Raw genomic sequence first — 63,889 nt, forward strand, 5'->3', positions numbered from 1 at the left:
CTTTTCCTTCCCTCCTCCCCCACCCATCCCGGGCTACCTTGGCAATTATCCCCCTAGTTGTGTGATGAATTAATAAAGAATGCATGAATGTGAAGTAACAATGACTTTATTGCCTCTGCAAGCAGTGCTCGAAGGAGGGAGGGGAGGGTGGGGTGGTTGGTTTACAGGGAAGTAGAGTGAACCGGGGGTGGAGGGTTCATCAAGGAGAAACAAAACAGAAGTTTCACACCGTAGCCTGAAGGCTGAAGACATGAGCATCATGTACCTTTCCTGGCCATCCCACGTTGATGTTGGTGAAACGTCCCTTGTGATCCACCAGGGCTTGCAGCAGCATTGAAAAGTACCCCTTGCGGTTTATGTACTCGGTGGCTTGGTGCTCCAGTGACAAGATAGGGATATGGGTTCCGTCTATCGCCCCACCACAGTTTGGGAATCCCATTGCAGCAAAGCCATCCACTATGGCCTGCACGTTTCCCAGAGTCACTACCCTTGATATCACCAGGTCTTTGATTGCCCTGGCAGCTTGGATCACAGCAGCCCCCACAGTAGATTTGCCCACTCCAAATTGATTCCCGACTGACCGGTAGCTGTCTGGCGTTGCAAGCTTCCACAGGGCTATCGCCACTAGCTTCTCACCTGTGAGGGCTGCTCTCATCCTGGTATTCTGGTGCTTCAGGGCAGGGGAAGCAAGTCACAAAGTTCCATGAAAGTGCCCTTACGCATATGAAAGTTTCGCAGCCACTGGGACTCGTCCCACACCTGCAACACGATGCGGTCCCACCAGTCTGTGCTTGTTTCCCGGGCCCAGAATCGGCGTTCCACGGCATGAACCTGCCCCAGTAACACCATGATTTGCCCATTGCTGGGGCCTGTACCTTCTGTGAGGTCTATGTCCATGTCAATTTCCTCATCACTCTCGTCGCCATGCTGCAATCGCCTCATCGGCTGGTCCTGGTTTTGCTTTGGCATGTCCTGGCTCTGCATATACTCCAGGACAATGGGCGTGGTGTTCATAGTGCTCATAATTGCCGCGATGATCTGAGCGGGCTCCATGATCCCAGTGCTATGGCGTCTGGTCTGAAAAAAGGCACGAAACTATTGTCTGACGGAGGGAGGGGTGAGTGACGACATGGTGTACAGGTACAGGGAATTAAAATCAACAAAGGTGGCTATGCATCAGGGAGAAATACAAACAACTGTCACACAGAATGGCCCCCCCCCCAAAGATTGAACTCAAAACCCTGGGTTTAGCAGGCCGTTGATTTCATGGAGGGAGGGGGAAGCAAATGAACACAGAACAAATCTATTTTTTAAATCTTAAGCTGGCAGCCGATAGTGCAGCATGACTGATAGCCCTCGGCATCTTCTGGGTGCTTGACAGAAAATAGCGTACTACAACTGATAGCCGCCATAATCATTGGGAAGGCAGCAGAATATGACTGGGGGACATACGGAGTTTCAGCCATCATCTGATCGAACTGCAGTATGACGACGACGGGTACCAGTCGTAATACACCATCTACTGCCAAAAGGCAAGGGGCTGCTGCTGTGTAGCAATGCAGCCCCATATCTGCCAGCCCCATGTCTGCCAGCACCCAGATCGCTGATGAAGGCTACCAGTCATACTGCACCGTCTACTGCCAAAAGGCAATTAGCTGCTGCTGTGTAGCAATGCAGTACCGCGTCTGCTGGCACCCAGATGACATATGGTGACGGTGAGCTGAGCTGAGCGGGCTCCATGCTTGGCGTGGTATGTTGTCTGCACAGGTAACCCAGGTAAAAAGGCGCAAATCGATTGTCTGCCGTTGCTCTGAGAGGGGGAGGGGCCTGACCACATGTACCCAGAACCTCCCGCGACACTGTTTTGTGTCATTCAGGCATTGGGATCTCAATCCAGAATTCCAATGGGCGGCGGAGACTGTGGGATAGCTACCCAGAGTGCAACGCTCCGGAAGTCAACACTAGCCTCGGTATTGTGGATGCGATCTGCCAACTTAATGCACTTAGAGCATTTTATGTGGGGATACACACAATCGGCTGTATACAACCGATTTCTATAAAACCGGCTTCTATAAATTCTACCTAATTTTGTAGTGTAGACATACCCAAAGAAAGCAAGCACTTGGAGCTCCATATGTTTGTTATGCAGATGTTTCTCCCCTGAAGGGCTGGTGAGAAAAACTTATTTGAACAAAAGACTAGTTGAGTTTTAGTCTTCAGTATATTTTTATTTTTGTATCAGGTCTATCCTTATTCCTTTATATGTGGTGTCACTTAAACCTCTGTCCTTTTGTTAATAAGCCTGTTTAATTTTACCATAATCCAACTCAGTGCTTTGATTGAAGCGGAGGGTTTGTCAACCCCAGCTAAACTGCTGTGTACTCTCTGTAAAGGAGCAGAAAACTTGACAAGGTTTTGGTGCTATAGGAAGAGCGGCTGAACACTGCAGAGAAAGGGCTAGGATTATTGCGGACTCCTGTAAAGAGTAACTTGGAAGGGAGGCCAACATGTATGTATATACTGTAGGTGTATGCTTATATACTGGCTGTTGGTGTCAGAGCTGTGAACCACAGCAGCAGAACATTTAAGGCACCCAGAGATGACACATAAGCGTGACTGAATCCCTTGCTGAACGCCAAAGCATCACATAGGCCACAAAATTAAGACCAAATGGAACAAGGTCATCCAAACACAAGTTTAAAATAGCTTCAAATCAAGTAATGTATAAAGACTTAGGCAGTGTAATTGTAAAGTGCTAGTATTGGAAACAATTATCTCTTTCATATTCCGGTTTCCAAAAGTGGCATCGTTTGCCACTCAATTCCTAGCATTAACACTTCAAATGTGAGCACTTAGTGACTGGTTTGTCAGAAACCTAAACTGTTTTACAAGCATTACATTGTACAGCTTGTAAAGTGACTTGGATAATTGCTGCAGTTTGAGTAGGTGAAACATTAGAGACCCATGTCACAACTACACCTCTACCTCGATAGAACGCTGTCCCTCGGGAGCCAAAAAAAAATCTTACCGTGTTATAGGTGAAACCGCATTATATCAAACTTGCTTTGATCCGCCGAAGTGCGCAGCCCCACCCCACCCGGCACACTGCTTTACCACATTATATCAGAATTCGTGTTATATCGGGTCGCATTATATCGGGGTAGAGGTGTAGCTATGAATTACACCTATTAATATCTCACCTTCTTCAGTTGCATATTATCCTATTGCAAACATTGTGTTTCCTCTTTCCTGTATTAGAATTGCAGACAGTGTACGGGATGGAAGGTAGAAACAGAGATAGTGATTAGGTCTTTGTTTTAAATATAGGGGCTTGTCAAAGCTTGCAGTTTTCCTCCTTTAACTTGTTCTCTGCTACCCACTTGGTAAGGCAACACCCATCTTTTCATGGGCTGTATATTTATACCTGCTTACTGTATTTTCCACTCCATGCATCTGATGAAGTGGGTTATATCCCACAAAAGCTTATGCCCAAATAAATGTGTTCATCTCTAAGCTGCCACAAGGACTCCTCGCTGTTTTTACTGATATAGACTAACACAGCTACCCCTCTGAAACCTAAAATCCACAAGGAATCCTTGGATATTCATTGAGAACTAGGATATTTGCCAAAACCCTTTATTCCACATCCTCTATGCTGTAACTTTATGACCCTTAGTACCACTTCTAACTGGTTTACTACCCACACATGCAGTGTAATCCCCTATAGCATGATGGAAGTAGAGTTCATAGCACAAAAAGGAACTAGTTTAAGATCATTCTGATACAAACAATTTGTACAAGCAAATAACGCTTATGCACATATCAATTTTATGCATGTATGATATTGATATAGTGTCAAGCACAAAAATGGCAGCCATGTTGCAAAAATTGGACATTAATGCAAAATCCAGTAAGCACAGGCAGCACAAGGGAATAAAACCTTACCAGAAGAAAACTAGTAATTCTGCATCACTAGGAAGAATTTGCCTAACCCAATGCAAAACAAAGATCCATCCCTGCCTTAGAAAAAGAGTATGCAAGATTTAACTGTCAGGGTTTCATAAGCTCAGAACAAAACATGGGAATTACTGCAGACAGCTATGAGACACATGAACCAGTGCATGCAGCTGAATGAGATGCTTAGCAAATCTGATGTTCAATGCCACTTAGAGAGAATGGTACTGAAATATCAAAAGAATGTATTTGTAGATTCTAAATACATCTGAATATTTGTTCTGTTAGAAGGTAGAGTTTGATTGGTTTGGATTATCTGTTTTAATTGTCAGGCTGCCTGCAGTTTAGGATAGATACACTTCTGCTGTATAAAAGCAAAGCAAGTTTTAAAATTTATCAAGGTCTCCTCAGGGGCTTCTTAGACTCATCTCCCAGGAAGCATCTTTAATAATTAAAAAAAGAATTGTTAGAACTGCCTGTCAACCATTCTCACTTATCTGACACCCACTCCTTTATCACAGATGAGAAAACAGTTCCTAGTACAAGTTACTGTTAACAAGCTTTCAATCATTTTGTAGTTTTAATAGCCACAATTTAACTGTGATGCAAAGCCCCTCCCCCCCCCCGCCCCACTGTGGCTCATTATAAAAGAGGAAACTGGAGAGGCTCGGTCAAAGGAGGGGAGTATAGTGGGTTTCTAGGTGCATGATGGAGAATTTAATTCACTTTGCCATGGACCAGGTATTGTGTTCTGAAAATAAAACGCAATTATTTATTTTGTGCGTCTTTGTTAAAGAAAATGTCAGTGTCAAGAGTTTGCACTGGGTACTGCTGTTTTTCTTTGGCAATAGAATTAAAAGAATAAAGCATTAGAAAGAGCCATAGGTCTTAAGTGAAAATGCTGCTCTTGGTGCAGTGCCTGTGTAAGATCCTTCACATTAAGGAAGCAATTCCCTGCTCTGCTGAAAGAGTTAGGGAGAGTGCCAGTATTCTAGTGCAATAATCTGGATGGGGCCACACTGCAGTCTAAGACCCTGCTCACAAGGAGGATTTTTCCCAGCCTACCATCACATTTTGCCCTTAGTCCCCTGCTTATTTTATGTAACTGGCCTTAAATTTTTTCCTCTTACATTTACAGGATCACATTTCATGAAAAGAACTAGTTTAAATATGACTAACTGAGAAGGCATTCAAGTTCAAACAAGATTCACACTGATACGTCTCAAAAGTGTACAGCATATCCATTGTGAAGAGCATCCTAAGTATGAGTTATCCATACATGACGTTCCCAGTTGGTAACAAGAATAGCTTAAGTACAGCTTTAATCATTTTACCTCATTGCTCTTAGTTCATTTATTGAGAAGAGCTGTTTTCCAAGCCCAAAGAACTAAGATGTTGCAGGGTACTGTGTTTCCCAACTCAGTGACAACAGTTGAGTTGAAGACGCTAAGCACCTTGCAGCATTCAGGCCAAGGTTTCTCTTGAAAGTTTCCAGTGATAACTTAATCAGAGAATAAGATAGAAAGGTTAATTTTAAAATCACAGTATGGGATTATGGCACACGGCCACACATCATGAGAAATCCCTGTATTTCTTTAGGCTGGAGAGATCTAAGAACAGATAGACCCAAAATATCTTGTTTCCTGCAGCAAGTTAGCTGAAAGGACTTCCATCTTCAGTGTCCTTAAGTTTACTGACCTATTTCATATCCACCAGATGTCATTAGCATGGAAGGTATGAAGTAAAAACCCCAATTCTGCAGTAGTCAGGATGATTGATACCCATTTGATTACTTTCAAGGGGTTATCCTTTGGTTTTTCCAGAGAAAAACTAGGAAATAGGGAGGGTATTAGATCACCAACACTTCAAGCTACCACATGGCCCATTTCGTGTCCCTGCCGCTAAGGAAGAACAAGGCTTCCTATATTGGCTATTCCGCAGGTGAGGTAAGATCCAAACCTGCGCAGTTTTGTGGCTCACTTCCTCAGATCTTTGGACACAAGAATTTCTATTAGTTGAGTAGTGTGCTAAATATACTTTGATTTCACAAACCATACTCCCTTTGAAGCATCATTAGCCAAAGCACTAAAAAAAGATGCACAATTGCTTAAACTGGGAGCTAGCAATAGTATTTGAAAATTTCCTGAATACATACTGACCCACAGATTAAAACAAGCCTGTGGAGAAGTACCTGGACCATCACCCCCATTTAATTTACAATGCCACTTCTCACAAGCTAAATCAATCTGCAGCCATCATACCCACAATCCCAATGAACTGTAAGAAAGGGGCATCTTCTCACCAATAAAATCAGAAACACAACAGGTACTTACTAGCTAGGAAAGACAAAAGTGGCCATCTTACAACCGGCAGCATAAGGCTGCAGCTGCTGGCTTTGACTAATTTAGAAAGCAATTTTGCACTGGAGAAGAGCATTAGGGACCAAGAAGTCACCGGAGAAGTGGCTTCATGGATATTGTGAATACCAAACCCATGTCATGCACCCAATAACTTCTGAGCCCCTCTCTTTGGAAGGCTCCTCAGACTGCCACATTCCTGGACAAATACAAGACCCACCATGAGTTTCTCTTCTCCATGGGCTGCACTCCTTCCCACCTGAAAGAGACCAGCTCTTTGCACCTTTCTGCTTCCCAGCCTCCTTTAGGAGTAAAGCCAGTGAGTCTGCTTTAAACCATAATGTCTTTGTCTATACTAGATGCTAAGTGGTGTTTCAAAACCATGCTGGCTGAGGTGTTTTAAAGCATCAATCTAGAAAAGCCCTTGGAGGTTTCCTACAGACATCACTGCATGCGTTACATGCAGTTGCTAGTCATATTTTCAAGCTTTTCATATTTCTAGGGGCTGGAAACCTTTCATTAAAAAAGAAAAGCTTCCAATCTCACACTCACATGACTGGGAGCTGCAGCCATAAGCACACATGTATGCCTTATTCCAGATCTGTCCATGGATATATCTTAACTCCACTAAGGTGGAGGCCAAGTTTGAGGAGCCCAGCAAAGCATGTGCAATCATATTTTGCACATCTACATAGATGTTGCTCACAGATTAAGGAGGAGTTGAGGATATCACTATTCCTCTGCCAGCACCAATTCAAGACTTGTAAACTAGAGGTAGCAGCAAGACATAGCACAATGGCAATTGTGGAGTGTAGAAATATCAGAAGTGATATTCCTGGGGGAATTCTGTGCCAAAAATAAAAAGTTCTGTGCATAATATTTTAAAATGATGCATATTTTGTCAAATCACAATTTTGACAGTAGGAGCCCGGGGGTGGGGGCCATGAAGGAAATCAGATTCTGCAGTAAAAATTTAAATCATATGCTGAATATTAATCCTGTACAAATTCTGCATTGCACAGTGATGCAGAATTCCAGCAGTGCAAGAAAGAGCTTTACCACAGACAAGCACTCCTGTTCACAACTTAAAGTCAAGACCAAAGGAAACCCCATTAGGATGCTTGCTAAAATTCTTCCACTAAAGTCATGCATAAGAAGTATACACAAGATAGTCAAGTTCAAGACTACCATAATTGCTACCCTATCCAGAAACTGACTCCCAAATGTAAAGTCACCAAGGGAACAGTTTAATATTGACATAAAAAGCATAAATTAGTGGCATTTTCTTCCTGGAAATAATACATTCATCATATGAAAGCCACTGAAGAAACAGGTTGCTTTCTAGCTTGGAAGACTATTTTACAATTAACAGTTGAATTCTTGAACCCTCATTCCAGAAATTATGTGATGTTAACACAGAATCTGAAAACTTGAGGCATGGGATGTAGAACAGATTCAGTTCACAACAAATGGAGATTCTAGTAACTGTCTGAGGTTGTGAAACAGTACTAGAGAGGTTAAATACCATTACCAATACTCTTGTAATATGACCAGTCTTTCAGTGCTTCCCCACCACCATTAATTTCAGGATTTTTTTTAAATGCTAACACAACAGGGAGTTTAAGTGAAACAAAAACCAGAAAACCCCATAACACTACATGTAATTCCATTTGTGCAGTTCTGAGGCCACCCTGTTTCAATTATTTGGTTATTCAGTGCAGAAAGTTAAAGATCACAGAAAGTATAACAGATTTTAATACTCCATTAATACTATAGATTAAAAAATATTGCATAGTCTTATGCATTTTTCCTAAAACATTGTTCTCTGTAAATTAAACAATTTTTATATAAAAGACACACAACCCTTTAAAACATTTATAGCATTCACTACCTTGATCTTCTATCCTTTTTTGATTTGTCAGTACATTTGTCCATAGTTTTCTCATTATCTCCTCTACACTTGGGACAATACCATTTCCCCTTTGGTTTATAGGTGAGTCCAACACATGAAAAATGAAACCACTCAATGGGACACTGTTCATTGTCACATCCTATCATTTCTCCATAGGACACTTGGTTACATAAGCAGTAAGTTGGCTCATTGGGATCTATTGCAAATTCAACAGGTGAAACTTCTCTTTCTTGTTTGGCCTTGGAGCGTTTCTTTTTCTTGGCCGATTTGGATCTCTTTTCTTTAGGTGGCTGGTCATCGCAGTCTTCAATCCCATTTGTTATATGGCACAGATCACGACTTTCGCTGGTCCGCTGGCGACGGGGTCTACGCGAAGATCTTTCTGGTTGGCAAGATTCCACTTTTGCCTTTTCTAGAGGCTTTTCATTATCTGACTCTTGGAAACACCGAGAGTGGGTCTCCATTTGCCGGGCCCTATTCTCTACCAGTTCAAGCATCTGAGTAACTATTTGAATTTTCTCATCTCCCAGTTCTTGGCTGTTGATTAGTGCTCGCTGAAGATGCTGTTGCAACCGTTTCTTCTGAATGGGATCACTTTCTGTCTTATATTTCTCATAGACATCATCGATTTCTTTTAATGCTTCTATAAAAGAAGAATCAGCATAACAGTTTTTAGTCAAGGGGGAGGGAGGAAGAATTATGCATCACAAAGTGGAACATCAAGGAAATGTATCTACATTTCTTCCAAGCGGTAGTTCAGTCTAACATGCATACCATATACTTCAATTAGCAGAAAAATTGACCTAGAACCTATGTTCATGGAATAAATTAAGTATTTAGTGCTACTCTAAAGACAGGCTCTCAGATAAGGAACTCTGATTTAATGATCAACAGAACAGTCTGCTGCAAGAGTTTTTGCAAATTGTAAGGAACAAAAAAAAGCTATTCAAAACACTGGAAAGACTAGCACGCAACTGGCAGGAATCCTTGGTACACGCTAGATTGCAATAGTTAAGAGTCCAACTGACAAGCAAGGAATCTAGAGTTAGCAATTCCCTAGCCCATCCATGGTAAAGACAATAGAAGGGGGAAATTTTCTGTAATGATTAAAGCAGGACTTACTGCTCTGCCAAAGACTAGTTAAATAGCCTCTGTACGATTAACCTAACCTCAAAGGGCACTGAAGTAGTGTTTGTAATGCACAGCAATCCACCAAAGAATTACAGTCATGCATAGTTCACTTTTGGCACTGAACAGTAATAGGGTAGATTAAAATACGCAATATTAAGAGTGTTTCTTTAATATATAGGGTGGATTTTTGGGGGCTATTCCAGCATATAAAAAAGTGTCCATCTACAATGTCTAGGGATAATGGGCCAGATTAAGAACACTCAGCTTTACCAATGAGTTTAGCTTTTTTCTGCCATGTTTTGTTCAAGATAGACTTTGAAAATTTAGCCCTAAATTAGGCATAGTCAGTTATCTATAGGTTCAAAAAGTGACTGAACAAAGCTACTTTGATGTAGGCCAACTATAAGTCAATTTAAGCATGTCCACACAAGCTTTTCCACTGGTTTAACGGAACCAATTTAAAACAGATTTTGGTTAAACTTGTGCTTAGACAAGGCCTCAGATTGTGAACTTTTCAGGGCAGAGGCCACATCTTCCATGTTTGGTGCATCACAGAACATTTTCAACAATACAGAGACAATTTTACTAATTAAGTGTTCACTAAACTTCTAGAGGCATTTGCAGGACTGAGTATTGGTTTATTCTCTTTTTTTTTTTTTTTGGTTTGGCAAGTCATGCACTATCATGCCCCCCTCTTCCAAAACAGCAACAAAGAATCTTCAGTGCAAGTTATGAGTGCACTGAACTTCAATTCTCTTCTTTTGTTCTGTTAGAAGTATTCTTCCCCAAATTAATGGTAACCTAGAACCTTTATTACACTTAAAACAATGATAAAGGCTATGCTAAACATTAAATAGCCAACTGCTAATATGATATCTTTAAAGTCTTATGTACAGCGTGTCACTGTGGTAATATTAGATACAGAGTTGTGACTTACTGAAGTGTCAGTGGAAAAAAGTACAGGCACAACTGTCCTGTAAATAGTTTGTTTGTCTGTAGTGTTTTCAGTGTAAACATACCCTAGGTTGCAAATGATGCAGGTAAATAGCTTAGATAACAACTCTCCCCATTATAATAAACGGACTTTGCATGTTCTGAAACTTCATGAAATAGCCTACTTAAACTGACAACATCCCTTTGAAGTCTATACATGAGACGTGTCCTCTACACTATTCCACCCAGCGGACTTGAAATCCTAGAGCAGTGTTATCCAAAAAAAGTCAGTGGAGTCCAATCTCCTCAACCCAAAGGCTGAACATATTACTTCATAAAGGTCAAGGGGCTGCTGTCAATGCTCTGGAGTAAATTCTCTGTCCTGTGCTGCTCCCTTTGCCATTCAAGTGAAATGGGAAGGAGGTACCACTTGCACATCCCCAATGGGGATTTCCTTGATGGGGAAATCCTGTGGAATAGGTGTTTCCACTGAAGTGCTACAGTGGCACAGGTGTAGGCACTACCTACACAGATGGGAGGGGTTCTTCCATCACCCAGATAATCCCCCTTCCAAAGAGACAGTACCTAGGTCAATGGAAGAATTCTTCTGTCAACCTAGTACTGTCTATATCAGGTGGGAAAGTGCGTGTGTGTGTAGGTTAGTATACATACTTTCTAGGGGTGTGTGAATTTTTCACTCCCTGAGAAACATAGCTATAACCGATGTAAGTTCCTAGTGTAGGCCAGTCCCCAGACATTGGAAAATAGTGCATGAGAACGTCAAGTGAAAATAACTAGCCTTCTGTTTCTCTATTTTTTATTCTTTGGATCACTTTGTAAGATTTCTCCCCACGAAGGATGCCACAGTTTAAGAACTATGGGACTAGCATTTGTCACATTAGCAACTGAAATACAAGAAGCAACCTGTAAGAGCACCAGTTATTTAAATGTTCCAGTTTTAATAATTTAAGGCATTAGGTAACATTGATTAAGACGTTTTTTATAAGTTTGATTTGACAGTGTTGCTTTAATGCAACTTTTAACTGAAACGGGATGTGGGATGGAGTCAGTATACACTCCTAAATAAATGCAACTACTTTGGGTAAGCTTCCACATTGTGTTCTGACCCAGAGTTTAGATTCTTTAAACAATAAGCCATATCTACACAAAAATTGTATGGCTTTAACAATCTAGTATAGTTAAAGCAGTACAGCTCTCCTAGTCTGGAAACAATTATACCAAGTATAAATATGCTTATATAGCTTATTCCCATATGGGAAGGAAAATAAGATATGCCAATATAAGGCACTGTATACCAGTATAACTGCATCTATTTTGGTAAGATGAAAAATCTCACTTATAACCAACATAGTAATGTCATTACAAAAATCATGCAGAGCAGGCCTAAAACAGGACCTTGTCCTGATATTAAAATATAAAGGGATAAGGGATTAGAGAAAGGGACCACCACAAAATTAGGATGTCCACTGTATTCCTTGGGTGCATATTTTAGTAACTCCACCCATGTTTATCTACAGATAAATTTGGTTAACCTTGAAGAAACTAACAGGATTTCAATTATTCAAATCTCACATATCTGAGCTCCCTATTTATTCAAAACAGTGCGATTTCTCCAAATTTTCTAAACTTAAATTAGCCTGGACAAAGTTGTGCTTTTTGCCCCCACAAAAGGTTGCTGTAGTACTTGGTGGTTCATCCCTCTCAAAACTAACAAGACACTAAACCGGGCCTGGGAAAAAATAGCTAACCTAGTTTCCTGGAGGACTGGGACAGGGGTACAGTACATTCAGTCCACTCTTACTAAAGTCAGTTCTACACAGTTAGTTAAGGGAAACTAAATCTGAAAGCCAGTTTACTTGGTGGTACTGTTCTACCTGTCTTCGATAGACCACTTGTCTAGGATTTCTTGGGTTAGATACTTTGATGGTATTTGATTACCTGATGCTATACTTCAGTTTACACTACAGGTTAAGCTATTTTTCCATAATGTAGCATTTCTGTAAGAGATGTCAGAGAAAAACTCTCTACTTCCACAGAGGCCAGAAGTAGAGAGTTTTTTCTTGAGAGCCTTTTCAACCTGTATATTGCTGGTTTGGGAACATAAGCCAGATAGGGGTATTTAAAATTTATTCTTGCAATGCAATTTACAAAAAGGGTACATCCTCTTTATTTCTTTGTGTTTGAGACAAGGGACAACACATACCAAGTTCCTTCCCTCTTTTCCCAAGTTCCTAGACTCCAACCCCACCACCACTGGTCACTGATGCTGCTTCTTTATAGCAATAACAAAGGCAGAAAAACATTCAGAGAAAAAAAATTCAAGATACTGAAATGTTATGGTTAAAAGTGAAAAAGCATAAAAATCAGGGTTTTCAGAGCTATGCTGCTTGGCAACTGCAACTCAGTCATCATGCATAGTACGAATAAATGCTTGCCTCATGTCATAAGTTTAAGACCCCCCATAGAGAGATCACTTTAGACTGAAGGTTTGATCATGCAAGACAGATACTGTTTGACTAGAGGTCAGAAACCTGCCCCCCATGAAGCAGCACCAACAACTTTAAAATGGTCTAAATTATACTAGCCATGCTATCAAAATGTCTTCAAATTGGTCTGGGAGAAAATCCTCTGAGGTTCAATGTTCTCAAAAAGCAATAAAAATAATATATAAAAAGCCGTAACTAGCTATGAGGCCAACAGGGAAAAACAATTTCATGTTAAAGTATGTAACGAGAATACATATCAATTCTTAGAGATTGAATCTACCTAATAGATTCAGAAAGTGGTTGCTCAGGAACATCCACATAAGCTTGTGTGGCTAAGAGAAACTGCTAAACTGTTTGACTTTGACAACAGGATTCAGTGTACCTCAGCAAATAAGATATTAATTAGAATGATAATTCAAACTCAGGAAAGTTGCACGAGACCAAGCTTTTGTAAACTTTCTGGAATCCAGAAATTTAACAAAAGCTTGGTCTCATGCATCTTTCCTGATTAATTAGAATGATAATTCAAAGAACATCTTTTCAATTGCCATACAGGCCACCTTAAGGAAATTGACAACTTAAATATCTCCTTTCACCCAAACTGAAAAGGATTAATAATATTTTGTTACAAAGCTGGGTAACATGTATCCAGTTGTGCTCTCTCTAGTCTTTTAGTTGATGCATCATAAAGATTGGCACTCCCTCCTCTTCGCAATAAATTTTTGATGCAATCTGGTATCTCTTCATTCTTTCAGCTGATAATGCCACTGAGTTACAGATCCCAGCAATAATCAGAATGAAGGGCTTTAGGATAGCTCAAACAAGAATCTGAGTAGCTTGTCTGGAATGGAATGTTTTAAATCATGTTTAATTTACACTTCAGTTGCAGATAACATTTTAACTACAGCTCAGATTGTTTTGCTGTACTACAAATTGCTTCTAGTGTTTAACAAAGAAACTGAGTAAGACAATGTTACTAGTTTGATTGTTCCTTATTCCCCATTCTTTCAACAAACCTAAACATTTAGAGTGATCAGGGTCAAGCATGTGACCTCATCTCTCAGAGCAGTGAATGTTAATTGTGTTTATATTCAAGGTAGTTTAACAGACAGACTTTTGATCCTTTACCATGTCAATGAGTATTACTATACGATAAACTAATGCCTCAACATACACACAGAACAACTAAATTACAGCTGCTGTGGGAACTATAAATGACTTTCACTTTTAGGAGTCCCAACACTACATTGATTCATTAAGAAACATTTGCTTGTAAGGTGGGCTCCAAGATACTACGCTAATACAAATAAATTCTTGATAAAACAGAAGTTCTGGGGCAGTCCACATTCAAAGAGGTTCATTTGAACGCAACTATTCAGTTGTGCATTAAAGTCATGCTGCACTATACAGCCTAGTAGATAGAACTGGAAGTCTTCCACTGACTTATTGAGACCCATGTAAATTCCTTAACCAGTACCACCTGCCCCGCCCCACCCCTTTGTAAAAATGGGACAACACTTAAGCATCTCATTTAAACATTTAGAAGTTATATCACCTTTCATCCAAGAATTTCATATAGCTCCATCCCACAGCACACTTTGCCCTACAGATCATTCTAAATGTGAGATTCCAAGTGTGGGGAGGTTAAGGGACAAGCAACTCCTCAAGGAGCAATTTCACAGCCTAGTGTGCCTCACACTACAGGGTACAAAACCCCAGACAACATACACACTGGGAACTGAATGTGCAATCTAATAAAATCATAGCAGGATGGGATTCTCGAAAGAACAGCTTGTCAGAATGGAGAGATAGAGGAAAGCTATGAAAGGTTAAAAGAAACCAACCAGGAAGGGGGGGGGGGGGAGCAAGAAATAGCTCAGTGGTTTAACCACTGGCCTGTTAAACCCAGAGTTGTAAGTTCAATCCTTGAGGGGGCCATTTAGGGATGGGGGCAAAAATCTGTCTGGGGCTTGGTCCTGCTTTGAGCAAGGGGCTGGACTAGATTGAGGTCCCCTCCAACCCTGATATTCTATGATTCTATTAAACCAATAAGACTTTACATTAACTCTTACATTAATAGCCAGTTTAGAAGGTATTACCAAACATGTATGAGTTAACCATGAACTACATATGCAATAGTTTCCTCAATACAGTGCCCCCCTCCCCAGATTCTTTTCTAGAAAGATAAATATACTGTAATTAGTCAAACCTGCTTGCAGCATTACTTCTAAACTCAATTCCTTGATCCTCAGAGGGGATGTCTTAAATCCACCATGCCTTTGCAGTTGCAGATAAAGACCTAAACCAAGGGTAGGCAACTTATGGCAGGAGTGCCAAAGGCGGCATGCAAGCTGATTTTCAGTAGCACTCACACTGCTCAGGTCCTGGCCACCGGTCCGGGTGGCTTTTAATTTTAAATGAAGCTTCTTAAACATTTTAAAAACCTTATTTATTTTACATACAATAGTTTAGTTATATATTATAGACTTACAGAAAGAGACCTTCTAAAAACGTTAAAATGTATGACTGGCACACGAAACCTTAAATTAGACTGAATAAATGAAGATTCGTCACACCACTTCTGAAAGATTGCCGATCCCTGACCTAGACTCTCGTGCACCCAATCGGTATGTCAAACAGCCAAGAGGAATTTTACCAAACTTTCTAGGAGGCGAGGTCTCTGCTCTAGACCAGTGCTATTTTGCCCTTCCACAGCACTCTCCCGCAAACCCCTCAGCACATGATCTTCCCACCGGAACACTGACATAACACCAGTAGCTCAGAGACTTGCCCACGCACGAGTCGCCGGCCAGCACATGTCACCCTGCCCAGGCTGGGGCAGGGCAGAGACCCCGTTCAGAGACTCACCACCAGAGAGCGGCGGCCTGTCAGAGCCAGCTCCGCCTCACAGAGAAGGGCTCCTCCACCCCCAGCTACGGGGACTCCCGCAGCTACCGGACGGGGGAGAGGGATATAGGAGCCGCTGTCCGTCCCCCCGCCCCCGACGGGGACTGAAGCCCCGCGCTACCCGCTCCCTCCCCAGCCCCAGAGGGGAGAGGGGCCGCTTCCCCCGCCCCCGGAGCCTCTCCAAGCCTCCATCCTTCCCGCGGGCGCAGCCTCCCTCCCCGCGGGGCTGGCCGTCACCCCTCCCCCAAGCGCGGTGGGTGACAGGGCTGAGGCAGCGGGCGGGGTCGGCTCCGCCGAGCCCGGCCCCGCACTGGGACCAATAACCAGCCCCTGACCCGCAGCCGCCGAGCCGGGCCCCGCATCCCCCCAGACGCCGCCTCATAGACCGGACTCCGCCCCCTTCGGCCGCGTCTCCCTCTCCCAACCGGGACTCGGCCGGGCCCGGCCCCGGGCCGCGCTCACCTTGGCACTGCGTGTCCAGCTCCCGCAACAGGGACACGTTGCGCTGGATGTCCAGCGGCAGCGACTCCACGCACTCCAGATAGTCCTGCACGTAGAGCGAGAGCAGCCGGGCCCGCTCCCCGCCCGCCCCCGCCAGCGCCGCCGGGCCCGGCACCAGCTGCGGCCCCCCCAGCATCATCCCCCCGCGCCAGCAGCACATGCACCCCCGGCCGGCCGGCCCCTCCCTCCCGGCGCTCACACCCCGCTGGGGCGCCCCTGGGCCGGACCCCTGGGCTCTCCCGCCGCTGCTCCCTGCAGGCTGCGCACGGGGATGGCCGGCTCCGGCTCTGCTCCCGCCGCTGCCCCCACGGGGCGGGCAGGTCCCGGGGTCCCTGGGCTTCCCCCCGCCTTGGCTCCGCGGCCGCTGCCGAGACAAACCACTTGGAGCCCCCGCCCCGGGCCGGACGGTGGACTCTGCGCATGCGCGAGGCCCTGCCCTAATAAGGCGCGGCTGGCGGCGCTGTGAGGGGTTCGCATTCTCCCGCCTTCGCCTCCGGGCCGCTCCTATTGGTTCTGGGACTGGACGTGGGTGGGGAGGCGGGGCTCTCTTAAAGGGAAAGTAACACTCCTTCCAGCCCCTTCCTCCTCAGCCCTGCGTTCTCTCTTCTGCTCTCAGAGGGGCTTTGCCCCACGGTGTGGCTGGCAGACAGGGGTCGCTCCCAGCGCGTGGGCGGTGGGACCCTCTGCCGTCATCCGTCCCCCCTAGGCTGCGGGTTGCCCCGTACTTGGGCAATGCCGGGCTGCAGGGAGCTGGGGGGAAGAAGGGGGCGTGACACACTTTTTAAATGTAAGTGGGGCTACTCCACTGCCCTTCTCCCTTCAAGGCAGCGGGTGCACAGGTCTAAATCACTTTCACTGCAGGTTATGTCTCAAGGCAGTTGAATGCCATGGCTGCGCCTGGTGCTGATGAGGTGCTGTTATACAGTATATTTTGAAAACTGATGATTCTTCCACCCCACACTTTCCCATCCATGGTTCCTGGGTTCAGTCACCCATCTACCTTTGCATGTTTCTTCATCCTTGCAGGATGATCTCTGTAACATACTGTAACTAATTTATTGATATAAATCTGCCACAACTTGTGAAGAAGTTGTTCTCTTTCATCCTCCCTCCTCCCCCCAAAAAAGAAGGAGTGCCCAATGGATCAGTAAGTTTGGTATTTTCTGCTCACATCACTTACATATTTAAGGATAACATTCTGTCCTTCTGCACTTTCCTTTCTGTAAGTATCATCTTTGGAACCATTTCAGCATCTGAAAGAATAATTCACCGTGCTGAAACCTAGTTTCTGGTTTCCAAATACACTACAGTGGGGGTACGGTGAGGGGGAGGGAAGTTCTATTGCAGTGCAATGTATATGCAGGTTAAAAATGTCTGCAGGTAGCTGGTACCTTTATTACCGAAACATCTTCAGCAGCTATGTCTAATTAATTTCTAAACAGAAACGCATTCTTTAGGACATGGACACATTTGTACCAGTAGTATAATAGACTATAAGCAGGCAAACAATACCTTTCCACTACGTTAGAATATGCTTCAAAAGCACACTTTTCTCACAATGGCAATTTATATGCTGTGATCTCTAATTAATTTATAGTCTTTGAGTTGCAAGTAGCTCTATCTTAGGCCATTCTAGCCCACAATAAGAGATATTGATTTTCTTGACAAAGGAATAAGATAAAACGATTCATGAAAAATTATTATTTAGAAAAGCTCAATGACAATTTATCCCCAGAAGTAATTTCAGAGAATTATAAATAAAGCCTCAAAGAAATTTAGTCTTTTAAAATCCACTTGCCTGTCAACAAAGTCTCTAATTTTAATAGAGCTTCCTGTCTCCCCAAAGTTTGAAGCAGAATTTGTCTCAGACATTAACAACAAGAAACATAGGCTTATATTTCTTAACAATGAAAGACTTGGAACAATTATATTATGCAAGTTTAGTTACCAAGAAATTTTGTTTTAATCTACAAAACTCTTTTCAGCTATTTTCATGTGAACTCTGCTACGATGACAATATTTGCCATCACAACATGGCCAACTGACAACTCTCTGACTCCACCTACTATGAAGAACTCAGAGAAGGCCCAACTGCACAGTTTACCCAGGAATTTAAGGATTTCATCAAATCCTGCCTAAAACAATTCCAAGAGAAACTCTACAACCTCATCCCCCACAATTCCACTCCAGGGAACTTCTACATGCTTCCCACGATATACAAGCAAGGGATCCCAGGCAGCTCCATCATATGTGGCCATGTCATTCTTACTGAAGGCATATCAGGATTCATAGCAACAATCCTCAAACCACTCACCACACAAAGGGCCAACTTCCTCCAAGACACAGCCAACTTTCACCAGAAACTCCACAACATTAACAACCTCCCTCAGAACACCATCCATGCCACCCTGGATTTTTTTCACAAATCAGTTTCCAGAGTGAAATAAACTAGCCAGTTTCATTTTAATTTGCGGTAAATTGTTAAACAGTTTCATTTTATGGCACTGATCATCGCTATATGGATGATTCAGACCACATTGTCAATGCAATATCTACTGGTGTTATAAATAACATTTATATTGTAAAAAATTGAGGACTTTAGTCATTTTGCATTGGAAGAAAAGTACATAGATTTATTGAACTGGTACAAAATGCTTTAAAAAGAAGTTGTATATTTTGAGCTGTTGTAGTTACACTTGTAATGAGTATGGACATCTGTATCATTCTGCAATCTTATAACGGAATTCAACTGAAAAATACAAGTTTCCATTGAAGAGCAGTGAAATAAAACAATAAATCGAAATTTTCTCTTAGGTCAATGACAGCACGTTTAAACTGCTCAACCCCAATCCATGATCTAGGATTATGCATGCACCATTGGTAGAGTAATATTCAATAAAATTAGTTCTGAATAATTCATAGAGGGCATGAAAATGGTTTTATAGATATGTCTTCTGTGTAATCTTACTAATACTGTTAAAAGTTTGCAAATTGTGTGACACTGCAGAGTTTCAGTAGTAACCTTACCAGTGCCATGTAAAAAAGCTATGACAGACACCTTCCTATTCTGCTCAGCATTTCCTTGTTTACACGTCTAAGGATTGACTACAGCATTACAGAGTTCATTTGTTTTTCCATCAGAACCCCTATATACTTTTCAGTCACTGCTTTTCTGTTTACAGTTCCCCATTCTGTAGGCTTGGCCTACATTTTTTGTTACTAGATGTATTACTTTGCCTTTGGCTATATTAAAATGCATGTTTGTGCCCAGCTTGCCAAGTGATACTGATTGCACTGCATAACTGACCTGTCCTCAGGATTATATTTTCTACAACACTAATCTTTGTCACCCGTAAATTTTATGAGCAATGATTTTATATTTTCTTCAAGATCATTGATAAAAATATTAAATATGATTGGGCCAAGAACTGATCTCTGCAGAACTCCAGTAGAAATAAATCTATTTAATGATGATTCTGTATTAATTATATTTTGAGAGCAAATAGTTAGTCACCCTTAATATGTCTTGTCATAAATATAAAGGAAAGGGTAACAACTTTATGTATGCAGTAACATAAAATCACTCCTGGCCAGAGGTACTGAATCACTCTACCTGTAAGGGGTTAAGAAGCTCAACTAACCTGGTTGGCACCTGACCAAAAGGACCAATAAGGAAAGAAGATACTTTCAAATCTTGGGGAGACGGGGAGGTTTTGTTTGTGCTCTCTTTGTTGTTCTCTCTCTGGACAGAAAGAGAGACGAGGCAGAAAAAACATCTCCTGAAAACATATCTGAAAAGAGCATCTAAGATTACAAAAATTGTAAGTAAGGGCAAGAAAATGCGTTAGATTATCTTTTCTTTTAGCTTGTGAATTTTCCCTGTGCTGAGAGCGAGTTTTATACCTGTTTTTGTAACTTTGAAGCTGAGCCTAGGGGGAATTCTCTGTATTTTAAATCTTTTTATTACCCTGTAAAGTTTACCTCTGCCTTGATCTCCTCTCTTTTTGCTGCTGCGACTCGGTAGTGCCTGAAAGTCACCTTTGCCCCAGGGTCTGTGATAATGTGATGATATGCTTCGGTGGTCTGTCCTGGTTTGGTTGAAAACATGTCCTGGTATCGGTTGATCATCTCAGTTACCTCCTTCTTCTGGTTCGGTGTCAGATCAGGGGATATCCTGATCTGCTCCTGCAGGTTATTTCCCTGGATCGGGGTCTCTTGGGCCACTACACGTGCCTCTTGCTGGTGCCAAGGTTTCAAGTGTTCTTGTTTCCGGCGTCCTGGCTGCCACACCTTGTAGGTTACTTCCTCCATGGGTTCAACCACCTCATAGGCCCCTGCCATTGGGCCAAAAGCTTGCTTTCTGCCGTGGGTACCAACACCATCACTCGATCCCCTGGTTGGAACTGTCGGACTTTTGCCTGGTGATTGTAATGGGTTTGCTGGGCCTCTTGCGCCTTTTCCAAATGTTTCCGTACAATAGGGGTGACCTAGGCTATCTGGTCTCGCATCTGCAATACATGTTCAATTATATTTCTCCCCTCATTGGGTTCCTCTTCCCAGATCTCTTTGGCGATATCTAGTATGCCATGGGGGTTGCACCCGTATAAATAACTCAAAGGGGGAAAACCCAGTTGAAGCCTGAGGTACCTCCCAGATGGTGAACATAAGGTAAGGTAGTAGGGTGTCCCAATCCTTCCTGTCCCGACTTACCACCTTCCTTATCATAGCCTTGAGGGTTCGGTTAAACCTTTCTACCAGCCCATCGGTCTGCGGGTGATACACTGAGAACTTCAGTCTATGTATGTGGAGCAGAGTACAGAGGTCCTTCATTAGCTTCGACATAAATGGGGTTCCTTGGTCTGTTAATATCTCCTCTGGTAGCCCCACTTGGGCAAAGATCCTCACCAGCTCTTTGGCTATCGTTTTAGAGGCCATGTTCCGCAGGGGGACGGCTTCTGGGTAGTGAGTAGCATAGTCCAGAATGACAGGTATATATTGGTGGGACATCTTCTCCAGGGGTCCCATTGGGTCCATGGCTATTCGCTTGAAGGGGACCTCTATGATGGGAAGGGGTACTAAGGTGCCTTCAAATGAGGACGGGGACTGTGCAGCTGTCACTCTGGGCAGGAGGCACAATACCTCTGCATTTCTTCATGTACTCCAGGCCCGAAGAACCGTCGTAGGACCCATGCCAGGGTCTTCTCTACTCCCAAATGCCCCCCAAAAAGATGACCATGGGCAAGGCTTAATAAGGCGTTCTGGTGTTTTTGAGGTACTAGGAGCTGCTGTGCCTTCTGCCCCTGTACTGATGAAACCCAGTACAAGAGATCCTTTTTCATTATGAAGTAGGGTCCTGGTCCTTGGGTTCTCCCTTCCACGGGGACCCCATCTATTTGTCACCTCCTTCCTAAAGTTGATGTACCTTGGATCTTCAGCCTGGTCCCATCTAAAATTTTCTCTCACAGGGCTAATCTGTCTGAGATCTAGGGGGCCAGTCTCCTTCGCCTCTCCTGGTTCAGAGGCATTAGGATTGGGGGTCTGGCTCGGGTGCTTCTCCCTCCAGGGCAGCCTCCTTTCCAGGTACCCCGGTCCGCCTGCCTGTCCGTGGGTCAGATCCAGGTCCCCAAGTCCCTAGCTGCCCTTCTTTCCCTTTTTGTCTTTCTGCCCCACTTGGGAGTGGAGAACAAATCTGGGGATATTTCAGAGAAGATTGAGGGCTGACAGTCTACTGTGGATGCCTCCCTAACTTCAAGGTTTCCCCCTTTCTCCAATTCCCCTACCAGGAGTAAGTCTCCAAATCCTGGGAAGCTCCTCCCTATGAGCTCCGGATATGGGAGTTTAGGGACTACACCTGCTGCTACCTCAGTAGTGTTCCCCTGGATTTCAATTTTTACTGGGATGGTGGGTAGTAACTAACTGTCCCATGGATGCATGTCATCCCTGTGTGTTTTGCCTGTAGCAACCGATTACGTTTCACAAGCTTTCCTGAGAGGAGTGTGATGGCACTCCCCGAATCTATCAGTGCTGTAGTCTCTACTCCATTTAGCCTCAATTGCCTGATATATTTGTGTGGGGTTAGTGCAACCCCCACAATGTGAATTAGGGAGCATGGGTTTTCACAGTTTCCTAGATTACACTGCATAGGCTCCTCGGCATTTGGGCACTGGGCAGCTATGTGTCCCCACTCCCCACAGGTGTAACAGCTATATGGGGCCTTAGGCATTCCCTGCGCTCTCAGTTTGGGTAGTCTAATGACACTATCCTCTTCCCCCTCAGTGCTCCGACTCTTTGTGGCCTCTGGTGGGCCTTCAGCTCCTTTTTTTCCACCTGGGCCCTCCTGGTGGCCCAGTCACCTGAGCTCTGGGGCTTGGTGCTGCTAGTTTTAACCCAGGGCGCCTCTTCCTTAACTGGTCGAGTCAGCTCCCTCGCCGTCCTTTGCCTCTCTACCAGTGCAACAACCTCGTCGTAGGTGGAGGGTTCGTTCTGGCTTCCCCAGGCGCGAAGGTCTGGTAGTAGTCCTCTCAGGTAACGGTCGATGACCAGAACCTCTAGTATCTCTACTGGACTTTGGGACTCAGTTCATAACCACTTTCGTGTGAGATGGATGAGGTCATATAATTGGGACCGCAGGGTTTTGTTTTCCTGGTACCTCCACTCATGATACCGCTGGGCCCGCACTGCGTTTGTTACTCCAGATCTGGCCAGGATCTCTGCTTTCAGCTGGGGGTAGTCTGTCGCAGCCTCTTCAGATATACGGGCCGGCTCCAGGCACCAGCGCAGGAAGCAGGTGCTTGGGGCGGCACGTCCGGGTCTTTGGCAGCAATTCAGTGGCGGGTCCCTCTTGGGAGGAAGGACCCGCCACCGAATAGCTGCCGAGGAATGAAGCGGCGCAGTTGAGGTGCTGCCAAAGTGCCGCCGATCGCAGCTTTGCCCCCCCCCCCCCCCCGCCTTTGCTGCCTGGGGCGGCAAAAAAGCCTGAGCCGGCCCTGCAGACATATCATAGTAGGCCTTCTGGGCCTCCCCACATAGGAATGGGGCGAGAATGCCAGACCACTGATCTTGAGGCCACGCCTCCCATAGGGCTGTCCTCTCAAAGGCCAGGAGATATGCCTCTACGTCACCCCCCCGCGTCATTTTCTGCAGCCAATTGCTGGCCCATATGATCCACGTCCCATCATGGCCGCTGTTCATCTCTGTAAGGGCCTTCACTTGGTTTACCAGTTCCCGCAACATTGTACAGTCTTGAGTGGCCTGGTCCATTAACAAGCGATTGGTCTCCTGTGCAGCCGCACTGTCTCCTGTTGGGCGGCTGCCTGGACACAGGTAGCCTCCTGCTGGCCAGCCATGGCTTGTATCAGTGCCCGCACTACGTCTTCCATTGTGGTGGTGGTGGTGGGGAAACACCTCTCTTTTTTTTTTTTTTTTTTTTTTTAAACAATACCACCCTCCTTCCGCCATGCTGTGCACACCAAATCCCACTCCTGACACCAGTTGTGACAAAGTTCCTTCTCTGCCTTTGTGGGTCCTGCGCTTATTGGTGGATTTGCTTGCCCCCTCAGTTTGGCCACTTTTGCCAGTGGCTCAAACCTGCCATTCACTCAGCTAACCTCATCACTGGCCAGCATGGGTAAAAGGAGGAGAACAATCCCCGCAGTCTCTGCTGACCCCCTTAGTGGGTCGGGGGACAGGCCAGGGACCTTCCCATCTGGTGGGACCCACAGTCCAGGTCCTCTTGTATCAAAATAGGGAGTTAGGGAGATGGGGGAAACCCAGGCCTGCCCTCTACTCCGGGTTCCAGCCCAGGGCCCTGTGGATTGCAACTCTCTACAGTGTCTCCTGTAACAGCTGCATGACAGCTACAACTCCCTGGGCTACTTCCCCTTGGCCTCCTCCCAACACCTTCTTTATCCTCACCACAGGACCTTCCTCCTGATGTCTGATAACGCTTGTACTTCACAGCCCTCCAGCAGTACACCTACTCACTCTCAGCTTCTTGCGCGCCTCTTGCTCCCAGGTCTTTGCACACACTTCACTAACTGAAGTGAGGTCCTTTTTAAAACCAAGTGCCCTGATTAGCCTGCCTGTCCTAATTGATTCTGGTAGCTTCTTAATTGGCTCCAGGTGTTCTAATTAGCCTACCTTAATTGGTACTAGCAACTTCCTGATTGTTCTGGAACAGCCCATTATCTTACTCAGGGAAAAGGGACCTGCTTATATCTACCTTCTATCACTCTCCTGTAGCCATCTGGCCTGACCCTGTCACAGTAGATTATGGTTTTGACTGTGCTGGATTCTTGAGACAGAAGGCTTCATATGGAAAAGGAACAAGCCAATTTTGCCCAAGAAAAATAAGGATCTTGCTGACATGTTCCTACAGTAGCAGTTCTTTTTTGAGGGGAACAGAGAAGTATACAAGAACCACACCTCTGCAACAAAGGGAAACTCAGCAAGTTTGTGAGAAAGAAGTATGCTGTACAACTTCAGGAAGACTCAATGACTGATGATTCTGGACCCTCATAATGATATCTACATGTGCTTATGTTCATTTTCCCTCCAGGTCAGGCAATAAGTATCCTGAAATTTGAGTACTATTTTGAGTCAATGGTCAGCATGTACTACATTCAAATATTACAGTCACTCCACTGATGAGTTAAAGATTCTTGGAAGTTCCTAGGAACCTCTTGTTAAAATTTTGCCACCAACCTAAAGTGAAACTTGAGGCAATTTTTTAACCTTTCACGAATTCATTGTCCTTCTGGAAAAATGCTGAACCATCCCTTCCAGAGATGACTCATCTCTGACGAGGATGAAAAAGAGAGTAACTAAAAATACTGCTGAAGAGCAATTTTTTACTTATGAAATAATCAAGTAACCCTCACTGGCAGGTATCTTTAAATATTTCCCAGGGAGGCATTCGCTGCCACCACCACTTCAAATTACCCAAGTGGAACACTGTGCTATACTACCAATATACATTAATATACATTTTCAAAAACAATGTATTAGTATTTCCAACGAAGTATAGCTTTGTCTTATTCTTTGGTTCTAGTTTTGACATAACATTTTTGTTTAAACAAGAAAACAATGAATGGAATGACCTCTTCCTAGCAAATTCTCATAATTTGTACTCCATCCTCATCCTTCTTGACCTGTCAGCCACCTTCAACATAATCAGCCATGTTCTTCCTGAAATCTTGTCCTCCCTTCGCTTCTGTGACTGTTGTCTCCTGGTTCTCCTTCTACTTACCAGTCCAATTACTTCTTCAGGTGTCTTTTGGAGGATCCTCCTTTTCCCGTCCTCCACATGTCTGTGGGGGTTCCATACAGCTTTGCCCTTGATCCCTTTCTTTTCTCTCTCTACACCTTATCTCTCGGTAATCTCATCTGTAAACACAACTTCAACAACCAACTTTATGCTGATGACTTACAAATCTCTCTCTCTCTCTTCCAGACCTGTTTCCTTCTGTGCAAACTAAATATCTCTCTGATATCTCTTCCTGGATGTCTAACTGTCAGATCAAGTGCTAAATGGCTAAAAGAGAGCTCATAAGCTTCCTCTCAAACCTTCCTGCTACCTTCTTTCTCTGTCACTGTGGAAACCACCACTATCCCGTCTACCACTCAAGCCTGTAACTTGAGCATCATCTTCAACTTGGACCTCTCTAGGTCCTCACATCCAGGCTACATCTAAATCTTGATGATTCTTTCTGCATAACATCTCTAAGATGTGGCCTTTCCTATCCATCCACACAGCTAAAACTCTTGTCCAAGCTGTCATTATCTCTATTCTCGATTACTTTGACATCTTCCTCTCTAGCCTAGACAAATGCAATCTTGCCCTACACATATCCATTCCAAATACTGATGCAAAGATCATTTTCCTAGCCCATCACTTTGACCACGTCACCTCTGATCCCTCCACTGGCTCCCCCTTCTCGGTCACATTTAACATAAGCAACTTGTTTTCACTTTGAAGGCCCTTCACAGTCAACCTCCCACCCTGGCTGTCATCTCTGATTCTCTATCAAGATGTCCGCCTCCACCACACACTTGTTCAACTTTCAAACAAGCACCTTTGTGCTTTCTCCCATGTTCCCCTTCACTCTTGGGAGGAGCTGTTTGTATACATCTGCAAAAACTACCTCATTATCCTCCTTCAATACTATCCTTAAAATTCTCCTTTTCCATGATGCCTACAAACAGCTCAACAACTGTTAGGCTGTTGGTGTGAGACCACTGCCTATCATGCTGACCTTCAGGGCCGGCTTTAGGAAGTGCGGGACCTGATTCGAATACCCGGCGGCGGTCCGGGTCTTCGGCGGCATTTCGGCGGCGGGTCCTTCACTCGCTCCGGGTCTTCCGCAGCACTGAAGGACCCGCTGCCGAAATGCCACCGAAGACTCGGACAGCTGCCGGGTGAGTAAAAAAATTAAAAAGGCGCCTAAGTTAGGCGCTCTTCTTTAGGGCGCAGGGCCCTCTTAGGCGCGGGGCCCAATTCGGGGGAATCAGCCTAAAGCCAGCCCTGCTGACCTTATTGTCTCATTGTTTCCTTGCGCTCTCCAGACTGTGTCTGTATCTATCTGCTGTCTCTTTTCTTTTTTTAGATTTTAAGCTCTTTGGAGTAGGGACTCTCTTTTTGTTCTGTGTTTGTACAGAACCCAGCACAAGGGAGTCCTGGTCCATGCCTATAGCTCCTTGGCACTATGGTAATACAAATCATCATAATAAATAATAATAATTCCTCAGCCCTTCATCCCTCCTCTATCCAAACATATTAATTCAAGGCATGATATTCCTCACAGATCAAGGAGGGAATTTTTTTGCAGAAGATTATTAAAATATTGGCAACACCTAATGGAATTACTCTGCATCATTACATCTCTTAAAATACAATGTCAAAAACACAAGAAGAGTTAGAAAAATGGAAGAGGGTGGTTAAATCTGTTTTTCTTCTTATGTAACAAATATTTTTTCAAATGAACTCGTCTAAGATAACAGCACAGCAAGTAGCTTTGCAGCCAAATTTGAGCCCAGTCTACTAGAGCCACTCAGTCGACTGCAAGTGGCAATTCTTTAAAAGGTTCTAGTTTCAGATGTCAGAGCTGAAAATACATTTTCTGTAACAGGAACAGTGCTGGTGGGGAAAAAATATTTAACTGGACTCATTGAAAGTCAGCTATGTATTGCCTTATTTATAGACAATTGTATGTGGTACTTGCAAATCCTGACACACCATTTTCAAGTCATCTATCTGCAACAGCACTCAGTGTAATATTTCCACTCCTCTCTCACTGATTTTTAAAAATGTTGAAAATATTACCAGGCAGCAGTTATTTTCAAACATGGAGGTATCTTAAATGCAGGTAGAATTGAGTGTGTCTGATTAGTCATGTGAAAGCAGTACGTTATTCATAATCCTAGATCACTCAGAATATACTCTTCATTTTCCTAATGTTAGCATAGGTCTTCAGTCAATTCAATCTTTTATTTCTACAAAAAAGGGGAATAATATTTATTCTAGATAATTCTATACAATCTGACACCAGACTACAAAATATTACATGGAATATGAAAACAAGTTTAAATGACTAGAATACATTTCAAGGGAAACTAGAAAATGGAAACACATCCTCTGTAGTACTGTAGTAGCAAATAAAAAAGCCATCTAAATGGCATGTAAAATAATAGCTAAGGATTGTCAATTTGGGTACAACATATGACATACAAATTTGTGTGGGAAAAATATGTTTATATAGCAGAGATAGAAGACCCAGAAGACAACATTTTTCTTTGAAGTAGATGTGGGAGCTGCTTCCACCAATAAACAGAGATACCAAAGCAAGACGTTAGCTCCCTACAGCCTGAGAGCTCACAGCACCATCTGACGAAACTAGAACACTGAAATTTCATTACAGTTTCTCCCAAAATAACTTTACAGATCTGTGCCATCCCTCAGTGCTTTCTTTATGAATGGTTCTTTGACAGAATTTTGTTATTTGATTCATTTAACATAGCTTCACTAACATATGGCTGTTCAGTATGACAAATTAGAGGAGAAAAGAGGTAAAGAAAGAAACAGTATAAAATGGTGGATGAGTTTCCAGATTGTAATAAAAATGTCTGCTACATATACTATTGGTTTAAAAGCTCAACAAGCTCCACCTCAGAGAGGCCCCAGACTCAGATCAATGCTCAGGAACAGCAAGCAATTATCTGAAGATATTATCTTGTCCTTCAGAATCTCAGCTTGCTTTCTTACATTTTTAAAGAAAATCTCAATCTATTATGGTTGAAGCAAAAAACCTCAGAATGCAAATCTTTCAGTGCAGAGATGTGTCAGCAGAGAGCCTCGAACAACAACTTTTAGAGATCTGAACTGTCTTATTCATCTCAGTGAGAAGCTAAGGCAGATGCCCCATGATTGGAACATGGGAATTGTAATATTAGATCACACCAAAGGTCCATCTGGTCCAATATCCTGGACAGTAACAAGTAACAGATGCTTAAGAGCAATGTGTAAAAACCTATAGTAGACAGAAGTAGAAGTAGTCTGCCCCCATTGGGTCTCATACTATAATAGTTAATAGATTGACTTAAGCCCTGATGCACAGGTTTAAAATCTGGAAGGGATATTGTCATAATTAATTATGATAACTCTGGATATTCTGTTTATATGGATATCCATATAAATGTCCATTCCCTTTTTAATCTTGGTAAGTCATGATGATCATTTAAGTGTTAACATTGTTAACTATTTTATCCCTGGTGTAAGATAGAAGAGGACAGATCACACGTCTGCATAATTTACTGTGAGGAAAGTATCTTTTTGGTGCAAGGTGATGTTTGGGAGATTCATCAACTTTTGTTTTTCCCCTATCATGAAGGACCCCAGTCCAAGGAGTCTGGCAGGGTCCATGAGCATATAGAAGCCCCACCAAAGGGGAATCAAGTGGCAACGCTCTCATATTTTGAACACCCATACAATTAATTGTGAGTGAGGGCTCATTGTGGAGATTCACGTGGGTGGAACTTATTTTGTGGAAGTAGCCTGGAACAGTACCACCACTTTTCTTCCTGCATTCTGAACGCTACCCCAGACAGAGAAAAAGTCAGAAACAGAGAAAGCACAAGGTAATTTGGACAGCATTGAAGTCTGACACAGAGAAAAGGGAGCAGTTCAATTACTTGTTAGTAGTCTAAGGTAAAAAAACAAGTTTAAAGAAAAAAAACAGCTTATAATTAAAGATAAAACCTAGATCAACCTAATACCTTGTCCAAATCACATGTCCATTCAAATCAATAGAAAGCCTATGGACTTTTCACCACTGTGTCATATAGCCCTGATAAAAACACCTGAACTCTCTTTACACTAAGCTTTAACTATTGCTATCACTAGTGGTGCTGCACAGGTGTAGCAGTACTAGTTGCATTTCTGCCACGGCACACAAGCCTACACAACTGCAATCTGACGGAATATAAATATATTCTGAATGAATCTAGTGCCTGCTTCCATTTATGTGACAGGAACTTCCCATGTGTCAGGTGAGCAGGATTTGAATTTATTGATTGATGCAATAAGTTCCTCCTAATGTTGCTGATTCTTTAGTTATATTGAAATCTATTTTACTCATCTAATTTATATATCCTTAGTTTGCTTAATCAAAACTACCATTTGCTCCAGATATGTGTCATGCTTATTCCATCTGCATCCCGTTCTTTGAAATGCACCTGAACTGTTTGAAGTCCTGACTTGGACAATGGAGGAATTAGTTATTTACTTGAAATAATTAGTTATGTCAAGGTTTACAGCTGATCAAACCAGTTATCCCTGACATGTTTAGGAGCATATCTGTCAACAATTCCCCAACGGATACATTTCTTCCTGCACCTATATTTAGAAGTGACTTCCGGTAAATTAATTTGGTTTGATCCACCCAATCCATTCTGATGTTAAAGATTTTCTTGTCATTCTCTATCGATGTGTGGCTATTTGTTCTTCCAACCGCCTCTTAAAATCCAGTGTACAATTTAACTGCTGTACTTAGGGTGAGCAACAGCAAGTGTGAAAAATCGGGACAGGAGGTGTGTGGGGGGTAATAGGATCCTATATAAGAAAAAGACCCCAAAATCGGGATTGTCCCTATAAAATTGTGACATCTGGTCACCCTAGCTGTACTTCCATGGGGTGCCCTGCAATACTGTTTAAGGTGTGAGCCACAGATAACCTTGTTTCGTGCAGTCAACTACGATTGCTGCATTTAGTTGCTTTCGCTGCTAGCGGTCGGGAGGGGCGCTGGCAAAAGGTTGGGTGTTCTGAGAATGAGCCCCGTTCTGTTGGTGCGGCGGTGGCGGGAAACACGCCTGCGCACTACCTGCATTCCTGTAGGAGTGACGGGCAGCCCATCCCGCGCCCACCCGCTCAGCCCGAAGGGCTTCTCGGCGGGGAGAATGTGAGCCGGCGAGACGGGTCACTGCACGCTATGGAGCGAGCGGCACTCTCTGCCTGGGGTCCGGGGACTTTCCCCTAGGCGGGCTCGGGAACCCTTGGAGGAACCAGCGTCCTCAGTATGTGGCCTAGAGAGCAGGTCTTCAGAACATCCCACTAATCTAGCTGTGCGGGCTCCCTTATATCGGTCTGCATGTAATAATGCTTTACGGTCACGGTGAGCAGTGAGGCAACGGGCCGCAACCCCATACGCCCAACCTGTTTATCTTACAGCGCCCCAGAGACCCACAAAGAGAGCGGTGCTCCACGTCCGGCTTAAACGAAAAGCAACTGCCCCAGCTACAGACAAACATTTACCTCGGAGCGTAAGAAGTTGTTGTACACATCACGTGTGAAAACATTATGCAGATTAACATCGCCATGGCTCCCTCCCTTCCCAATGGGGTGGAGCTGCAGAGCAGAGTTTGCAACGGAGGGACGGGGTCGGGAATATTTTTGTGTCCCACTACCCTCGAGTTACGTCAGAGGGGCTGCAGCACAGCATCTTAATTCTGCTCAGTGAGGAGGGGATGCTGGGCGCTATGGTGTGCTAGGGTGATCAGATGACAGGAAGAAAATATCGGGACACAAGGCGGGGTGTGTGGGGGGGTCACTGGCGGAACAAAAAAACCCAAAAAACTGAGTGCTGCCGGTGTAAGGACACAAACAGCTCCCTCTCCCAATTCCGTACTGTGACCCAGTGCTGCAGGTGTAATACACCAGCAGTTGGGGGCGGGAGCTGAGAACAGCCGAGTGCTGCGGGCAGTCAGAGGAGATTATGCACCTTTCCTTAGTTATGCATACCTTCAGCCTCTGGTTTTTAGGAGGGGGGGGAACCAACGGAGAACAGCTGAGTGCTGCAGGCAGTCAGAGGAGAAGAAAAAAAAAAAAGCCGAGAACAGCTGAGTGCTGCCAGCGGAGAAAAAAAAAAAGCGGAGTGCAGCGTCCTGACCGAAGATCAATCGGGACGTGGGACAAATACCTAAATATCAGGACGGTCCCGATTTTATCGGGACGTCTGGTCACCCTATGGTGCAGACGCTTTGGTAGCAATGCTGGTGTCTGCTCCCAGCTGTCCTTGGTCTTCAGATCCTCTTCCTTCTTTCTCCAGCACATCACTCATAATCCTTCTTCTGCGGGGACCAGCGCGTTTCACCCTTCCTTCCTTCAAACGTGGGCGCCAGGAGGGCCCAGCTCGCTGCACCTGCCTTGGGCCACCGACTGGAGTCAGAGTAACACTAGTGAACCAACTGGTCTTCCACCACAAAGTGATGATTCAACCGGGAGCACAGTACGGATGCAAGCAGTTGCACCCCTGCTTCATCTTGGTTCCTTCCAGGACTTTGTTATAGGTGGCAGGGCCGACGAGAGGGAGGGGAAGCCGGTACAAATTACCAAGTGGTCCTGGAATAATGCAGGCTCAATTAATGTATGGTTTGGTGGGTGATTTTTAAAAAGCAAGCTCTGATTAGCCCAACAGTTGTACACATCCATCTCCCATTAGGGGTAGTTTTCAGGCTACTCATGGTATTATCAGGCCTGGGGTGTTTACAAGTAATGGTAAATATTGATGACTTTGACATAGCCAAAAGGACAAAAATTAACATTAATACCAAATTTAGCTGTCTGAGTTCGCAACGTCTTACACTCGACTTGGTGGCATTTCTCTGTTTGGATGCAACATAACTTTTGAATGTCATATTGGATCAATTCCAAAATTTCAGGAACTGTTCTAGGATTTAGTTGGCAGAATTGTATTGATTTTGGGTAAAAATCAAACCAGAAGTGGGAAAAATGGGGACAAAGAGAACCGCGATCATCTGTTTAGCAGAGCCACAGTTTCAAGCTCCTCTGCAATCTATAGATCAGGGGTCAGCAAGAAGAGGTGTGCCAAGTCTTCATTAATTTAAGGTTTTGCATGCCAGTAAAAGGTTTTGCGTGCCAGACCAGCAGCGCGGGCGGCAGAGAGAACCCCAGACCGGCAGCAGCTCTGCTCAGCCCGCTGTCGGCTGGGTTCCATCCATCCAGGCCAGCAGCGGGCTGAGCAGGCCGGCGGGCAGGACCCCGTCTGGCAGGGGCCGGTGGCTGGGACCCCAGACCGGCAGCGGGCTGAGCGGTTGATCCCGCTGCTGGTCTGGGGTTCCATAATCCAGGCAGGCAGCAGGCTGAGTGGGGCCGGCGGCCAGGACCCCTGCTGGCAGCAGCGTGCCACTAAAAATCAGCCTGCGTGCCACTTTTGGCATGCATCTGCAGGTTGCCGACCCCTGCTATAGATCAAACAATTATACCAATTAACACCTTCCAAAATTAAAATCCCCTTATCTCACCCTGGGCTCCTCCTATCCCCCAAACAGAGTTTAATATATTGACACCCAGAATAATTTATTTCCCAGACAGAAAAAAGAAAAATAATAATGGTGAGGGAAGCAGGGGGATACAGAGCCATGGTGTAGGCGAGTCAGAGAATGGGGAATCCTGCTGGGGTGGGGTGGGGAAGGGCATACAGAGCTCCTGGCATATAAGGCAGAATGGGAGTCCCTAGGATGGGGAGAAAGAGAATGAGGGCACACACAGCCCCTGGCATAGGGAGATGGGGGACATACACAGAACCTCTGCCAGGGGTGGGGGGAGAAAAGGGGACCCTCGCATGTTGTGGAAAGGGGAAAAGGAGGGTATGGGGGAGGAAGCATGGGATGAAAGGGAAGGGGAATGGTGGTAGTGGGAAGGTTCACACAGCCTTTTCCCCTTAGCATGGATGGAAGGGAAATGGGGAATTTTGGTATGGAGGGAGTGGGGGAAGAGGGGACACAGAGCCCCTGGTACAAGGTGAGGGAGTGGAGTTGTAGAGAGTACCTGAAATAAAGGGAATGGGATGGTGACACCCTGGGAGTTTTTGAGAGGGAATGGATGAATGCAGGGAGCTCCTGGTACATGCAGTGACTTTGGCCTGCAAAAGCTAAAAAAATGTACAATTCTCTAGTATCAGTATATTGTCTGATGTGATATCTGGGGACTGTGACAGATATTGATATCCCATGCAGTATCTTTGGGGACCACTGTATTAAATTTATGAATGGTTTATATATGATTGTGTTCTGCTTCACAGCACCTCCAGGAACTAAAAATAATGGAGGGTGATTAAGGAGTGCAAACATCTCCATGGAGATGTCACCCACTGGGGTGTATTGGTAAATGGTATAGTCAATTGCATGACCACACTTTGGTTGATTATGAAATAAACGTAAGAGACCAAATAACCAATGTCAGTCAGGTTTATTACTATATGTCAATAATAGTGTAGTACAGGAAAAAGGTTCTATATGATACCAGTTTCCGGGAAGCCATCTCATGCAATGTTGTTATATTCATGGGGCCCTACAAAACTCATGGTCCATTCTGGTCAATTTTTTGGTCATAGGATTTTTAAAATAATAATTTTCATGATTTCAGCTATTTAAATCTGAAATTTCACAGTGTTGTAATTTTAGGTGTCCTGACCCATAAAGCAGTTGTGGGGAGGGAGGGGTCGCAAGGTTATTGTAGGGGGGGCTGTGGCACTGCTACCCTTACTTCTGCATTGCCGATGGCAGTGGCCCTGCCTTCAGAGCTGGCCAGCTGGAGAGCAGTGCCTGCTGGCCGGGAGCCCAGTTCTGAAGGCAATGCCGTCGCCAGCCGCAGAGCAGAAGGATGGCATGGTATGGTATTACCATCCTTACTTCTGTGCTACTGCCTACAGAGCTGGCTTTCAGTTAACAGCTGCCACTCTCTGGCTGCCCAGCTCTGAAGGCAGCAGCGCAGAAGTAAGGGTGGCATGGTATGGTATTGCCACCCTTACTTCTGCTCTGCTACTAGTGGGGCACTACCTTCAGAACAGGGTGACTGGCTAACAGCCGCCGCTCTCCAGCCGCCCAGATCTGAAGTCAGTGCAAAAGTAAGGGTGGCAACACTGTGACCCACCCTTGCAGCCCCCCTGCAACTCCCTTTTGGATCAGGATCCCCAATTTGAGAAACGCTGGTCTCCACCGTGAAATCTGTATAGCATAGAGTAAAAGCACACAAAAGACCAGATTTCACGGAGGAAGAGCAGATTTCACAGTCCATGATATGTTTTTCATGGTCATGAATTTGGTAGGGCCCTATACATTTGCTTTACTCAAAAAGTGTGCTCCCAAAGTTACACCCCTAAAGTTATCTTCTTGTACCCTGTTTACAAGTGAAAGATATTGTGTACATCTTACAAAATTAGATTTAACCTGTCGTCTTTCTACTTTGTTTTTTGGGTACCATGGTGTACACCTTATCTCTTTTTTCTGAACAGATGCGTTCCAGGTACTACCGGGTGAGAAGGCACCTCCTAGGTCTGTACTACGGTAGAACAATCATATGTTTTGTCCTCTTCCTTTGTGACATTCCAGTACAGGACTGTGAGAATAACTCCCTGCCTGTTGCTATGGTAAAATCATCATATTTCCCAATCCTGACATTTTTCCTATCTACTTTAAGCTAAAGCTTACTTCAGCTAAAGCAAGGTGTTATGGGATACTCAGCATAAGTGAACTGGATAGTAGTAAAAATATAGATCAATTTAGCCTATATAACTGCTATAATATTTGTGTTTAATGCTGTTTGTGCTTATTGCATATGAATAGATATATAAGGTGTGGACATATTAATATGATAGATAGATTAGATGCATGTTAGCCAGCATATACTGGTCAACATATCCCTGCTTGTTGCCTTGATAATTGTTATAGTTAAGCCAACATCTTTGCTAAATTAATATGTAAAACAGTGGTGAGGGCCTTTATATGTAACTTGTTTTACCAAACTGCGTAAGTGACAATACATAATTAATGCAACTAAAATTAATACACCTTATAACACAAGCAAAGTGTGGGATATGAGTATTTAAAGATTCTCCATCATGGATACGGTCATTTAAGGCTTGTTCTGCCTTGTGCATGTCATTGCTAATCTGAATAATGTGTGTCTTTTCTGTTTAGTAATAATTTTAAATTTAAAGTGAGTGGATCAATATGCCCATTAAAAACTGGTAGGTAAGTTTCAACTTCATCCTGTTATTGGGTCTCACTTCCTATCATAGATTCATTTTGAAAACTGGAATAGGCATTATTACAGTGTGTCCCACAGTGCTATAAACATAAAGAGTAAAACAAAAATATGGAATAATGACACTACAAATGAGGCCTCCATTTATAAATTCCTTGTAATTAGTTACTACATAGTCCTGCCCATCCATATTATAGGTTACCCTTACTGCTGGTTGTCACTATGTGGTAAACTTCCGTGGGCAGGAGACAGGAGCAGCTTAGCTTTTGATTCAAGCCATCATGGCCACACCCTGAAGTTGCAATACCAAAGCATTCCTGCACAACAAATTATATGCAGTGTGCCTCAAGTTTTCATTGCTGCATGTTACACCTCTAGTTGAGGTAGAGCCAGTTGTTCTTCGTAGATGCTGTCTTCCAGATAACCTACTGAACAGACAGTAGCTTATTTATCAAATATTGCTGTGTTGTGATCCAATATTGATATTTATATATGGGATCAGACCCTGAGTAAAGTTGATTTGAATAATATGTGCCTTGAGTAGGATACAGTGTCACTGACCTCAAATTACAAATAGTGCTAAAGGAAATTTGCCTACACAATTTAACATATTGCCAATTTACCACTTTTTCTGTTACACATGGAGGACAATATGATTTAGCTAATAGTTTATTGCTAACAAGGGCAAGCAATTTTCCTTTTTTAATGTTCCCTAATGAGCTGGTTGTGGTAGTTAACATGTACAAATAATTTACCTTTACCTTTTTATTATTTGTTGCAATTAATTTATTAAGTTTTACTTGTGTTTTGCTAAACAGCTTAGCAATGTTTTGCATATTATGCACCACATACTGTATTGGATTTTTTAGTAGTGAGGCCTTGAATGCCATGAATTATGGGTTTAGAAATGGTTTCTGCTGCCTGATGCTCAAAATAGTTAATTTTTTAAAATATACTTTTCATGTTACCCCAAACAGACATTCTACATTCAAACAATCCTGAAATGTAACCAATAATTCAATCTAGACTTAAAGTCTCCTATTTGAAAGATATCAGAAAGTGGAATAGTCTTTTGCCCAGCTATTGAGTCTTGTGCACATTCCCAATAAGATGCAATTATATCAATAAATATACAGTATATGAACAACAGTACATATGTATGTGAACAGTATACGGTATATGAGCCCTTTGCATATATGGGTTAAAACTGGGTTTTCCAAAGACTAGGAGACAAAGAAAGAGGCTTTGGTATAAAAAGCTGTATTTAAACAGACTCAGCGCTTTCTTTCTGATCCAGTAAATAGAAATGAACTTTTATCCAAGGAGGCCCCAGTTGTGCTGAAGGATTGAAATTATACTGGCCTTCCAGACTTCCCATATGGTGATTCTTGGTATGTTTAGTGTGTATTTAAGTCCTTTTGTTTTTATATGTTTTTTTTTTTCTGTGATGCTCTTGTCCTAGGAATAAATGTACTCTGCTGAGAAAGAGTTGTATGGTCACTGGTAAATCATCACTGTCATTGACCTTGGAGACAACAGCACAGCGCAGGTACTGGCCTTTAGGCACACTGATTGCTGGAGATATCACAATGTATGGCTGGGGACTGTACAGCCTTAAAACTTTGGTAAGAAGTGAGTAGAACATGGGTCCCTGTCCCTAAACAAGTAATGTCCAGAAGACTTGAGACCTGATTGTTAACTTCTGGAGTGCATCATGGAATGGGAATACAGGGTCAATTACCTTGAAGGTTTGAGAGGAACAATATCCTGCCCTGGCAAAGGAATAGACTTGATTATCTAATAGGTCTATGTTTAACTAGATGTCAAGGCTCCCACCTGAAGCAGTAGTACCCTGCATCAGGGATCTATTTTCCACTCATCCACAAGCCTCATGCTATCACTTGCCTGGGTAGGTCCCTGGTCCTGTACAGCCTCCTTCAAACCATTTCCTGAAATCTGACAACGTTGTAAAGGAAAAAGTCCAGTAAAATTTTAAATAGGATAAACAACCGGAATATATAGCCATGTAACATATGACATGCCTATAACATCTAATCACTAGAACCTTGTCTAGACAAAGGGTATTCATTCACTGCAAAAAAAGATGTGATTTTACATAGAGATAGCTAACATGAGACAGCTATCTTGATGTAAAATTCTAGTGGATACATGGCACCAGCAGTTTTTACCTTGATATAATTAGTCAAGTTCAACCCTTATTTCCTGCACACCCCCACCCCCCACGGGTTTAACCTCGAGTAATTAAATTGAGATAAAAGTTATAGAGTCTTGTTTTCACTAGGATTTTACATCAAGATAGCGATCTCAAGTTAAAAACACACCTTTTGCAGTAGAGACATAGCCTAGGACTTAAATTTGTGATGTTAGATTGAGCCACCTACCTAAATGTAACATCACATGGTTCATAAAATCACAGGACTGGAAGGGACTTTGAGAGGTCATCTAGTCCAGTCCCCTGCACTCATGGCAGGACTAAGTATTATCTAGACCATTCCTGCCGAGGCAGTCCTTTCCTATTTCCCATTTGTGATATTGCAGAAAAGCTTGAAGCCACGTGCTACAGGCACATAAGAATAGACTGTGGCAAATTTAACTCAAAACAACTATTTAAAAACAAAGAAAAGTCTAATGTTAGGGTTTGAAGCCATCAAGTCCAGATCCTTTTTATCAGCACTGCCTCACTAGACAGCCAATGAACTTTACAACTTCATGTTGGAGTCTGGTTTACTTAGTCTTAGTTTTGTAGAATGTGTTAGGCCTGGTCTACACTACGGGTTTAGGTCGACTTTAGCAGCGTTAAATCGAATTAAGCCTGGACATGTTCAAACGACGAAGCCCTTTCTTTTGACTTAAAGGGCCCTTTAAACCGGTTTCTTTACACCACCTTCGACGAGGGGGTTAGCGATAAAATTGGCCTTTGCGGGTCGGAATTGGGGTAGTGTGGACGGAATTCGACGTTATTGGCCTCCGGGAGCTATCCCAGAGTGCTTCATTGTGACCGCTCTGGACAGCACTCTCAACTCAGATGCACTGACCAGGTAGACAGGAAAAGACCCGCGAACGTTTGAATTTCATTTCCTGTTTGCTCAGCGTGGACAGCACAGGTGACCACGCAGAGCTCATCAGCACAGGTAACCGTGATGGAGTCCCAGGATCGCAAAAGAGCTCCAGCATGGACCGAACAGGAGGTACGGGATCTGCTCGCCATATGGGGAGATGAATCAGTGCTAGCTGAACTCCGTAGCAGTAAAAGAAATGGCAAAGTATTAGAAAAGGTCTCCAAGGCCATGAAGGACCGAGGCCATAACAGGGACACACAGCAGTGCCGCGTGAAAATTAAGGAGCTACGGCAAGCCTACCACAAAGCCAGAGAAGCAAACGGAAGGTCCGGGGCAGAGCCGCAAACTTGCCGCTTCTACGCGGAGCTGTATGCCATTCTAGGGGGTGCAGCCACCACTACCCCAACCGTGTGCTATGACTCCATCAATGGAGAAACACACAGGGAAGAGGGTTCGGGGAACGAGGAAGATGAGGATGGAGGTAATGTAGGTAGCTCACAGCAGCAAGGAAGCGGAGAAACCGGTTTCCCCAACAGCCAGGATATGTTTGTCACCCTGGACCTGGAACCAGTAACCCCCGAACTCACCCAAGACCCTGAGGGCACACAGGAGACCTCTGGTGAGTGTACCTTTGTAAATATTACACATGGTGTAAAAGCAAGCGTGTTTAATGATTAATGATTAATTTGCCCTGGCAATCGCGGCCAGTACAGCTACTGGAAACGTCTGTTAACGTGTATGGGGATGGAGCGGAAATCCTCCAGGGACATCTCCAGAAAGCTCTCCTTCATGTACTCCCAAAGCCTTTGCAAAAGGTTTCTGGGGAGGGCTGCCTTATCCTGTCCGCCATGGTAGGACACTTTATCACGCCAGGCCAGTAGCACATAGTCTGGAATCATTGCATAACAAAGCATGGCAGCGTATGGTCCCGGTGTTTGCTGGCAAGCAGACAACATCCATTCTTTATCTCTCTTTGTTATCCTCAGGAGAGTGATATCATTCACCTGGTTGAAATGGGGTGATTTTATTAAGGGGACATTTAGAGGTGCCCGTTCCTGCTCTTCTGAACAGAAATGTTCCCCGCTGTTAACCACACGGTGGGGGGAGGGGTGAAGTGATCATCCCAGAGAATCGGGTGTGTGTGTGGGAGGGTGGTTTACTTGGGTTTGTGCTGCATGTTAACCCGGAAACCGCAGCCCCTCCTTTTACATTGAAAACCCATTTTAAATGGCCAACCCAATTCATCCTTGATATGGGAAATGCGCTGCTGTTTGAAACCATTCCCACATGTTAAGAAGGTTAAAAAAGCCAAAACACTGTGGCTTACCATGGCTGCCTGCAAGCCGAAATCTGTTGCCTGGCAGTGCGTGAGTAATCTCTCATACCAAACCGGCAGGCAGAGGAAAAATGCGACCTTGTAACGAAAGAGTGTACCCATTGTTCTCTAAAATGTGTCCTTTTTTAACCACCTCTCCCTTCTCCACCAGCTGCAAATGTTTCTCCTTCGCAGAGGCTAGTGAACATTAGAAAGAGAAAACGGAGGACGCGGGACGATATGTTCACGGAGCTCCAGATGTCCTCCCACGCTGATAGAGTACAGCAGAATGCGTGGAGGCAGTCAATGTCAGACATGAGAAAAGCACAATATGAACGAGAGGAGAGGTGGCGGGCTGAATGGCGGGATGAAAAGAGCAAGTAGCGGGCTGAAGATGATAGGTGGCGTCAGCTTGCAGACAGAAGGCAAGAGTCAATGCTCCGTCTGCTGGAGCATCAAACTGATATGCTCCAGCGTATGGTTGAGCTGCAGGAAAGGCAGCAGGAGCAGAGACCGCCGCTACAACCCCTGTGTAACCAACAGCCCTCCTCCCCAAGTTCCATAGCCTCCTCACCCAGACGCCCAAGAACACGGTGGGGGGGGCCTCCGGCCACCCAGTCACTCCACCCCAGACGATTGCCTAAGCATCAGAAGGCTGGCCTTCAATAAGAGTTAAAGTTTTAAAATGCAGTGTGTCCTTTTCCATCCCTCCTTCCCCACCCATCCCAGGCTACCTTGGCAATTATCCCCCTACTTGTGTGAGGAATTAATAAAGAATGCATGAATGTGAAATAACAATGACTTTATTGCCTCTGCAAGCGGTGCTCGAAGTGGGGAGGGGAGGGTGGGGGTGGTTGGTTTACAGGGAAGTAGAGTGAACCGGGTGGGGGGGGGGGCGGAGGGTTCATCAAGGAAAAACAAACAGAAGTTTCACACCGTAGCCTGGCCAGTCACAAAACTCATTTTCAAAGCTTCTCTGATGCGCACCGTGCCCTGCTGTGCTCCTCTAACCGCCCTGGTGTCTGGCTGCGCGTAATCAGCGGCCAGGCGAGTTGCCTCACCCTCCCACCCTGCCATAAATGTCTCCCCCTTACTCTCACAGATATTGTGGAGCGCACAGCAAGCAGCAATAACAATGGGGATATTCTTTTCGCTCAGGTCTGAGCGAGTCAGTAAGCTGCGCCAGCGCGCTTTTAAACGTCCAAAGGCACATTCCACCACCATTCGGCACTTGCTCAGCCTATAGTTGAACAGGTCCTGACTCCTGTCCAGGCTGCCTGTGTACGGCTTCATGAGCCATGGCATTAAGGGGTAGGCTGGGTCCCCAAGGATCACGATAGGCATTTCAACATCCCCAACGGTTACTTTCTGGTCCGGGAAGAAAGTCCCTTCCTCCAGCTTTCGAAACAGACCAGAGTGCCTGAAGACGCGAGCATCATGTACCTTTCCTGGCCATCCCACGTTGATGTTGGTGAAACATCCCTTGTGATCCACCAGGGCTTGCAGCAGCATTGAAAAGTACCCCTTGCGGTTTATGTACTCGGTGGCTTGGTGCTCCGGTGCCAAGATAGGGATATGGGTTCCGTCTATGGCCCCACCACAGTTTGGGAATCCCATTTCAGCAAAACCATCCACTATTGCCTGCACGTTGCCCAGAGTCACTACCCTTGATATCACCAGGTCTTTCATTGCCCTGGCAACTTGGATCACAGCAGCCCCCACAGTAGATTTGCCCACTCCAAATTGATTCCCGACTGACCGGTAGCTGTCTGGCGTTGCAAGCTTCCACAGGGCTATCGCCACTAGCTTTTCAACTGTGAGGGCTGCTCTCATCCTGGTATTCTGGCGCTTCAGGGCAGGGGAAAGCAAGTCACAAAGTTCCATGAAAGTGCCCTTACGCATGCGAAAGTTTCGCAGCCACTGGGAATCGTCCCACACCTGCAGCACGATGCGGTCCCACCAGTCTGTGCTTGTTTCCCAGGCCCAGAATCGGCGTTCCATGCCATGAACCTGCCCCAGTGACACCATGATTTCCACATTGCTGGGGCCTGTGCCTTGTGAGAGGTCTATGTCCATGTCAATTTCCTCATCACTCTCTTCGCCGCGCTGCAATCGCCTCCTCGGCTGGTCCGGGTTTCGCCTTGGCATGTCCTGGCTCTGCATATACTCCAGGACAATGCGCGTGGTGTTCATAGTGCTCATAAGTGCCGCGATGATCTGAGCGGGCTCCATAATCCCAGTGCTAGCTATGGCGCTTGGTCTGAAAAAAGGCGCAAAACTAGTATCTGACAGACCAGGGGAAGGAGGGAGGGAGGGCGGGCCGAGTGACGACATGACGTACAGGTACAGGGAATTAAAATCAAGAAAGGTGGCTGTGCATCAGGGAGAAACACAAACAACTGTCACACAGAATGGTCCCCCCAAAGATTAAACTGAAAACCCTGGGTTTAGCAGGCCGTTGATTTGACGGAGGGAGGAGGAAAGCAAATGAATACAGAACAAATCTATTTTTTACATCTTAAGACGACGGTGCAGCATGACTGATAGCCCTCGGCATCTTCTGGGTGCTTGGCAGCAAATACTGGGCGCTTGGCAGTTAGTGTACTACGATGGCCTTCAGGCCTATTGCACGATTTGCTGCTCAGGGAAGACTCTGCTAATGTGCGATGATCCAACTTGTAATAGGACGGTTACCAGTCGTAATACACCATCTACTGCCAAAAGGCAAGGGGCTGGTGCAATGCAGCCCTACGGCTGCCAGCCCCACAGCTGCCAGCACCCAGATCGCCGATGAAGGCTACCAGTCATGCTGCACCGTCTACCGCCAAAAGGCAGTTAGCTGCTGCTGCTGTGTAGCAATGCAGTCCCACGTCTGCCGGCACCCAGATGACATATGGTGACGGTGAGCTGAGCGGGCTCCATGTTTGCCGTGGTATGTTGTCTGCACAGGTAACCCAGGTAAAAAGGCGCGAATCTATTGTCTGCCGTTGCTCTGACGAAGGGGGAGGGGCCTGACGACATGTACTCAGAACCTCCCGCGACACTGTTTTGCATCATCCGTGCATTGGGATCTCAACCCAGAATTCCAATGGGCGGCGGAGACTGCGGGAACTGTGGGATAGCTACCCATAGTGCAATGCTCCGGAAGTCGACGCTAGCCTCGGTACTGTGGACGCGGTCCGCCGACTAGAGCACTTAGAGCATTTTATGTGGGGACACACACAATCGGCTGTATACAACCGATTTCTATAAAACCGGCTTCTATTAATTCGACCTAATTTCATAGTGTAGACATACCCTTAGATGGAGCTACGTAAGTGTGACACAACCATTGGTGCCAGCTAGCAAAGGCTTCACTACTCTGTATCAGCAACTCTTAACAGGCCTGACAAACTCACTATGCAGAACACCTGTTTTTCATAGTATTTATCCATAAATAGCGTCTTGTAAGGTATCAAATGAAAACTGGGATCACACTGGTCATTAATATTATTGTGAAATGTATGTACTGGTGATTATATGACTTACTAGAATTATGTTTTAAAGTCTGTAATCAGGGACAGTTGAAAAGGTTTCTTCCAGAAGGGAAATAAGAGGTGGATCTCTCTGTGAAATGTAAATTAAGCATTGTAAGCCATTATGGCATAAACAGGATGGGAAAACAGCAGAGACTAAACCTCAGGGAATTGTCGTCTCGGGCGTACAGAGACAATGAACTTTTGGGTAAAGAAGGCAAAAGGACACCTTGTTTATTCTTCACTTGAGGTGATAATCAGGTAGTACAGTAACATCCATGAAAACAGGATTTAAACCATTAAACCATCCTGGGTTGAAATGCTTCATAAAAGACTTAGCCCTGGTCTACACTACAGGGTTAGGTCAAATTTAGCCACGTTACGTCAATTTTATAATGAAAGCGTCTACACAAGCAACCTGTTCCGTCAATCTAAAGGGCTCTTAAGATCGATTTCTGTACTCCTCCCCGGTGAAGGGAGTAGCGCTAAAATCCACCTTGCTGGGTCGACGCAAATTGACAGTATTGGCCTCCGGGAGCTATCCCACAGTGCTCCAATGTGACTGCTCTGGACAGCACTTTCAACTCCGATGCACTAGCCAGGTACACAGGAAAAGCCCCAGGAACTTTTTAATTTCATTTCCTGTTTGGTCAGCGTGGCGAGCTCAGCAGCATAGGTGACCATGCAGTCCCCCCAGAATCACAAACGAGCTCCAGCATGGAGCGAACGGGAGACACTGGATCCGATTGCTGTATGGGGAGAAGAATCTGTGCAGACAGAACTCCAATCAAAAAGAAGATATAAATGCTAATATATATATATATGCCAAAATCGCACAGGGCATGATGGACAGAGGCTACAACAGGGACACACAGCCGTGCTGCGTGAAAGTCAAGCTCAGGCAAGCCTATCAAAAGACAAAGGAGGAAAACGGTTGCTCTGGGTCAGAGCCCCATACATGCCGCTTCTATGATCAGCTGCATGGCATTCTGGGGGGGACCCTACTACTACCCCACTACTGTCCGTGGATACGTGCAAGGGGGAGTCTCACGCAACTCGGAGGAGGATTTTGTGGATGAGGAAGAGGAGGAGAATGGGGCCACTTCTTCAGCTGCACTGCACACAGAACTCTCACTGAAATCAAAAGCTACATACTTTACCACCAATGAGTTCATTATGCAAAATCGTTATAGAATAATCACTTTAATGTATTGCAATCAAGTGTCTAGAGCTTAGGTGCTTTTGTTACCATAGAATCGGAGCGCCTCACAATCTTTAACGTATTTATCCTCACTCACAACCCTCTGAGGTAGGGAAGTACTATTATCCCTATTTTCCCAAATGGGAAACTGAGACAGAGACTAAGGTCCAGATCTTCAAAGGTATTGTCCAAGGTCACACACCAAGCCTGTGGCAGAGCAGGAAAATGAACCCAGTCTTCAGTAACCTAAGATAGTACCCTAACCACTACACCATCCCTACATTTTCTTACCTATCAAATTTAATCTAATGACAATTTTTTTTCCAATTGTTGGTGCAGCAAACTCACCATCAAGCTGTAATCTGCCTTCTATGATACCATCAGAGATTCGGGAATCAGAAAGTAGTTTTGTCAATTCACAGGACTGAAGAGAACCATGTAGACCATTCCTCAACTTTTATTAATTCTACAGTGATACCAGTCGTAGAATTTGATATTGATAGCATAGAGCAGATCTGTTGAGTAAGATAGCACATTTTTACATAGAAAAAGTGCCTAACTACCACCATTTTAAATTTGAGAAACTCCTTTCACAGAATTGAAAAAACACTATGAACAACATGCTCTTAGCCATTACTTTTATTATCCAGTGTTTTATACACTCCATTTATAATTCTTTCCAGACTGCTGCACCTAAAGGGCCATGGTTTCCCTTGATCTTTGTATGAAACTTCCTGATATCAGTGTGAGAACTGAGTGTGTAAACAGAGTAAAATAAGGCTCAAAATATGTGTAAACTCATTTCAGAAGACACACTCAACCCAGCAGAAGCACCTGCATTTCCTCTGCCCCACATTTAATTGATGATAGAGTGGGAATAGTATACATTCCATTATTTATTGTTATTCTAGTTTTACATTAGTATCTCTTGTGCATCTTAATAAAACAATAAGAACCACCAGTAACTACACCTTGAAACCCTTCCACATTGAAGCCAGTGTACATTTTTCTTTTTATATAAAAAAAAAAAAGTACTGCTCTGTTGATCATTTTCACAGATGCTTCTGACCCAGTTTAATGTATAAGGTTTTTTTTTTCCCCAAAAGATGTTACTAACTTTTATCAAAATGGTCAGTTTTTAAAGCATTTAATATCCAAAACAAAATATTAAAAGTGAGGATATCCCAGAAGTTTATTATTTTTAATAGTAGCAGTCATAAAATATGCTTATATAGAAATCCATGTTTATCTGAAAAACAAAGTGTAAATGGTATTTCACAAGTTTAATTTGCTTAAAGAGTTTTGGTGGTTGAAATCACCCTGATTATTATTTACTGACAATTTGCTATTGTAATAATGTTAAACAGGATCACATATTTTAGGATTAACTTTAAAATGTTACAACTTTTCATAAAAATAGTCAGCCAACTATTTTCTCTCTTTTCAACAAGAATAGTGAACATTATGGGCAACAAATTTCAAACAGACAACCTTTTCCTTGAAATTTAACAACTTTCAACCATTCAAGTACTATGGTCCCTATATACATTCCTATGCAGCTAAAAAGACATGGTAGACAACTGAGCACACTACCACCAAATTGTAAGAATTACAAAATTATTAGACTTTAATCAAATTGTACCTTAATCTTTTAATTAAAAATAGAAGACTTAGGTAGACTATTTAGCAAATAAAACAGCACGCTAGTGTGCTCTATATTAAGGCATACCTTTAAATGCACACTTCTTGTGATCTATAAGAAGTTATTTACAATTGCTACCGTGTGAAAGGAACAATGTAGTTCTGCAAAACTGAGAAATACAAAATATCTGGAAGCCTACATTTTCAGAGTACAAAAGTAACCCTCAGTTCTTGTGTGTCCTACAGGATCTCTTGAGGATTCCTTAAAGCTGGGGGTAAATTTGAGGGTTTTGATTCTTCATCAAGAAGTACCAAATCTTCAATTTCACGTCCTTTGTACTTTCTTTTACATATCTTTACAATAACTTTCTTCTTTAGAAATAATTTCAAAGCTTCCCTTGAAGCTATAGCTTTGGCATTTTCCTTACTTTTTCCACAGCCAGTACCCAAATAAACAGACTTGCACCTCAGTTCACAAACTATATTTTCATGAGAGCTTTTATTTTGAGGTAAGTCTGCAAGTTCCTTCAGTGGAACAAAAGTTACATCTAAAGTGGCTTTCACAGACTGAATGGATGAGTTTAGAAGTTCTGCATGATTGACATTGGGACTAAAACCTCCAACAGCAACCAACTTCCAGGCCACAGATTTGTACAGTCTATTGAAAAAAGGCTGTCTTTCTTTTGCATCTTCACTTGTTAATGGCTTCCATGACACTTTAGCGGGACTTTCAGTAGTCTGGGAGCTGCTTTTGGAAGCCACCGGTGGAGCGCCGGCCTGGGAGCTGCTTTTGGAAGCCACCAGTAGAGCGCTGGCCAGGGAGCTGCTTTTGGTAGCCGTCGCCACCGGCGGAGCGCTAGCCAGGGAGCTGCTTTTGGTAGCCGTCGCCATAGTGCTGGCCTGGGAGCCGCTTTTGGTAGCCGTCGCCATAGCGCTGGCCTGGGAGCCGCTTTTGGTAGCCGTCGCCATAGCGCTGGCCTGGGAGCCGCTTTTGGTAGCCGTCGCCATAGCGCTGGCCTGGGAGCCGCTTTTGGTAGCCGTCGCCATAGCGCTGGCCTGGGAGCCGCTTTTGGTAGCCGTCGCCATAGCGCTGGCCTGGGAGCCGCTTTTGGTAGCCGTCGCCATAGCGCTGGCCTGGGAGCCGCTTTTGGTAGCTGCCGCTGGCGGAGCGCTGGCCTGGGAGCTGCTTTTAATAGCCGCCGCCGCTGCCGGCGGAGCGCTGGCCTGGGAGCCGCTTTTGGTAGCCGCCGCCGGCGGAGCACTGGCCTGGGAGCCGCTTTTGGTCGCCGCCGCCGCTGCCGGCGGAGTGCTGGCCTGGGAGCCGCTTTTGGTAGCTGCCGCTGGCGGAGCGCTGGCCTGGGAGCTGCTTTTAATAGCCGCCGCCGCTGCCGGCGGAGCGCTGGCCTGGGAGCCGCTTTTGGTAGCCGCCGCCGGCGGAGCGCTGGCCTGGGAGCCGCTTTTGGTCGCCGCCGCCGCTGCCGGCGGAGTGCTGGCCTGGGAGCCGCTTTTGGTAGCCGCCGCCGCTGCCGGCGGAGCGCTGGCCTGGGAGACGGTTTTGGTAGCCGCCGCCGGCGGAGCACTGGCCTGGGAGCCGCTTTTGGTAGCCGCCGCCGGCGGAGCGCTGGCCTGGGAGCCGCTTTTGGTAGCCGCTGCCGGCGGAGCGCTGGCCTGGGAGCCGCTTTTGGTAGCCGCTGCCGGCGGAGCGCTGGCCTGGGAGCCGCTTTTGGTAGCCGCCGCCGCTGCCGGCGGAGCGCTGGCCTGGGGGCCGCTTTTGGTAGCCGCCGTCGCTGCTGACGGAGCGCTGGCCTGGGAGCCGCTTTTGGTAGCCGTTGCCGGCAGAGCGCTGGCCTGGGAGCCGCTTTTGGTAGCCGCCGCTGGCGGAGCGCTGGCCTGGGAGCCGCTTTTGGTAGCCGCTGCTGGCAGAGCGCTGGCCTGGGAGCCGCTTTTGGTAGCCGCTGCCGGTGGAGCACTGACCTGGGAGCTGCTTTTGGTAGCCGCTGCCGCTGCGCTGGCCTGGGAGCTGCTTTTGGTAGCCGCTGCCGGCGGAGCGCTGGCCTGGGAACCGCTTTTGGTAGCCGCTGCCGGTGGAGCGCTGGCCTGGGGGCCGCTTTTGGTAGCCGCTGCCGGTGGAGCGCTGGCCTGGGGGCTGCTTTTGGTAGCCGCTGCCGGTGGAGCGCTGGCCTGGGGGCCGCTTTTGGTAGCCGCTGCTGCTGCTGCTCTGGTCTGGGAGCCGCTTTTGGTAGCCGCAGCCACTGGCGGAGCGCTGGCCAGGGAGCTGCTTTTGGAAGCCGCCGCCGCAGCACTGGGCAATATACTCTTCTTTTCATGTTTGGTTTCCATACTGGAATGATAATTCATTTTTGACTCAGTTCCAGATGAAGCAGGTGCTGCAGTTGAATTATGCTTGGTAGTGGTTTCATAATTAGCTGCTTTTGTTTCTGTTCCCGTTCCTGGCACTGAGCTCTTTTCTTGGTTTGAGACTGAGGATGACAGTGAATGCTCTGAATCTTTTCCCACATCTTTTTCCTCTTTCTTCGGCAACATGCTCTCGGTCTCCTTGGAAACTTCAGTCTTTGTCGACTTAGAATCATTTCCAACATCCTTAGAATCTCTACTTTTGTCAACAGCTCGTTTCTTGCAAGGTTCCTCTACCCCTTCTAAAAAACACAAATAGAGTTATGTCCTTACTTCCATAACTATGAAGCATAGCTCCCTGACTACTGGCAATTGATTTAAAGTTTCTAGAGATACTAGTCCAAACAAAAATCTCTTCTGGACCTAAAACTGATTAGTTTAAAGCAGTGGTTCTCAACTAGGGGTATGTGTACCCCGGGCAGAAGTCTTACAGGGGTATATCAACTCATCTAGATATTTGCCTAGTTTTACAACAGGCTACTTAAAAAGCACTAGAAAAGACAATACATACTAAATTTCATACAGACAAAATGAGAAAGTAAGCAATTTTTCAGTAATAGTGTGCTGTGACACTTTTGTATTTTTATGTCCGATTTTGTAAGCAAGTATTTTTAAGTGAGGTGAAGCTTGGGATATGTAAGCCAAATCAGACTCCTGAAAGGGGTACAATAGTCTGGGAAAGGTTGAGAACCACTGGCTTAAACACCCACAAACTCAAGAGTTTGAAATCTGATTCCAAAATGTTACCTTGAAATTCCAAGGCATTTCAGTCGCAGAGAGATATGCTAAACTGGGTGCTATGATACAAACATAGATCCAGGGTTCAAATGCAAGGTTTTGATTTGGACACCTCTCTATTTTGTTTACTAAAACTCTTCAAAGCACTGTTTTCTTCTGGGAATTTCTTTAAAACTAGACATATTTACAGCCAATATGAGTATAAAGTTGGATATGCTTCACATTGGTCATCATTATTATTAAAAAAGCCTACTGTGAGCACAATATAATGGGATGAAAGATCAGAGCACAAATGCCTGCAACAGGTTGACAAACCTATTTAAATAATACTTTTAACTTAGGCTAGGTCTACACTACCCGCCTGAATCGGCAGGTAGAAATCGATTTCTCGGGGATCGAATTATCGCGTCTCATTGGGACGCGACAATCGATCCCTGAATCAACGCGCTTACTCCACCAGCAGAGGTAGGAGTAAGTGTCGTCGACGGGGAGCCGCGGAGGTCGATTTTGCTGCCGTCCTCACAGCGGGGTAAGTCGGCTCCAATACGTCAAATTCAGCTACGCAAATATCTTAAATCGACCCCCCCTGTAGTGAAGACCTGCCCCTAGTAATTCAGAAGCATTTGATGCAATCAAACAGCAACAGTAAAACACTTAAAATAGCAAGATACTGTACTCTCATGTTTAAAGTTTAACATTGAGACTGACAAATGAGAGTTAGCACTGACATAAAACTATTATCCTGAGAGGTTTTAAATCCTAGCTATTAAATCCCGATTATTAAAGATGGGCAAAGGCAAGTTCTCAACATTTGAAAATCATTTTCTAGACTCCTAGGAATTGTCACAGCTATGATCTGCTAACCATTGCTACTTGATATGCCTCTTTTCTTCACCTTGGCAACCAGTTCATCTCTCGTAGTGTGGGCGGGCGCATCGGTCACTTTGATGCCTTCAGCCATTTCCAGCACCTTTTCCATCACCGACAGCGGGTACCTGGGCAGGGGAGACAACGGGAGCGAGCTCAGCACGTCTCCAAGAGAAACGCGCGCCCGTCAGCCGGCAAACGGGGCGCCCCAACCCTGGCCAGTGTCCCTCCGCCACCGCCCACCCCACTCACCGGCAGCCCAGGAAGACGTGGTTGGCCCACACCATGGAGAGAGAGACGAGGCGCTGCAGGGCCCCGCTGTCCCCGGCGGGCGAGCCCCCCGCGTTGCGCAGCAGGAACTCGCGGCGGTGCCGCCAGTGGTGCTCGGGCTCGCAGTCCCCTCGCAGCTTCTCCACCCAGGCCGCCTCCTGCCGGCTCCGGCCCAGTGGCTCCGAGGCCGCGGCCTCCGCCATGTCCACGGCTCGGCCCCGCGGCGCCTGCCCGCCTCGCCCCCGGCTGAGGCCGCTACTGCAGCGGCTTCCCGCCTGCACGCGCGTCGCGAGCCCGACCACCGGCGAGCCCTGACCCCCTCCCGCCTCGAGCCGCTGCAGCGGGCGCGCGGGGACCGCTCTCGGAGCTAAGAACAACGGATGCAGCCGATTCGCCGCTTCCTTCCGTCTGTCCATTATGACCTCACTACCGGTGCGGCCGCCCTCTTTTCTCCGCGGGAGAAACCGAGAAGCAGCAACCAGCTGCCTTCCCAGCGTGCTGTGCGGTTCGAACTGGTGTCTGTTGTTGTCTCTCTCGGGCCCTCCCACCAGGAGCCGGGAGCGCTTAGGGAAGCGGCCGCCTGCACCGCCCTCATAAATAGGAACGTCCGTCCCGTTCCATGAGTTATGACGTCACCGGGGGCGCTCTCCAGGCTCCGTGCCCAAGATACCCGGCTGGAGGGTCAGGGCCTGGTTCAGCGCGGGAAGGTTTCCCGGGGATCGGGATTTGCACGCCCCATCACGTGGCCCCTGGGTCCCTGTCCCGGCACCGTGACCGCACGAGACCCGATGTGGGGCCCCAAGGAAGGAACCTGGGAAATGCCTTTCTGTCCTTCTGTGTCATTGTTGCCGGCACAGGGGCCCGAGGACAGCAACAGTGAGGTTCGTTGCCCGGAGTGCTTCACGCCAATAAACATACCGGGGTGGAGAAACAATCAAAGTTTATTTGAGATCTCAAAGTGGTGCAAGGAGACAGGCAAGTCTCAAATCGAGCACACCAGCAAAAACAGTTTCTCTCTTCTTTATACATTTTACAACTAAGCCCCCCCTCACTCCCCCTCTCCATCACCTCCCCTCTACTCCCCCTCCCCTCTCTACCGAAGGCATGTTTATACATTTAAGCAACTAAATCATTCTAGGGCTATAAATCTAGCTTGTTAGTAACTTCTCTCTAAACAGTTATTTGGTCCTGTTTACCCTTAGTTTATTACCCCTTCCCCAGCTAGAAACATGCAAACCTCATCATTATTGTTTGGTACCTGAAATGAGCAAGGTCGTAATTGCTAACTAGCTGTTTACACACTCCAATTCCTGTCCTTGGCTGTTAAGGTCAATCAGAGTTAAACATGGAAGGACAGAGTTAAAACATGGAAGAACTCTGACTCAGGCAGGCCTAGTAACCCCAACAGTTCCCTCCTTTGAGAATACTCAACAAGCTTTTGGCTGAGTTTTCTCATATTCTATAGACAAGATACGATTGAGTGCCATGGAGCTGGGGTTCTCAATGAAAGAGAATGCTGGGATTTCTGGGGAAAGGGGGGCACACAGCTTACGGAGGAGCAATTTAAAACAAGCAATCAGGAGGAGGGTGACCAGGCACAGTACCACACCTGTGAGGAGGAGATGCACAAGGCTATTTCCCAGTCCTCCCAGGTTAGGCAACCAACTCCAAAGGGAATCAAAAACTGTGGGTTCTCTTTCCTGAGCCTTCCACTGCTCAAAAGCCTGTTCGGCTGACAGGACGTGCTTGTTAATGTCCTGTGAGTTTTCTGGTACATAAGTACAACATTCACTCCCAATAAGACACATACCCCGCCCTGGGAGGCTAAAACATAATCTAAGGCCTGTCCATTTTGCAGGGACAGCAACCGGAGCTGGTAAAGCTCTGAGTTAAGGCTTTTCTCTATGGCCAAGGTCTCATTGGCATACTTGGTGAGAAACACAGAGAGCCTACGATAAAATTGAGCCAGTCGTCCTACCTCATAGGATGGGAGAAAGATCATACCCAATCTGTCTCCTTCTGTAATGGGCTCTGGGGTGGCATACAAAGATCTATGCTGCCTGGCGCGACCAGGGGGCAGTTTAGGGAGGACACGAAGGGGAGGGGCAAGATATCCTAGATAACAACTTCCATACTACCGATGCGGTAGCCACTTATAGGCAGAGGTACCGCAAATATAAAAGGAGTGGCCATTCCTTACCAAGCCATTATAACCGCTACTCCACCTATTTACTTGTCTGTCATTAAACGATCCGAACCGGGCGGTAGAGTCGGATTTGCCGTTAACATAGACAGGGATGGAAGCATCACTGTCAGGGGATAAATAATACTGACAGGTGCTATTCCCAGCAAACCAGGTGTGATTGCTGGACTTAAACTGTCGATAGCACACCAACCCAGGGGCCACTGGCCGTAACCTAATAGAGGAAGGGATATATGTTGAGTTGGCCTGTGGCTTCCAGGGGTCGTCCCTTAATGCATACTGGGACTCAATGGTACAGTTCTGCGACAAGGGGGTACCTGAGGCATTTTTCCCCCTACTGAACCATCCCCAACAGATATCTGACCAATTCTGGGGAACCACCCTCCAGGGTAACCCTGCAGCATGGTGTGGGATTTAGGAGCATACCCAGCAGTTGGAGAGGTTAAACTCTTGGGCAAAGCAAACCTTCAGGGACTCATATGTGTTTGCCTCTAAGTTAGTAGGGATTCCTTTCCATCCCGCATGTGCCTGGGGGGAAACCGAGTTAACAAGAGGAGTGTCCCTATGGCGAAGAGCACCACTATGACAGACCCTGGATCTGAACTCATATTAGGCAGGTGATCCTAGGGCCTAACAATCACAATTCCCCAAATACCCACAAAATAACATTTACCAATAGTAAGCAGATTAAAAACAAAAGGGACCAGGCCACCAGGTTAGGCCGGTCCTGTGAAAACAAACACAACCAACGCTCAGAGGTCTCGCAGGGAGTGCGCTGTGACTGACCAAAGAGATCACAGGGCATTCCCAGCAGACACTATTGTCGTCTGAATAACAGCTTAAGTCCCAAATCGTCGCTGGCAGTCTTCTCTGCAGGCTGGACGGTCCACCGTTCAGGAGCAGGCACTGCTTTCAGACGAGAGTGATGAATCCAGTTTTTGTGTCCCTCAACCTTTGCTGCTGTATGGGAGACCAGCAGGACGGTGTAGGGTCCCTTCCACTTCTCTTGGAGAGGCTCGTCCTTCCAGGTCCAGACGAGTACGGAATCACCTGGCTGCAAGGAGTGGATCGGGGCATCCAGCGGGAGAGGCTGCAAATCTCTGGTATACCTGTGGAGAGAACAGAGAACAGCAGACAGAGAGCACATATACTGAGATAAGAAGCCACTCCCCATTTCCCACTCCCCTGCCAGAACCGGTGTACCATTCATAGGCCATGCCCTTCCAAACATAATCTCGAAGGGACTGAGCCCTAACCTGCCCTTAGGGAGAGCGCGAATGCGGAGCAGAACAAGGGGCAAAGCATCAGGCCACTTAAGGGAAGCCTCTTGGCAAACCTTTGAGAGGTGCCACTTAAGTGTCTGATTTGTACGCTCCACTACCCTACTGGCCTGCGGTCGCCATGGCGTGTGAAGCTTCCAGGTGATCTGTAGGGCATCTGATATCTTCTGAACAACTTGGGATGTGAAGTGTGTTCCGTTGTCAGATTCCATCCACTGGGGGAGCAATCTGAGCCTTACTCAGTGCTACTCGATATCCTCGAAGTCCAACGAAGTTCAGGAGGCTCACAGTGGCTTTAAGGCAAGAGGTTAGACCCACTGCAGCAATTAACAAGTCATCCACATATTGCAAGAGGAGGACTTTGTCCTCATTGTCCCACTCCTCCAAGTCTCTAGCCAGGGCCTGGCTGAAAAGGGTGGGGGAATTTTTAAATCCCTGAGCCAGCACTGTCCAGCAAAGCTGCTTCCTAACCCTCCTTTTGTCCTCCCACTCAAAGGAGAAAATCTCCTGAGACTGGGGGTCAACCGGAATCGTGAAGAAAGCATCCTTTAAATCCAGGACTGAAAAATGGGTGTACTGCCCCCCTATAGAGGCCAACAGTGTATACGGATTTGGAACAAGGGGGTATAGAGTCTTAACCCGCTCATTAACTGCTCTCGGGTCCTGGACCAGCCGGTATGTGCCATTGGGCTTTTGTACAGGCAAGAGCTGAACAGTAATAGGAGTATGATGGGCTGCCTTTCCTGGGATCCCTGATGCCCATACCAGAGGAAAAACCCGCTTCTCCCACTGACTCCACTCTGGGGCTTGCATGGCTGAGGGCTCAATTGCAAGTGTCATTATCCAGGCATCCTCTGGAGGTAAGGTGAGGCTTATTTCATCTTGAGTGAAATGCAGGGTGGCACCTAAGCGACAAAGCAGATCCCGTCCCAATAGAGGCATTGGACAATCGGGGAGGTAAACCAGTCTGTGAAATAGAGTTCTGTTTCCCAAAGCACATTCCGCTGGGGCATATACTGGGCACTTAGTTCCTTTCCCTGTGGCTCCCACCACAGTGAGGGAATCTGCCACAGGCAGCTGAAGGGGTTGGTTTACAGCAGTTCGTGCAGCTCCAGAGTCTATTAAAAAGTCTATGTCTGAATCTCCCACCCGCATTTTTACTCAGGGATCTGGGGGCAGTATAGTCCGTCTCCCCTGACACCCCTATTCTTGATCCTCCGCTGCCATCATAGAGGTACCTTCCCTTTCGGGGCACTCATTTTTCCAATGTTCCTCCTTTCGGCATATGGCACACTGGTTGCGACCCATACGCCTTTCCTGTGAGCCAGGGTGCCCACGTCCAAGTCCTCTCATTCCCCGGCCCCTTCCACCTTCCTGAAATCTTCCCCTGCCACCAGCCTGTACTGCTGCAACCATCATTTTCACTTGCCTCTTTTCCTTTTCTCCCTCGCTAAGGCTGTAAGCCCTGTTTGCAGTTTCCAAAATCTGTGCCATTGTCATGCCCATCAAATCCTCCTTTTTCTGCATTTCCTTTTAATATCAGGGGCCGCACGGCTGGTAAAGATACCCTTCATAATTGCCTCAGTAGCCTGATCATCGGGGTTTACATTAGTAGTTTGCCTGATGGTATCCCGAATATGCTGCAGAAAAGCAACCGGACTCTCTTTTGGCTTCTGTACTAGCTCATACGGCTTAGCCCAATTGTTATGTCAGACAGCTGAGTGTCAGAGACCATGTAATAGGAGCTCCTTGTATTCAGTGAGACAGGTGAGATCTGCCGGCACGTTAGGATTCCACCGGGGGTCTGCTGTAGGGACCTGAACTGCAGCAACAGGAACGTTTGCTGCGTCTGCCTCATGTCTAAGCTGTGCCTCCTCCTGTGCCTTAGACACAACCTGATTACGCTCCACCTCAGACAGCAGGGTCCACATAAGGACATTAGTCACCCCAGTCAAGCTTATGGCTAGCCAGACACCCTTCAAAGACCGAGATAAACTTGCTTGGATTCGTAGAGAATTCCCCTGCCTGTGCCTTAAAAGCTGCTAGGTCCACTGGGTTAAAAGGCACATGGGTATAAACCTGCATTGTAGTGGCTGGGCGATTTTCTGCTCCAGGACGGGCTATCCGAGTCTCAGTAATCAATGGATAGAATCCCACCGAGGGGGCAATCTCTGGGACCTGAGGCACCCTATCTTTATACGGTGGGGGTGTTGGAGCCGAAGGGGACACCGACTCTGCCATTACAACCGGGGGAGGGTTCTCAGGACTAACAATAGTTACTACCGAACCTGTCGGAGTCAAATTACACTTTTGCAAAAGATCTGATCTATCTCTTAACAACATAAACAACTGTACATACATATGTTCATTCCATTTACCCGTACGCTGACAAAACAAAAGCAACTGAAGGATCGTATTATAATTAAGTGATCCCTCCGGTGGCCACCTTTCCTGGTCCTCTAGCTGATATTGAGGCCAGTCTACTGTACAGAATCTTTTTAATTTACTTTTAATCAACGGATCCGATCCAAATACTTTCCAGTTCACCAGAATGCATTCTAAGGGCGTACACCTTGCCCTGCCTGCAGTACTCTGTCCCTGCCCCATACTCTAGGGAGACACTGGGCGTCCCCAGGTCAAAACAGGTAAAGTCCCCACTGGACTGTTCCTACCTTATCCAAGGGTCCGGTTCTGCACCGTCGCCCGCAGCTGTTTCTCCACTAATCAAGCGCATTGCACCGTTGTGCCCTCTGGGGTCGACCAAATCACGTCTCCACCAAGGCCCCCGATGAAGTCACCGGTGAGCTCTGGGCGTCGGTCGTCGTCGTAATCCGTCGGCCACCAGGAGGGATCCGGGCAAAGCTAAATTTCAGCCTCGAGCCCACCCAGGGACGCCAAGACTGTTGCCGGCACAGGGGCCCGAGGACAGCAACAGTGAGGTTCGTTGCCCGGAGTGCTTCACGTCAATAAACATACCGGGGTGGAGAAACAATCAAAGTTTATTTGAGATCTCAAAGTGGTGCAAGGAGACAGGCAAGTCTCAAATCGAGCACACCAGCAAAAACAGTTTCTCTCTTCTTTATACATTTTACAACTAAGCCCCTCCTCACTCCCCCTCTCCATCACCTCCCCTCTACTCCCCCTCCCCTCTCTACCGAAGGCATGTTTATACATTTAAGCAACTAAATCATTCTAGGGCTATAAATCTAGCTTGTTAGTAACTTCTCTCTAAACAGTTATTTGGTCCTGTTTACCCTTAGTTTATTACCCCTTCCCCAGCTAGAAACATGCAAACCTCATCATTATTGTTTGGTACCTGAAATGAGCAAGGTCGTAATTGCTAACTAGCTGTTTACTCACTCCAATTCCTGTCCTTGGCTGTTAAGGTCGATCAGAGTTAAACATGGAAGGACAGAGTTAAAACATGGAAGAACTCTGACTCAGGCAGGCCTAGTAACCCCAACATCATTGTGCCCATAGAAATATGGATCTCCCACTGTTTGGGGCAGCTCGTGCTCCAGGGGTGGCTCCAGACACCAGCGCACCAAGCGCATGCCTGGGGCAGCAAGCCACGGGAGGCAGCCTGCCGGTCGCTGTGAGGGCAGCAGTCAGGCAGCCTTCGCAGGCAGCAGACCTCCCACAGGCGCACGCCAAAAGCCGCCTGACTGCCATGCTTGGGGCAGCAAAATACATAGAGCCGCCCCTGTCGTGGTCACCCTGAGAGCCTGATCCCCTCCCCTACTTGGCTCAGTGCAGATTGGCCCGATGCTGGAGAGGGCATCTGTGCAGGAAAAAAGCTTCTTGGGTTTCAACTCAGGAGGGTCGATGAGGCAGCAACAGCTTGTTGGCTTTGGCTTGGTGGAGGTGGTCCAATTAAGTGGTTTTCAACCTTTTTTTTCATTTGGGGACCTCTACAAAATTTCAAATGGAGGTGAAATCTTAGAAATAGTCAGCAGAGCCCCAGGGGTCCACAGACCACAGGTTGAAAATCACTGGGCTAGATAAGGAGGGGGCCTGAAGTCAACAATGTGACGAGAAACTGTAGGCTGGATGTTGCGGGATGAAAGCATTGGCTAATGGTGGGTACCAGTTACCTAAGTTGAAAAAAAGACAGTGCTGCCCATCCATCTGACACCAGACAAGGATATGCAGCAAGGGACCTCCTTCATCTAGGCTCTTCTTCACAAGACCTGAAGTCTGCCTCCAAAACACATGCATTCTCTTTGCTGCATAAATGCTGGCAATAAAAGGGATCTTCAGAGCAGTGCAGGAGATAACTGGATACTCTGGAATAGGTCAGAGTGGAATGATAAAAAAACATCCAGACAACAGAGTGAGAAGTGTCAAGTAGGCTGGATTGCAGCTGCTCAAAGCGCTGGTATTTTATAGGCTATCATTTTGTGTTCCAGAATCTACGTTTTCATTTAAAAAAAAAAAAAGGTCTCCAGCTGTTCAGGTTATAAATAAAACCTTCAAAGTGCGAGCCAAGTGTAACTGATGCAGTAATGTGTGCCTGAGTTAGCAGAGAGTCTAAAACACTAGCTCTGAGAAATGTGAACTGCACCTAATTTATTGGGTTTATAGAAAGGTTACTCCAGTAGAAGCAGGAATGAAGACAAAATGGAGAAGATGCAGCTGCCTTTTATAGTCTTTTGCCATACAGCTTGATTTCCTTTGTTCCAAACACAAGCTGCCCAGCACATGGCCTGGCAGTTCTGTCCATAGGCATGCCCCTGCATGCCTTGCTGAGTCATAAGGTGTATCTGCCTTCTCTCAATGGGTCAGTTGTGTAGCTGATGTCCCTTGATGGGCAGTCAAGCAGGCTAGGCAGTGCTGATGCCAAGCTCTCTGGTGGTGTCATCCAGATGCACAGTATAAGTCTGGAACTACAGACATCCCATGCATATAACTTACAATACAAAGGTGATACAAACACAAAAACAAGATTATCATACCTGGCAAATTATAACATTTTTGCAGATACCTTACACGGCATATCTGGCATATCTGGCATAACTCATTGCAATTTTACAATATTGGTACGCATAATATCTCAAAGTGTCCCCCAAATTCCATACAGCGTCACATAGGTGTAGGTTGATTAAGGAAGTGTATGTAGAAGAGAAAAGAAAGAAATAATGTGCTGTTAATTAAAAAAAGAAAAAAGTAGCAATGGTTTCATTCTCACCAGGGAAGGCACTTCTGAAGCTAAACACCTCATTGGTGGTGCTAATACTGTGCAATTAATTTTCGAGATAGGAACAAAAGAGAGGTGTTTTCGTTCCCACTAGGCAAAGCAGTTTTAAACACCTCATTGATTGTCGTATTGTTAGTCATTTGGGGCTCCATAATAGCTTCTCTTGATAAAAACAAAACTAAAATCTCCAGGTGAAACCCTCCAATGGCTATTGTCACAACAGTGCACCCTCACTTGCTATATCAGGAAAGTTTATTTCTGCTCCTGAAACTAGTGTAGCCAGATCCAATTATTTCTGTGAAGCAAAGTACCACTGAAATGAATAGGGCAGTTTCCCCATTGAGTTCAATTATATTTTGTGCTATAAGGATAATATGCTGTGATACTATTTACACAGCTTAATATGAGCAGTCTGTACCTCAGTACAGCAAAGTAAATTAAAGAGAACTCGGAGTTATTATCACAGTAGGGTGAGAACTAAGGGCTCTTATCACCACACTGTAGTAAATTCTCAGAGTGCCATCCATGGGTGGGTCCTTGAAAGAAGAAGTAATTATCATCAGGCACTTACAATGAAAGCTCCAGGTTGGATTCTGTTAAAAAAGCAACTTGACACCATTACCAGGAAAACAAAATGGCAACCGACGTCTCACCATCACACAAGATGGCATTCACGTTCTACTAGTGCAGCACATCAAAATCCTCACAGTCAAGCAAGGGACATCAGTGTATTTCAATTCTACTGACGCATGTGTGGGTGTGCACCCTCTCCCACTGTCTCCCAGCCAATGGACCAGAAAACATGGAAACAGTAATTTGCATTCTCCCAATCTAATTGTCTCAGACCATGGAATTTTATTAGATACCATGTCCTCAAAGAATCCTCAATACAAAAAGGAAATGCTTGTTAAAATAGCATCAAGGACTTTATTTAATCCCATCAGCAGATGGAAATTTGGGATGAAGACTACTATTAAATTCTTACTTCCCTCTGTTGTGCCACTGTAAACAGCTCTGCAGTGTAAAATCACCCTCTATTGTGAGGCTTCATCATAATCAAGAACCACGTAGTGTAAGCTTAGAGAGTAAAATTACAGAGAGAAATGAAGGTCTTAATTGAATCTCTTCCCTATGTGCATATGTGTGTGTTCTCAACACCTTAATGTGCTTTAAACATTATTTTGTGTATAATAAATTGATATGTGGGGCTGATAACACCACCTGTTACTAAGGCTACCGGATACTTCCCATTGTATGACCCTGTTTCCAGCTATTTATAACTTTGCTAAACTTCCACTATTCAGGCTGAAACTTTCCATGCTGGAGGTCTGCCTCAGTGTGTGTTTTTTTAAAACGTTTGGTTCTGAGAATGAAACTAGGGAAAAATACATTTTGCCCATCTTAAATTCTTGAGACCCTTCCTTTGGAAAGCTCCATTGCCCACATGGTTTGGAGCAGAGGCTTGACATTTGGCAAGAGGGTTGACCTTTGTGTCAGGAATGTGCCTTGTGCATCCTCCTGAAAATCTGCATTATGTGGCCAAGTTATCAGCCTCTGAAAAATTGCAGTTTACACATTCTCAATAGACATGTCTTCGATTTTAGTAGCTAAAGTCTCTGAAGATTCTCACAGCTCCTAGTTCTGACCAAATTGTGCACATGCTATCCCCACAACTGTCTATGCACCATCCCCTCACCACTGGAACGTGTGACAGGACTGTACATGCACAATCCTACAGAGCATGCTCCAGTCCAGTGCTATGGGGCTAAGAAGGGCTTTCACTGTAATTACTGCTCCAGGCCATGGTGAGGCCAGCCATTGGCACTGAGAGCATAGGAGCCTCTCTCTCCTGTGCTTTCAATGTTGCTGGCACACAGGCAGCATGGAGGTGATGAAAACACTATATAAACCTGAATAGAACAGAGGAGGATGCTGACTGATTCAAATGCAGAGGGGACAGAAGCCAGATGAGGTGGAAGGAAAGAATTAGACTGGAACAAGGACTCTGATGAGAATGAGACTGGAAGGGACAGGAGAGAAACTGTGACTGGGAGTTGGAGCAGGGAAACTGGGCAAGATATCTGGGAGCTGAGGGAAAGAGCAAGTTGGGCTGGTTGGACCAGGAGACTGGGATTGGGACTCACTGAGCAAGAAGACTGGGCTTAGGAGCCAGCGAGGGAAATGGGGATTAGAAGCCAGTTGGTTGGGGTAAGTGTGATGCTTCCCAGGATCACCCAGGGTTGTGACGCATCTCACCACTGCCTGCCTTTAGCGTGAAGAAGTCTTGACTGTACCTGCTGTGGATCAGCGCCCTGAAACCACTTATCTTTGGCAACACAAGCCCTTCCTTCCAGGCCTCCACAGGCCTCACTCTGTACAGGTAAGCAACAGGTACATGCCAACCCCTGAGGCCTCCAAATGTCCCAGTGCTCAGTCCCTGCTCCACTGAGCACTCACAGAATTATTAGATCCACTAGTCCCAAAGGAACAATACACACCAGTTTGTATGCCTCAACTCAGATCACCACTTTGCTTAACACCACAGTACTTAGATTATTTATAGTGAAAACAAGAATAAGTTTGTTATCAAAGAACAGACACTGAAGTGACGGTGAGTGAGAATATTGGAAACAAAAGGTTACATAAAACACAAAATCATAACCTGCTTTCTAGAGGCACAATTTAAATAACAAGTTATCCTCCTGTCTAAAGAAGCTTCTCTCTTCCAAAGTTCTCTCCAGCATTTTCAACCAAGCCCGGCTGAGATCCTTCTTTCATGAAGCAAACTCGCTGTCCAATTACTTCCTAGCTGAAGTCTTTGGCCCACAAATATACCAGAACAAACCTTTGATGTGCATCTCAAGACAGGGTATCGCTCGCTGCTGTTTACCTCTTCCTGTTAGTTATCCACTCTCTGAAGTTTTCACAATTCTTCATTAGCATTCGGCTAAGACTGGAGGCCCATTGTGAACCAGGAAATACTCAGTTTACATATAAACAGTTAGATGGCAGAAACATCTCTTGTCTGAAAGAAAACTTGTTTTTCACCTTTGCTGGTGATCAGACCCTGGACATAGACGTCAGAACATAATTTTCAGGGTATGTACATATCTCCTTAGATAACATCTGTACATGCATTTTGCAATGATATTGATGACCAGTGTGACTCAGGCTTTTATTAGAGATCTCATATGACACTTTTTGGTGAACTAGAATGTAATTGTGAGTGGGATTCCTGTAACCCTTATGCATCTCTTATGCCCACTGCCAGCTGGCATCAAGAAGTCCCTGGGTCACAGGGAGAATACTGAAATTGCATGAGGGGAGGGGAAGATGGACTGACTGGACAAGGAGACTGGAGCTAGGAACTAATGTTGCTGAGGTGGGGGGAACAGGGGCAAAAGAAGAGGAGAGACAGATCTGCCAAGGATCTGTGGGGGGAGAACTGGGACTGGCTGAGCAAAGAGAATGTGAGAAGAAGCTGGCAGGGAGTGGGAGAGGGGGGTAGGAGAGAAACTGAGATTGAATGAGAAGATTGGGAATTGGAGCCAATGTGGGAGTGGGACTAGGGAGACAGATTGGACGAAGAGCTGGCAGGAGAGAACTGGAACTGACTGAGCAAGGAAACTGTGAGCCAAGGGAGGCTGGGACTGGCAGCTGGTGAAGGAAATGCCTGGGGGCAGGTTCGACTGGCAACCAGTCCACTGAGGGAGGGGAACACAGTGAATGAAGAGCTGGCAGGAAGAGTGGATACTGGGGCTGGCTGGACAAACCATCAGGGCAGGGCCGGTGTAACCACTAGGTGAACTACGTGGCCGCCTAAAGAGCCAAGATTTGGGGGGCCCCAAAAAGCGGTGTCCAAAATTTTTTTTTTACACTACAGTATGCATTTTTGAAAGTTTATAATAAGCGAAAAGAAGAAAAGAAGAACAGGAGTACTTGTGGCACCTTAGAGACTAACAAATTTATTAGAGCATAAGCATAAGCTCTAATAAATTTGTTAGTCTCTAAGGTGCCACAAGTACTCCTGTTCTTCTTTTTGCGGATACAGACTAACACGGCTGCTACTCTGAAACCTATAATAAGCGATGCTCTGGGAGGGAGGGAAGGGGAAGGGGAGAGGGGGCGCAAGGAGGAAGTTTCGCCTAGGGTGAAAAATATCCTTGTACCAGCCCTGCATCAGGGGAGGGATGAATGAAACAGGAGGAGGAGAGCCAGATCTGCCAACGAGGTGGGATGTAGGGGGAGAACTGGCTGGGCAAAGGCACTGGGACAAGGAGTCAGCGAGGGAAGACTGGGATTGTATGAGGAGCTTGGGGAGAGAGACTGGTACTGGGAGCCAATGAGTGGAGGAGAGGCAAGACAAGTCAAATGAGAAGCTGGGACTGGGGAACTGGGACTGGCTGGGCA

At 45.6% G+C, this 63,889-nt stretch overlaps 2 protein-coding genes across 4 annotated transcripts; both read right to left on the reverse strand.

The window, feature by feature from the left end:
- Positions 1–7,537: 7,537 nt before the first annotated feature.
- On the reverse strand, positions 7,538–16,341 carry ING2 (inhibitor of growth family member 2). The gene is made up of 2 exons (XM_054029998.1): positions 16,164–16,341; positions 7,538–8,866 (listed from the first exon to the last, which is right to left on the reverse strand). The coding sequence occupies exons 1-2, from the start codon at positions 16,339–16,341 to the stop codon at positions 8,199–8,201; spliced, it is 846 nt and encodes a 281-aa protein (XP_053885973.1). The 3' UTR covers positions 7,538–8,198.
- Positions 16,342–45,309: 28,968 nt separating this feature from the next.
- CDKN2AIP (CDKN2A interacting protein) lies at positions 45,310–51,259 on the reverse strand. Of its 3 annotated transcripts, XM_054030946.1 has the most exons (4): positions 50,782–51,250; positions 50,527–50,657; positions 47,914–49,166; positions 45,310–47,865 (listed from the first exon to the last, which is right to left on the reverse strand). In XM_054030946.1, exons 1-4 carry the CDS (start codon positions 51,213–51,215, stop codon positions 46,750–46,752), a joined length of 2,934 nt encoding a protein of 977 aa, XP_053886921.1. In that variant the 5' UTR covers positions 51,216–51,250; the 3' UTR covers positions 45,310–46,749. The 3 variants fall into 3 exon arrangements, with proteins under 3 accessions (XP_053886921.1, XP_053886920.1, XP_053886922.1); XM_054030945.1 differs by having other exon boundaries at positions 45,310–49,166; XM_054030947.1 differs by lacking the exon at positions 45,310–47,865 and having other exon boundaries at positions 49,078–49,166; positions 50,558–50,657; positions 50,782–51,259.
- Between the last annotated feature and the right edge of the window lie 12,630 nt (positions 51,260–63,889).

The sequence above is a fragment of the Malaclemys terrapin genome, chromosome 5 (assembly GCF_027887155.1).
Source record: "Malaclemys terrapin pileata isolate rMalTer1 chromosome 5, rMalTer1.hap1, whole genome shotgun sequence".
Classification (NCBI taxonomy): Eukaryota; Metazoa; Chordata; order Testudines; family Emydidae; genus Malaclemys; species Malaclemys terrapin.

Excerpts from the sequence above, each read along its gene's own strand:
- CDKN2AIP (XM_054030945.1), bottom strand. The coding sequence starts at position 51,215 with ATGGACAGACGGAAGGAAGCGGCGAATCGGCTGCATCCGTTGTTCTTA. Across the intron at positions 50,658-50,781 it reads CACGTCTTCCTGGGCTGCCG|GTACCCGCTGTCGGTGATGG; the intron begins GTGAGTGGGGTG and ends TCCCCTGCCCAG. Across the intron at positions 49,167-50,526 it reads AGGCATATCAAGTAGCAATG|AAGGGGTAGAGGAACCTTGC; the intron begins GTTAGCAGATCA and ends TGTGTTTTTTAG.
- ING2 (XM_054029998.1), bottom strand. The coding sequence starts at position 16,341 with ATGATGCTGGGGGGGCCGCAGCTGGTGCCGGGCCCGGCGGCGCTGGCG. Across the intron at positions 8,867-16,163 it reads GCTGGACACGCAGTGCCAAG|AAGCATTAAAAGAAATCGAT; the intron begins GTGAGCGCGGCC and ends CTTCTTTTATAG.